The 72,089-nt window shown below is 41.3% G+C and overlaps 1 protein-coding gene across 1 annotated transcript; it reads right to left on the reverse strand.

Moving 5' to 3' along the window:
• Nucleotides 1-18,066: 18,066 nt before the first annotated feature.
• On the reverse strand, nucleotides 18,067-41,231 carry rbm38 (RNA binding motif protein 38). The gene is made up of 4 exons (XM_039735822.1): nucleotides 40,785-41,231; nucleotides 32,041-32,164; nucleotides 31,720-31,774; nucleotides 18,067-19,671 (listed from the first exon to the last, which is right to left on the reverse strand). Exons 1-4 carry the CDS (start codon nucleotides 40,989-40,991, stop codon nucleotides 19,389-19,391), a joined length of 669 nt encoding a protein of 222 aa, XP_039591756.1. The 5' UTR covers nucleotides 40,992-41,231; the 3' UTR covers nucleotides 18,067-19,388.
• Between the last annotated feature and the right edge of the window lie 30,858 nt (nucleotides 41,232-72,089).

A 72,089-nucleotide genomic window follows, 5' to 3' on the forward strand; every position in this document is an offset into this window, starting at 1 on the left:
TTCCGGATGCACTGTATATACTCACTGAGCAAATTCTTAGGACCGCTGTACTAATGGGACCTCCTTTTGCTCTCAAAACAGCCCTATTTTGTTCATGGCATGGATTCCAAAAGATGTTGGAAATATTCGGGTCCATGTTGGCATAATTGGATCACAATGTTTGCAGGTTTGTCAGCTGCACGTTCACGCTGCTTATCTCCCATTCTCGCACATCCCAAAGATTCAGATCTGGTGACTGGGAAGGCCATTGAAGAACACTGAACTCATTGTGATGTTTGTGAAACCAGTTTGAGAGGACTTTTGCTTTGTGACATGCTGAAATTAGCCAAATTAAAAAAAAAGATAGATAAATTGTAGAAATAAAGGGATGCACATGATCAGCAAATATAATTAAACCAGTAACGGCGCACCGCATCATAACGTGCAGTGAATACACTTGACTTGAGCATTCCTAGTTTTCACTCTTTCTCTGTTTCTTCTCTTCTTTTGTTGACATCTTTTCACGTTAAAACTGTTTATTTCTCTATATGCAGGTGATATGGTACTGTATATATCAGACCCACAAAATACTGTGCCTTCAGTCTTAACAGAACTTACAGAATTTTCAAAGATCTCTGGTCTCAGAATTAATTTGAATAAAAGTATACTTTTTCCAGTGAATTCTCAAGCATATAATATTAGATTGCACACCTTCCCTTTTATCATTGCAGATCAGTTTAAATACCTAGGGGTAAATATCACAAGTAAACACAAAGCTCTTTATCAACACAATTTTGCCGTCTGTATGGAAAAAATTAAGCAAGACTTGCATAGATGGTTAACCCTACATCTCACTCAAGCTGGAAGGATTAACACTGTTAAGATGAATATCCTTCTTAAGCGTCTCTTTTTATTTCAAAACATTCCAATATACATCAATAAATCATTTTTTAAGCAATTCGATTCAACCATAATCTCATTTATTTGGAACTTAAAACATCCACGTATCCAAAGAGCGACCCTACAAAGACCCAAGGCAGAAGGTGACAGTACTTTCAGTAAAACTGGGCAGCAAACATACAAGCTATAAACCACTGGACACAAATAGATGAACATACACAGGCTTGGTGCACAATAGAAATAAAATCCTGCAGTACTTCTTTATATTCCCTGCTCTGTGCCCCAACAAATGTAAGTTATCGCCAATAATCCAATTGAGCTTCACTCACTCAGAATATGGAACCAATGTAGAAAGCATTTTAAGATGGAGAAGCTTTTATCTGTGGCACCTCTGCAAGAGAACCACCTCTTCCAACCCTTGCACACATATGCAGTTTTCAATATTTGGAAAAACATTTGGGATTAACTTGCTTAGAGATCTTTATATAGACAACATCTTTGCATCCTATGAACAATTACATTCCAAATTTAATTTTCCAGCAACACATTTCTTTCACTATCTTCAAATTAGAAACTTTGTTAAACAGAACCTGCCCGATTTCCCTCATCTTGCACCTTCCTCTATGCTGGAAAAAATATTGCTCAGTTTTGAGGACTCAGGCAGCATTTCTGCAATATATAAAATAATTTTACAGTACCTCCCTTTCAAAGATCAAAGAGGACAATGGGAAAAAGATCTCTCAACATGTCAGAAAAGGAGTGGAAGGTAGCAATGCAGAGACTTCACTCGAGCTCCACATGTGCAAAGCATACAATTATTTAACTCAAAATTATATATTGAGCACATCTGTTTCGCTTAAAGCTGTCCAAAATGTTTCCTGGGCAAGATCCAACCTGCGAACGCTGCAATCAAGTCCCAGCCTCACTGTGTCACATGTTTTGGGCCTGCACCAAATGAACATCATTCTGGACAAAAATTTTTAATTACCTTTCAGACAGCCTTGGTGTCACAATCCCTCCTAACCCATCAACAGTTGTGTTTGGTGTTCTTCCAGATGGGTTTAAAGTGGAGAAGGACAAACAAACTGTGATTGCATTCACTACACAGACTTATTTTGCTAAACTGGAAGAATCCTAACTCTCCTCTTTAGAGTCAGTGGGAAACCGATGTTTTATATCATTTGAAACTGGAAAAAATCTAATTCTCAGTTAGAGGATCTATGCAGAACTTTTTCAAAACCTGGCAGGATCTAATCAATAATATTTTAGAATAAGCTCTTAAAGCACTGAGGAAATAGATTCTCTGCCCATTTCTTTTTCTTCTCCATTTATCTTTATCCACCTATCCATCCATTTTCCAACCTGTTGAATCTGAACACAGGGGTCTGCTGGAGCCAATCCCAGCCAACACGGGGCACAAGGCAGGAACCAATCCTGGGCAGGGCACCAACCCACCACAGGACACACACACCAAGCACAATTTTAGAATCGCCAATCCACCTAACCTGCATGTCTTTGGGCTGTGGGAGGAAACTAGAGTACCCAGAGGAAACTCACACAGACACGGGGAGAACATGCAAACTCCACGCAGGGAGGACCTGGGAAGTAAACCCAGGTCCCCTAACTGCGAGGCAGCAGCGCTACCACTGTGCCACCGTGCCGCCTATCCACCTATTAAACTCATCAATTTATGTATTTTTACTAGTTTTAAGTTTTACTCCTTATATATAATTTGATACTATCCGTACGTATGGTGTTCGCCTCAATACCTCGACTCAGTACAAGCTAGAACCATGCAATGGGACTCTGCCTCTGTAGTTAGAACATAACGTGGCAAACGCAGACGCAGTATTGCATGACTTGCTAAGAATGTTCGAATGCTTCAGTGACACCGCTGAGCGGCCGAGTATAGTAAGTCAGTGTTGGTTTGAGCAGATAACAGTAAGTTCGGTTGGTTTTTTGAACGTTGGTTTGGTGGGGTGTACTTTCCAGGACTAAAATCCTTTGACAGCTCCAGAACCGTAAGTAATTTAAAACGTATCGCCATTTGCTTGGTATGTCAAAATCTATCTTTGGGCAGTTTGGTTTTGGCATCCGTCCTTCTGACATCTACTGGCAAACTGAGTAATGATGGCTGGGTATTAACAACGGTTGCTGTTTAAATTTTAGCCGATCTCAGACCTAAAATGACCATAGCAACATAATTATTGCTCTGACTCTGATTAGAGTCGTAAAATACAGTTTGTTTTGAAAATTTGTTTGGCGGAAAAAATCAAATGAGGTGCGCTGAAGATCACTTCTCGCAGCCTCGTTTAAACAGGAAGCTCTTCATTACATCGGGCGAAAAGGTCTATTTTAAGCAAAAATCAGTGCCATGATAACAAAATCATTTCAAGGACTTAAAAAAACAAATAATTCTTTGCAGAGAAAGTATGGATTTCACAAATGTAGAATTTGTAGCCCAATTCGATCGGGTTCCCAGTCGCTAGTATATATATATTGTGGAACTGGACAAGGACACAGACAGACGGACAACGGTTTTGCACCCAACACACTCATTTTATTTATAATATTTACAATTGGTTTAGTACACAAACCCAGTGCCTCCAGCACCGATCCCCCAAAGTCCAGGCCGCACAGTCACAAATTGCCTTCCTTCTGGCCGCCTCCACTCCTCTCTCGAGCTCCGTCCTCTTCCACCCAACTCTTGCTGATGATGGAAGGGAGGCGGCCCCTTAAATAGCAACCCGGATGGGCTCCAGCTGCTTTCCCGGCCATCCCCCTCGGACACACCCCCGTGTGGCGGAAGTGCCGCTGCACCCGGAAGCCCTCCAGGTGTCCCCAGTCTTCTTCCCCCCAGCACTTCCTGGTGTGGCGGAAGTGCTGAGGTCCAGGTTCTAAAGGCACCGGGGCACTGCCTGGTGGTGGCCACGGGCCCCTACAGGGTTGGGCTTCCATGCCCTCTACCCATGGCCCCCAACACAACCAGGGTGGTCGCCCCCTCATGGTCTGAAGGAGGCACAAGCCCTCCTCCGGTCCTCCTAGGCATCCCGGCTGGTCTCCACCCCCAGCCGCATGCGACAGTATATATATATATATATATATATATATATATATATATATATATCGTGGCAGATGGTGGGGGCCCTTGCCCGGAAGGGCAAGACGGGAGAGGGAGTGGAGCAGGGTTCCATGGGAATTGGAGTTGGATACAGCCTTGTTGGGATCCCTGGGAGTTGCCAGGGGGTGCTGCAGCAGCTGCTGAGCCCTTATGGGGAGCTCTTACGCCACTACCAGAAGTGCTGCCGGAAATGAGTTAATGAGCACCTGGAGCCCTTTCCGAGTGCCTTATAAAAGGAGCCAGCAGCCACTACTCTGGAAGCCAGAGTCGGGAGGAGGTAGACAAAGCTTGTCCAGTGGAGTGGAGGAGAAGAAAGCGAAAGAGAAGAAGAAAAAATTTGTGTAGTGCTGTGCTTGAGGACTGTGCTAGACTTGTGGGAAACAGGGGAAGGCGTTTCCCACGAGGGAAAAGAAAAATAAAAATATGTCTGTGTCGGGTTTGGGTGGCGGTGCATCCCCTGGTGGTCCACAATATATATTGTAAAACAAAAGACAGAAAGCAGAGAAAGAGTTGGTGATCCACAACATATATTGAGTACAACAGCACCAGAAAATGAAATAGCTCCAGTGTAGTGTCTGAGTCAAAGTCCAAAATGGGACAGGGTGGTAAGGCAAGGTGCTTGGCTTTTAGGGTAGGAAGAAGCGGTCCACGAGGGTTCAAGTCGGAAATGAGGTCAGAGGGCATGGCTAGGAAGGGAATGCAGGAACTGGTCAAGGATTAAGAGGGCTTCTTTTCTGGTGATCTGTAGAAGTGGAAGAAGAGAGGATAGTACAGTTCGTCATTCCTTGCCTGCATGTTTTACCCTCAGTTAAGCTCTTATCCTGCCTCCCAAGCGCAAATGTGTGACAATATATATATTTTAATATGCACTGCCCATAATTAAAACACTAATTAATTATAGATCTACAGTATGTCTGCTTAACAACTTTTGGAAAGTAAGATTGATTTTAAAATTTCCTGATCATCTGAAGTGAGTGAGAGCCTTGCAATTAGTAGTAGTAGTGACGCTGCTGGATTTACTAGCTATGCAGGTATGTCACGTTCAAGAGAAATGTGAATGTAGGCCAGATAAAAAGTGAAAATGTCTTGGCAAACAACACTTGGATGTTTAATGAACAAAAGGAATTGAAAAGAATGTGTCATAGTCTAATGTTAGCACTAAGAATTTCAAGGATTCCCCAATTGGCAAGTCCATCACTGACTGTATGAGTGAGGCTATCACTGAATGTGCTGAGAAATCCACTTGCATTCTGTAGTCAGACATCAAAGGATCAGACAAGATCACGGATTTCTCTGATACTAAAGAGCAACCAACCTTCAAAATCTGTGATAAGCTGGTAAGACGCACAGCTTTGTGGCCCACTGGTTCAACAGATACTGCACGTGGCATGGCTGCAATACTCTACATTAAAAGACACGGATTCTTGCAAAATATGCAGATGTTTTGGGGATAAGTTAGTCAAGGAGAGATTCACACACAGACTCAAAGCACACATGAAGGTCATTGAAAAGCAGGCAGTTTATTTGTGTATTTGGATGTTTTTATGTAGTGGTCAGGCCTTAATGCAGCCTTGCCTTTCTCCATCTCAACTGAATACACATGTCATTTGTTAGCTTCAGCCCAGTTCTTTTAATTTATATGACACTGCCACCGATGATGAGAGAAAGAAATGGATAACAGGTAAGTGTCTGCAGTGACCACTCAGTATATAGGCAAGCTGCATGCTCTAGTTTAGCATCCATTTATTATCCAACCTATATCGTAACTACAGGGTCACGGAGGTCTGCTGGAGCCAATCCCAACCAGGCACAGGGCGCAACGCAGGAAAAAAACCCTGGGCACACACACAGCACAATTTAGAATGGCCAATACACCTAACCTGCATGTCTTTGGACTGTGCGAGGAAACCCATGCAGACACGAGGAGAACATGCAAACTCCACGCAGGGAGAACCTGGGAAGCGAACCCGGGTTTCCTAACTGCAAGGCAGCAGCGCTACTCATTGCGCCACCGTGCCACCCTAGTTTAGCATCCACATCATGAGTTCTTTGAACTTCTCCAGCTATCCAGATAACTACAACATATCAGTTGGAAACCCAAAAGTCAGGAAACAGCTCTGAATGAAGCACCTGTCCATCCCAAAGTCCACTCTCTCACACACAGCATCCATATTCACTGTCACACATCATTCCTCTATTTTTGTCTGTCTGAATACACTAGTCACCCTGCCTCAATGGCCCTTCCTGTTGACTTTCAACTGTGTTGTCTCTCCGTTTTGGTCAGTGGATACCTACAGCTACCCTGGTTTTGCCTCCAGGCTGCATTATCCCCACTGCTAGCACCATTTTAGCCCATTACATTTTCAAGACAGCAGATGGCTGAAAGATAAGTCACGTGTCACTATTTTTATGCAGTGCTTTTGAGCTCACAAAGACTGATCCACATTGATCTACCCAAATGTTACACCAACTACCTGCAGTACCTGACATCCACATATCACGCTTGTATCATTTTAGGCATTGCACACACTCCTTTTACCCAGAGAAATCAACTATTCATACTAAGGCTGTCTAGTACAGTGAGGCAGTACACCTTGATTGTGAAATGCCTTAAAAATATAAGAAACTAAGGGGCTCTGCCCCCTGCTCGCTTTGCTCACCAACCCCCTATGTGCTCGTCATTTCCCAGATCTACCGCTTGCGACGAATCATGCTGTGCTTTTTGGATAAACACGAATATCAACTCTGCCTTTGATATCTCCGTCTTTCGAAACTATTATCACTACAATTCGTCACATGTTGGTTTACTATACATGTGAACGTGATCTTTCGAAATCATTTAGAAATACAAAAAACTTCTTTGTCTGTTTTTTTCAGATAAATTTTGTGTAAAGTGCGATACTTTTGGACGTATGGATTTGTATCCATTACTGGATGTAGAATTTCTAATACATCCGATCGTTTAATTCTTTTGATTCCATGTTGCGTTGTCGTAAAATAAAAACCTGACCGAATTGTGGTTTCTTTGAAATTAAATTTGTAGTAGCTTTAATTGTTGTGGGACCACAGATTCTCATAGCGTATGGCCCTGAATCGTGTAAATCTACGTTTTGAGCATTGAATGATGCGAACAAGAATAGAGTATTGTAGATTTGGATATTTTGCCTGTAGTGTTTGTGGATTTCACTTTCACCAAATACCAAATGTTTTATTTCCCGTGGATACGCCTCTTCATTGGGAAGAAACTCTACTTTTCCCTGATGGCAACACAAATTAAATAAAATTTTAAGGCTGAACAATATCTGCATACTTCTGACATATCACCTATGTCCATATATTCGATCTCTTTCTTCTGTTCTGTTATTTCATCGAGTAATAATTTCCGTTTGTTAGTGCTAATACGATCTTTACTATCAGTTTTTTCAGACTTTTGAATTTTAGTACTTTCATTATCTCTAACCTGCTCTTCATGTGTACCGCACCAACGTTTTTGAACCTCTTTACGACCTTCTAGTTTGTCTTCTACTCTTTGTCTTTCATTATTTTCGACCTGCTAGGTTTTCAATTCCACTTGGTCCGGGCTGATTATTACTTTCCTTATTTTCCGAATTTGTACTTAGATTATTATTGCTCTTTTTTGAATTCCTTTCTCTCCAACGCTTTTGGGCCTCTTTTCGACATGTGCCCTTTCTTCTTTGTTTAGTTATTGATGTTTCATCTAGAACTAATAAAATTATTGTCCAGTAAAGGACATCGAAGGAAACAAATAGATTGTATGTCTTGTATTAAAATGAGGAAAACATCAAATTTATAAGAGCTGAGAGCAAAGGAACTGTGTCTGACAATAGCCTTCACAAGAATGAGAGGTGAGTGGACCGTAGGCATGGTTAAATCTCTTGGCACAAAGTCTTGTCTCGCAGGACTTGAAATTATCTTTCTGAAAAAGTCTCGTCTTGTCCCAGGATTTGTTTTATATGATAGAGAGATAAAGTTTGATTTCATTAGTATCCCTTTGACCCTGCCCTGAATAAGCAGACTAAAAGATGTATGTATGACTGAATGGATAGTACATGCAGCAGAAGAGAACACAAACAAGATACTAGACATTAACATTCTCTAATCCACATAACCCAGTTCAGGATGAATTGCGGCTCATCCCATCGCACACTTTTTATTTTATAAACTAAGTTGTGGCTTTTCCTGTGTTAAAAATAAAATGTGTGTTTATCTACTCACACAACCAGCAGAGTGTTGCTCGCCTGACTAGTAAAAATGAAGCGCCCATCACAGATTGACAGAAAAGTAGGAGCAGACACACACACACTCAGAAAGCCAGACTCATCCTTATAACAGGTCTTAATGCACTGGATTGGCCTCACCCAAGGCGGCCTTACTCCAAACTCAAATTGCAGGAAGAGAAGGAGGAGGAAGTTTGGTGCATGTGCTAATAGTGTGTTGCTGCACCCACCACATGACAAACCACCTGGATTGGGTCCCAGAGCGCAGTGGGTGACACCTCAGCACCACCCTGTAACAGTGTGAGGTTTTTTTTTACTGTGACTGGAGTGCCAATCCTGCCACCGACCCTCAAGTTTTCCCTGTAAGTTGGAGGAGCTGCATCAGATTAATGTCATATCCAGGACAAAGCAATTGCAGGCTAAGGCCCTTGCTCAACAGATTAGAGTCACTTATGGCGTTTACAGACCGATCCAAATATGGGGATAAGGCTTTGAAATGCCCATTAAAAGAGAGGAAAAACTATCAAATCCTCTGGCCTTTGAAAACAAAACAAAGTTCCTTAAGTATTTCAGAATTTACTTTATTGGCCTGGCACACTACTGGAAAATTGTTTTGGTACTGTTGATGCAACATGCATGGACAACACAAAATGCAAAATGATAACATGTGATGCAATATAAAATATAAAGTAATAAATCGAATAAAATTTGGTAAAATATAAAAAAGTGTTAGGTGTGCAGGTATACAAAGATAGTGAGTAGAAACTCAAACCTGGTTAGACAAAACAACTACACACAGAAAAAAAAACTGTTTAGGTGACACGTCATTATAGTTTGGCGCATAAAAGCGTTTGCCGGAGGGAAGTCTGGAATAGGAGGTACCCTGGGTGAGTTGGGTCAGCAATGATCTTTGTGGCCTGCTTCCTTAGGGTCGATTCATATGGGATTTGAATGGGAGGTTTTATGTTAAGCTTGCGATCTTGTCACAGGTTCTGATGAAGTCGCTGCAAAATGACACCTTTTATTGGCTAACTAAAAGGATTACAGTATGCAAGCTTTCGAGGCAACTCAGGCTCCTTCTTCAGGTAACATGTAATGATTACATCTTGCCTGAAGAAGGGGCCTGAGTTGCCTCGAAAGCTTGCATACTGTAATCCTTTAAGTTAGCCAATAAAAGGTGTCATTTTGCTTGGCTTTTCTCTACATTCATAATGGCTAACACGGTACAACACCCTCATTATTTCCCTGTAATTTTTTTGCATTTTCCAGTCTGCAATTCATTAAGTAGCATTTTGAAGCATGGTTTCACCTCCTGTGCTCACAATGCCTGAAGCCACTGGTGTGACTCCATAAGGCCTTGTCACATTATGCAACTTTTCTTGGCGATTTTCAGTTGTAGCTTTCATCTTCATAACCTTAGAGAGTCTGTGGCAGTCGTCTAGTCTGACATAGCCAGCGACACAACTGCTCAGATAAAATCAAACAGAACTGATTTTGTCTTTACTGGTAGGGACAGACTATGTCTGCATGTGAGTTGACAACCAGTGAATGCTCACCCGTAAGCACAATTCATATAAAGTAGGAAAAGGAATAAAGAATGTGAGTGTTTTGGACTGCAGAAACAAAGGAGAAGCTCGACCGTCTGTCTGATGTGTCACATTTTATGTACCCCGACAAAATGGAAAAAGGTAAAAAAAGAAAAGAAATTGTGTCTGAACTTTCCATACCTGTCAACCCTTCATACGGCACCAACTGCATCATTTGGCATGCTATTGGCAGTCACAAACAGTAGTAGGCACAACTGCATTAGATGGTTGGCACTCATGAGTAAGTGTGACATGGTTTTCAGTCATTTAAATTGACGCGGCATTAAGCAGTTACTCAGTAGAAGCCACCGCCATTTTGAGGTCTCTACAAATGTAGTAAAGAAGACCCATCGTGACCACTGTAGATGGCAGCCTCTGCACATGTGACAGAGCTAGTGACATCCTTGCATTAAGGACAGGTGTGCAAAAATTAAAGAATTACTTAAACATTAATTGCCTCACATATCATTAACATCTTTCTAGTAAACCCACTTTAGTCATTATCATCACATTTCTCCAGTTTTTCATGATAATTCTCAATGTAATTTTGTTATCTAGAAAAAGCATTCTTTTTGGAGTAGGTGAAATTTCCTTGGACGGCACAGTGGCACAGTGGTATCGCTGCTTCCTTGCAGTAAGGAGACCCGGGTTCGCTTCCCGGGTCCTCCCTGCGTGGAGTTTGCATGTTCTCCCCGTGTCTGCGTGGGTTTCCTCCCACAGTCCAAAGACATGCAGGTTAGGTGCACTGGAGATCCTAAATTGTCCCTGTGGTGGGCTGGCACCCTGCCTGGGGTTTGTTTCCTGCCGTGCGCCCTGTGTTGGCTGGGATTGACTCCAGTAGACCCCCCGTGACCCTGTGTTAGGATATAGCGGGTTGGACAATGACTGGCTGACATTTCCTTTGTGCCAGGCCCAGGTGGCTTAGTCAGACCCACTTGACCCTACTTTCTCTTCAAAGAACTTTTCCATGTGGACATGCAGCCTGAACTTTAGAGCTCCACATTTGGACCTGAAGGATTATAGGTGACCCGTTGGCTCATTTTTTTGTGTCACAATGCCACATCTTGCTATTTTGGAGTAGTCGACAACGTCATCATGAATCAGCTTATCAAATGTATGTACAGTTTGCATGTACAATATGATAAAGCACTTTACCCATTGAAACAAAATTGGAAATTTATGAATAGTCATTTCAGTGCTGAGTATTTAAATTTTGAGATATGGTATCTTTAAATTCTTTCATTTGGTGGCTGTACTGTATGACAATACATATGTTCATGGATCTTCCTTTTGTGTTTTTCATAGCATTATTCATCTGACATTTTAACATCACATCCAAATATATTGTGAAACACCATGTCTATCCTTCACTGGAGGCTGTCTCCTTCCTCGGCCACCACTCAATGCCACTGCTCTCATCTTCCATGGCTCCTTCCAAGCGGCTTTTTGTTCTTTCACATTTCATGTCATCAGCTCTGCCTCACATAACTCACTTGTGTTCAGAGGCTAAATGCTATCTGCACCGACTTGTCCCAAATCCATCAGCCTATCCAAGCCAGGATGCTTCACAAGATTGCCGATGACCATGCACTGACGTCTTGTAAGTGCTGCCCTTTAACTGCTTGATCATCTCTCCTTCACTCACTCACACACACACACACGTCTGCATAGCTCCAGCTGTCCAGCTGATTTTTTGAGACCATGACAACCCCCCAACAGCACTGAGCGGCAAAATTCTGTTAACGCATATCAGGACTGGTCATTTACTGGAGGTGCAACTGCAAATTCGCAGGCTCACCACATAGCATGTCTGCCGCCTGATGGGAACCTTTAAAACCGTCCACTGAGCTGACCTTGCGCTCACTTTCTGTCTCCTCGCTTGTGCATGAAGGCTTTCTGTTCTTTTGATTTGAGAAGACAGCGAATGCAGGACGACGTTATCGTCACTGCTTGTATGCTGCATTGTGTTTGAGTGACGGCTCTCATTTGAATTAAAGCTTTGAGGATGTTCCTGTCTTCACAACAATAAAGCTTTGGGTTTCTGGGGGACCTGGACTCACTTCCTCTCTTGTGCCATTCTGTGACTCACACATCACAATCAAAATGAGGATTTAGTGCTGTTAATGTCACAGACTGCTAACAGGTCTGTGCCACCATTCAGAGGACTGGACTTGGCCCTACACTTGATGATGGGACAGGCTAGCTGGGCCGAAGTTGGAACGTGAGCATTTGTGGAAATGTCTGAAAAAAAGGAGCCTGCATTTTAAACTCAAATGTGTCCATTGTAATGTGAAAAAAAAAGCACAAGTAATTCTAAAGCCTCCTTCAGAGTACTTGCTTGTAATGGAAACCCCCTGGAGGCCTCATTCTGGTTCCTGCTGCAAGCCCACCTGTTTTGAATATAAAACCACCAGGGGACCCCAGCTGTGCTGCAAAGCACTGGATGAGGAGGTCCCAGTTGACTTGTTTCTTTTAACACCCCACTATTTTCACTGTAAAAGGAGCAGTTAGCCAAATGAGAAGCATTTCTCATTTATAAAAGCCATCTGAGGTGAATCAAGGACTTGAAGATAATTAATATCGCATAACCATAAAGAAATGGGCGGCTTTACTGAGTCAAGTTTCAATAGATGGATGTCAGAAATGCTTTGGCAAGAGAGGCCATGCATACGAGAGGGCTGCGCGTGACGCTCAAGGATGAAAAAAGTCAAACAAGATAGAGGCTGACGCCCAGGCGGCCGTGACGAGAGGCAGGAGTGCGCATGGAAGATAAGAGGGCTGCCAGCTCTCTCGGATTCGTTTTTTAAATAGCCTTCCTTGTGTTTAAGAGACTCCATAATAACAACTGGCACCTCAAAGCTTCAGTGACCAGTGACCTGAGACAAAGACTGGACTCCTTTGGTACTGTGTCTCTCCAGAAAATCCTTGGGTACCGTTGGTTTGACTTGGCGTCGAACGAGTGGTTGCTCATGGAGTCCCGAATGAGGCACATTTCCTGCACATTGTGAGGGAGCATCAGTTACGGCACTACGGCCATGTGGCGCGTTTCCCAGAGGGTGATCCGGCTCATAAGATCCTCATTGTTGGGGACCTAAGTGGTTGGACCAGGCCAAGGGGTCGCCCACATAATACCTGGCTGCGGCAGATAGAGGGTCACTTCCGGAGAGTGGGAGTGGATCACGTGTCTGCTTGGCGGGTTGCCTGTACCAGTGCATGCTCCCCAACTTGACTTGACTCAAAGCTTCAAGGACTTGGAAGTTCAATCCCCAGCCCAGATTCTATGTCTGCATGTGCTTGTTCCCTCCATGTCTATCTGCATGGGCTCCAGGCTCCTTAAAGGTGGATCCTGAATGCAAATTTTGAAGATTCTTCCCAGTTTGTGCCCAATGCCATATCATTTTTTGAAAGCTCCTCACGGCGGTCCGCCAGAGTTGAGTCCAAGGCAGGAAACAAGACTGCGTGGGGCATCTGAATGCACAAAGTCATCCTCAACGTGTACATCTTTGGCATGTAGGAGGAAAAGGAGACACAACGAAGAGATGCAAACTACACACAGGTCAGGATTCAAACCCTTGACTTTAGACCGGTGAGGCAGCAGTGAAGGAGTGGCAGGAGTTCTTTATTGTCTCTTCTCTAATATGGCATTAGCACTTTCCTAAATAAGCTCAACTCAAGTGAGTCGGAGTGCACTGTGCAAAGAGTACGACAGGATTACACGCCTCCCCCGGCAGAATTTGAAAGCCCCCTGGGTGCCACCTTATTAGGCATGACTCACCCGCGCTCTCACAAAGACTTTAATTTTTATTTCAAATTAAGAGACACACAGCCTCTCATCTGATGGCTCAACCTGACTGCACCACACAAGTTCTTCAGATAGTCCGACTCACACCATACTTACTGTAAAGGTCTGCTAAGTAAGGTCACAGTGCTGGTGTCCAAATTTCCAGCTCCAAGTGGTAAAACAGGAGTGCTTCTTCCGACCCTCCATTAAATCCTAACTCACTTGCTCCAGTTTGGGATTACAGGGGAATGGAGCGTATATTAGCAGCACCAGGTTCAAGGCAGGAACCAACTGTTGATGGCTTAACAGTCCACCACAAAACGCATTCATAGGGTCCATTTCCAGTTTCAAAATGACCTTTTTTGAATGGGAGAAAAACTGGAAGGCCAGCAGATAAAAACACAACTGGCCAAAGGTACGATGAGATGGTTCTTTTAACACCACTCTTCCTTGTTCTTCTCGTTTAATCAGTGGTACCTTTCAGCTCCAGCCCTTACAACATTCCCTGGTCTGAAGCTGTCATTTACCCGTACCCTTTAGTGCCATCGTTTCAGGTTGTTTCTCCCACAAAAGAGTAGCTTGCTCAATGCTTGTAACTTGGGAGTGGCTTACAACACTTAAGCAGCATCTTTCATCGGACCAGGATACTCAGTGGCCACCCGAACAGGCAATGATGAGGCTTCTTCCAGGTAATGATGGTGTTCGTTGCTTCGTTCCCACCTGCCAGGGCCAGAATACAACATTTTTCTAAAGCCCTTAGCAAAGGCAGGATATTATTTCACTCAGTCAACCAATGATGTTACATAATGTCATCACAAGGAGCTTCGCAAAGGGAACTGGAATACAATGGAAGGGGAACACAACGTGGTGGGGCTGAGCACAAAATGACTCGGACATGACAGGGACAGGAGCCTGCAGGCAGAAAACCATAAGCTCAGTCAGTAAAAGAAGAGCTTAATATTAATATGGCACGTGGTTACAGCTGCTGCTTCACAGGGTTCAGATCTGTCCGTGTGGACTTCACATGTTCTCATTCCCCAGTTTCCCTGGCTATCCCCCCAAAGGCATGCAGGTTAATTTGACTGAATATTTTATATTTCTCCCGGATGGCTGAATGGGTCCCTCCATTCTGGGGTTGTTAAATCCTGCTAGTGGCACGTGGCCATATAATGCAGTGGCATGCTGTCCAGACAGTGGCTTCCCTTCCTGGATTGGTCGCTGCTATAAATGGCAGTTGCACTCCTTCTAGTGTTGGCCCAGACTCCCAACATGTACCACTTAATGCCCTTCTAATGCTGGTTCCTCTCTTGCAGCATGTGCAATGTGATGGGTTGGCATTGCTGTCAGATTACAGCATGTGCCATTCCATGTATTGGCTTCCCTTCCTGGGAATGTATATGCTGAATAATTGAGTTGCAGCCCGGCCTGTATTGATCCAGCCTCGCAGCATCTGCCATATGAAGGGTTGGCATCCTTCCTAAGTTTGGTTCCCACCTTGCAAGATGTGCAATATGATGTATCGGCCCCTCATCCAAGTTTTGCTCCTGCTTTCAGCACGTGCCATATAATGGACTACCTTTATCTAGTATCACTTGCTCTAGTCTTGCCATGTGTGCCATACCATGAGCTGGCATCTATTTCACACTTGCTTCCTGGCTTCTAGAATATGCTATATAATGGAATGGCCTCCCATCCAAGTCTAGTTCTGCTTTTCAGCATGTGCTGTATTATGAAGTTGCATTCCATCCAGTGGTCCAGCCTTGCAGCATTTGTCACCTGATGGGTTGGCATCCCATTAGTGTTGGTTGCTGGCTTGAAGCATGTGCCATTTAATGGACTGGCATCCTTTCCAAGTTTGGTTTCTGCTTTCCAGCAGGTGCTATATAATGGACTGGCATTACCTAGGATCATATCCAGCAATGCCCTATCCATGCAGTGCGTGCTATACGATGTGTTGGCATCCTTTTTATGGTTATTTTCAGGTTTGAAGTAAACATGCCTCATATAAAGTCCTGGCATCTCTTTCAAATTTGGTTCCTGCTTCTCAGCATATGCTTTATTATGGAGTTGCATCCCATCCAGTGTTGGTGTAGCTTTTCAGCCTGTGCCATATGATGTGTTGGCATCCCACCAGTGTTTGTTCCTAGTTTGCTGCCTGTGCCATATAACAGACAGGCATCTCTTCCAAGTATGGTTATTGTTTTTCAGCATGCACTATATAAAGGCTTGGCATCTTATTTAGGGGTCGTTCCCAATGTGTGCTGGATAAAGAACTGGCTTAGTTCCTGACCTGTAGCCAATGTTTCAGAACAGAAAACGGATGGGTGGATAAATGCAGGGATCAGCATTAATAAGGCGACAGGGAAAAGATGAACTGCAAAGGCTGTGACTGATGGAGATGGAATTGGTGACATAAGAGACAAATGAGCGTTTGCAAAGGTTTACAGTTTCCAAAGAGCAGCTTGAAGACGGCAGGTGGGCCTGCATCAGATGATCTCCGGTGTCTGATGGGCTAAGTAACTTAGAAGCGTGGGGTTGAAGAAAGAGACGCTGAACGGGCCGAGTTACTGGACCGAGGCAAGCGGCGTGACAATATTTATCAGGTACACAGTAAGAGAAAGTGGAAATGACTGCTCTTGTTTAAGACACGACATAAAGGCAAGTGCGGTCGAATCGTAACAGAAAAGAAGGCCATACCATAACATTCACCCATCTACTTGCTGAACCCCCTCAGTCCATGACAGTCCAACACTGGATACGGCTGCTCACACCGGGCCAGTTTAAAGCTGGAATACATCAACATACTTTGAAATGTGAAGCACACCGCCATCTGTGTGACCAGGTTTGGTGCCCCCCCTCACCCATCTGATTACCGTGTGGGATGCCTTCCCCAGCCTCACACCACGTTTCTTTGCAATGGCAGTAGTCTCACGTGCCGAGCTGGAACTTGTGAAGCCCCACCAGCTGCGTGTGCGACGCTGACCGATTCTACTTTTTGCTCAAGCCTGCACCTTCTCCCCGTGGCTGGTCAGCTGTGCGGATTCCCCGCTGCCATGAAAGGTGAGCAACGCAGGCCAATTCAACCGACTTGAGCGTATGGGTACTTGACCCCCTAATGCTGTCATGTATCACATCACGTACCTTAACTGTGTTCTGTGCATTTGGTTTCCAATTCCGTTACTACTGCTGCTGCTGCTGCTGTTGTACTGGGTTGAATTGCCTGCATGGTCAACCCTGGATTTTCTGCATAATCCCACAGTCCAGGGGTGTGGAGGTCAGGACATTTAAACTACTACGGGTGTGACAGAGCAGTTCACATCTCGCAAAAGGACGTATGTTGAACAGAGACTATAAAGAAAATGGATGAATGAGCGGTCTACTTCATGGACACACTCCGCTTGGCAGATACCTGATGAGGACAACAAGTTAGACATCAAACATCAACAAAACAGAAAACCCCAATAGCATCGCGCCTTCACCCACCCACACTAAATAAAATGCCAAGTCTTGTAAAGCAGCTCCTGCGTGTGTGTCAGGCACCAAACAGTTAGATAGCTCTGTGGCAACAGCTGCACTTCCCAGGCAGCCAGGCAAACGCGAGATAACAGCCCTGGCAGCACTGATAAGAGAGGCATTTACAAGCAGGAGGCGAGGCGAGGTGTGGCATGGCCAGGGCAACCCCCCCACCACTTGGCTTGAAGAGTGCTAGAGCTGAAAATTTGATACGACACTTGGGGCAAAGGCCTAGTCCTCCAGTGGACAGTCACCTCCTACTGCTCCAGAGTACTCGGTCTCAACTCCCAGTGCAGTCACACCTAGTGTGGTGGTGGTGGTGGTGGTGGTGGGGGTCACATGCCTCAGTATACTTCGCTTCACCCTGTGACAGACTGACTTGGGCTAACCTGAAATGCATGAAGCAGATGCGTTAATCTGTGGTTTCAGTGGCTTCCTTTCCTCTTCACCTTCACAGTTATCCATCCCTCACACACTTTAAAACGGCTCAGCTTCTGCAGCGAGTAGGCATTAAGGAAGCAAAACGAACGAGCCTGAAGCTGTAGACATTCCAAAAAGTGCTCAAGCCTGGAAATTTTGAGTGAACAGTGCAAATGTTTGCCCACAGGGCACAACACATTGAAACCTTCTTCGTCCAGAAAGGAAAGAGACCGTTGGCTGCAGGGAGACGTGGAACTGCCAAACGTCAAGAAGTTGAAGCAACTCAAGGCCTTGCTCCCAAATGAAAGTAATAAGACGAGTTTTCAATCCGCTCTACTGGACTTTGGAGAGTAACTTCTGGACGGTCTCTCCTCACTTTCTCAGTGGTCGGAGCTCTGGGTAAAGGCGATCACACAGACGTGGCTGGCTGACATGAGCGGCGTGTGTCGGCCACAAGACGTCGGGAGGTCCGCTGTAGCATTCACATATTGAGGGGCACCAGCCGAGGCAGTCAACACAAACACAAAGGATATTTAAGTGAACATTTTATTGACTTTGAACAATGTGTCCATTACGCTGGTTCAGAGATATCATAAATAACAAAAAATGAATTCAGTACTGGACACTTTTATAAACACTTGTTTCTTGTCCTGGGATTTTAAAGTTCCATTTTTCAAGTTTTTGATCTTGGTTCTTTACCCCAAGACATAGCAAACTAAGGGAAAAAAATATATAAATAAAAAGCAGAAATACAAAAGGGAAAAAAAAAAAATTACCCACAACCCTGGGCAACAGCCTGTATCATTAACTTTTAAATAGTCCTACATAAATACTGCAGATTTTGTTTTGCAAAGTCACAGTAATATACAAAAAGATACATATGGTGTTCCTCAAAGTTTACATTTTTTTTGTTTAATTTTAAAAATTTTTTTTTTTTTTTAAAAGAATTCTTTAATATTTATATCCATCCTTACAGTGTACTTCTTAAGTCACTTTCCTCTCGTTTCTTTCGCTCCAGAACTTATACACCAAGATACTTTTGAAAACCTACTTTGATCTAATAATAATTTACCTGAAGAGAGACATGAAAAGGAAAACAAAAAAGTGAACAAGTTTTTTTCTACAAATACATTTTGAAATTGTCCTGTGATACTCACACAGTCTCTGTGAATAATGCCTGCAATAAATACACAAGTCACAAGATACTGTTTTGTAAGGCCTCTTCAAAAATAAAGAATTAAAAAAATCCCTGATGGTTAGTTTGGCTTTCTCGGTCCCCCTGCATTCCGTAATCACCTCACAGACATGCAGCAACGGGCTTTATTTGCCAGATCCACCAACCTTCTGCGAGTCTTTTTGCCTCCTTGAAGTGAAGGCAGCAGCTTTTGAATCGGACTAATCTTCTTACCTTTACCATGCGTCTTATTCTCGAGAACCCCCCCCCACCAGCCCCCAACCCCAAGCCTTCAAGCCCAGGCTCAGATGAAGCTGCTTACCTGTCCAATGCCCCTTTACCCTGCCTAGACCAACTCTTGCAACCATTCAACGTGTCAGCCATTTCATCTAGCGAGTCTGCTGTTTCAGTTCTCCTGAGTTTAGAAAACCTGGCTCAAACTGGAGGATTGCAATTCATTTATTTATACATATGAATAAATATGCACAAACACACACACACACATATATATAAATAAATAAAGCAGCCAACGTTCAACGCAATCCTTCTGTTACCACCTCTCTTCAGCAAAAAAAATGTCCTTTATTATTTTTTTACTAGTGCAATCAAGCAAATTATCCTCGTAAATAAAGCCCACCCCTCCCCTCAGGGTCCTGCTCCATGACCTGCAGTTGTTCTACTGCATGCGATCAGATGGCACCTGCTGGGCCGGGTACTGGACAAAAGCCTGGTTGGAGGTTGCTGCAGTCGAGAGTGGCTGTTGCAAAGCCGAGGTAGGGTAACTGTAGCCCACAAAGCCTGGCGAGGCTGCATAAGGGTACTGCTCATAAGCACTAGAGGCATACTGAGAGTAAGCAGTACTGTAGTCCATGTAGGGAGAAGTGACCGAGGATAGCTGGGTGGGAATGAGGACACTGGGCTGAACAATGGCTTGAGGATAGATGAACGGCTGAGTAAGCCTGAAAAAGAAAAACAAAAAACGTTACTTGCAATTAAAGGGCACAATGAGCCCCATGTTGCCCTGAAAGAGACAGCAAAATAGGATCAGTTGGTGCACCTAAAAGGCTCATGCTGGTAACACCAGATTACGCATCAATGCTCAACTGGAGGAGTCCGTAGTAGCCTGCATTTGTTAAAGATTTCAATAGGACAGTCCTTCATTAATGCCATCCTCAGCTGGCATGCACAGAAAGACCTCACACACTATTTCGGATTCAAACATCGTTGGTGAGGAAGAGGGATTGGAATACATCTTTTGGACAGGAAACGCACGTTTGCAGCCATACATCACAAACAATACAACTATACTGGCAAAGGTATGCGCTGTGTGTCAGTTTACGCTGACAAAACAAATAAAATACCGGGGCAGATTGTCTCCACCTCACGACAAACATCTTAAGAGAGTGCATTAGTTTCAGTGTTACTGGGGCATGAGCAGTAACTGGCTCCATTTAACATGACAAGGTTTTACTCTGGCTGACCGAGAAGGCTCGGGGCTTCGTCAGTATTAAGACGATACTAAATGGCCGTGTTAACCATCTTTCCCAAAAGTAAGCCACATTCCATTGTGCAGCGACAGCAAATGACAATGACATTTCCTGAAACTGCAGGGCTGATAACCAACAGATCAGTTATAGCAAGCGGCACACCGACTCACTGGTGGAATATTACAGATCAGGTAAATATGTAAAGAGATCCGTTTGGCGGAGACGTTCAAAAGAAAGTTCAACTAATGAAAAGTAGAGGGAGGTGCATTTAAGCACTTGATTCCCAGGATGTGAACACATGGGACAGCTCAAAAATTACCAGCTGGGTTTATTTAGCATGGCTGAATTAGGCTAGAAATAGAGCTGGAGAACAAAAAGATATAGGGCCTTACTAAGAAAATACAAACCGAACTTTCAGTTGATTAGGCAGGGGAAAAAAAAAATTATAATAATAATAATAATAATCATCATCAACCCCACCAAACAAGTCTTAATATCTACCTGCTGTTGAAAGCATCTTACTGAGATGTATTGGTGCTGTTAAACAGTAGAATAGAGACTGGAACGTTTTTAGCATCATTCCTAATGCCAATAAACTACCACAGAAAAGGAGAGGCCAGAGAGGTGGCAACATGTCGTGGCTGTGAGAAGGCAACACTCCTGGGACCATGCAATCCATAAAGCAGCCTTGGAAACTTGGCCATTTAAGAGCAGCTCTTGGAGAGTTCAAGTGTAATGTCAGTGGAGCAAACACGGGGTCGACAGTGACCCTGGATATCACTGTGGGGCGAATCTGGAGATTAAACCTGATCTGCAGATTTTCAAAAAGTGGCCTCAACAGTTTTAACCCAGGAGGGAGTATAAAGAGAGAGTGAGAGGGGTGCAGAGCACACACCAATTTAAAAAGAAAACTTTCAAGTTGCATGGAAGTCAAGCGGGCAAGATATGTGCTAGGTATGGAAATACAAACCCTTGCAGACTTGTATTTGTTACTGCAGGTTGAGAAAAAAGTTCGAACATCCAAAACCTCCGAATGCTGACATGACACCAGAAATAGAAAATTCTCTGCTTAGATTCAAGTGTGAAAATGTGTCAAAATGGCTTTATTCTTCTGGAGTACAAAGGGTTATGGGCAAACCACAGGCAGTTCAGAAGCTAAGCATGTTCGGGCCTGGCCAATACTTGGATGGGAGACCATCCAGGAAAAGCCTTGGGTTGCTGCTGCAACCCTGTGGTCTGAACGTGGATCCCAATGACCCAGTTCAGCGACACAGACACTGTGCTGTTTTAATGGTGCGGTCCTTCAGATGAGATATAACACGGACATCCTGACTCTTGGTGCTCATAAAACATCCCTTGGCATCTGACATCCTGCGTAAATATCCCACCATGCCCTAGTCATTCAGGCTCCCTAATCATCCCTGGTCTCTAATTGGCTCTTTTTCTCTGACCACTTCACCATCTAACAGCTAAAGTGTGGCGAGTGTACTTGTGCAAAATGGCTGCCATCACATCATCTGGGTGGATGCTGCACATTAGTAGTTGCTGAAGTGGCTCCCCATACTTTGTGTAAAGTGCTTGGGCAATACATGATCAATGCTCCACAGGGGAATGAGAACAAGGTCCCACAAAGCTTCAAGTACTGCAAGGAAATGACACAGGATTGACGACTGGGACAGGGGTATTTTGTGAAGTGCTCAAGATTACTGTAGAAAAACCAGATACTGCTACAAATCACCTTTTATGTTGGCAAAGGCAGGTTGTTGTTTCATGTATGTGCACCCCCGCCATTTGAAAACTGCATGCAGCCACTGGGTTGGTCAATTAAGGACTTCCTGCACAGCAGGTATTATGGGAATGAACGCTGGCAGAGATATTCCTGACCAGTTTCCTGAGAACAACGGAGAGCCTACTGTATATAAACTGATGAAGACAGACAGACAGACAGACAGACCTTCGTCAGTGCAAACATGCAGCATTTTCACTCTTAAAAGGGAATTAACATACAGTCCACACATCATATTAATCACTTTTTGAGGTTTAATATCTCTCATGTCAAATAAATTATTCTGCATCCGAGGCATCAACTTGCTAGTTTGGCTACACTTCCCTACATCAAGGGTATCTTCAAAAATTTCTCATTATGTACATGCAAAAATTCCAAAAACCAAAAATTTGAGAAGTCTAAAATTCTTCCGGTCCCAAGTATTTTGGATTAGGGATACGTAACCTGTATTCAGTTTTTCACTTTCTTTATTCCACCCTTAATTTACTTACAAGATTCCACCCATTATTTTGATAGCATTATCTTTACTTGACCACTTATCATAAACCTATTAAAAACAAAAACCAATAGCAATAATGCAGAGAGATGGTCTATGTATAGTAGGCTTCACATTGCAGTTGGCACCAAGGGCAAGGAATTATACCACCTCACATTGCAGGGGCAGGGCCAGCCGGGTTTGCCACCTTCCAGTATTTACATGCCCAACCTCCTGTTGCTTTTCAATATTATTTAATAACATGCTTTAGTGAAAAGTAGATCACAATAATATAATGTCTCTGATCAAATTAGATTAACTAGTTCTTATTTTTCTGAAGAAAATGGTTTATAGCCACAATCTATACTTCCTATAGAACTGATGCACACACAAAACTCCACATGAGCATTATGACTTGTTACCCAATTAAGAGTAAAAATCAGGACAGAGTCTCCGAGGCTCACTAGCAAGTCATAAAAACTTGCTCAGTTAGATCATATGTATCCATACCTGTTAGTGAAACACACCATTGTCCTGATCAAAAGAGAAAGTTCAGGAAGCATAATGCCCATTTTTTTTAAAAAAAAACTAAGTATTAAACAAAATATTTTGACATTTAAAGGAATCCATGTACAAACCAACTGTTAGACAATGGTGACGGCCTTAATTACCCTACATAGACGTCCAGTAAGATGTTTATTTGTATGAAGAATACCTGGACCACATCTCCTAAACACTCCTAGTGAGACAGATACTCATGGTTCTACTTCAACAGAAGACCAACAAAGAATGAAACTAATAATCCTGCTTATATTTGTAAAAAAAGATATTGCATGAAGAATGATCTCTGCACAAGCGAGTTTACAAACAAATGCTATATATTCTTTGCCTATCTCAAAATTACTCTCCCATGATCAAAAATGGCTTGAAAGCCTGGGTTAAGGGGGGTTTAGGGTGCTACCTTTTTGTGCCTAAACCTGAACAACCAACACACACGCATAGACTTCAGAGTTTGAAGTACTAAAGCAGAGCATCGGTCAGATAGCAAAACACACCAAATATTTCAGCAAATCTGTCAAAGCATGGATTAAAAGAGTAACATTTTCATATTTTTGAATATTCAAGTCAAAAGGCAAATCCTAACTCAATACAAATGTTATCGCAAACCATAAAGGAATGTACACATGCAAAACACCAGACAAATAGTCAGGTTCGTAAGTATTTGGACAGTGACACAATTGTCATCATTTTGGTTCTGTACATCGCCATAATGATTGGAAACAAAGCAATCAACATGTTTAACAAAAATACGAGCTGTTTAGAAAAGACAGACATTTTTAAACATGGTCCCCCCCCTATTTCCAGGGGCTCAAAAGTAAAACTAAAATACAAGGATAATTTTTAATACTTGTTTGAAAACCCTTTACACTCAATGTCTGCCAGAAGTTTGGAACCCATGGCCATCTCCAAGTGCTAGGTTTCCATCCTACTGATGCTCTGACAGTCCTTTACTGCAGCCGTCTTCAGGTGCCGATTGTTTGTTGGACTTTCTGCCATCAGTTTTGCCTTCAGCAAGTGAAATGCATGTCCAATTGGGTTGACGTCAGTTGATTGACTTGGCCATTCAAGAATATTCCACTCCTTTGCTTTGAAGAGTATTTGGTTTGCCCTCACAGTATGTTTTGGCTCATTGCCCATCCGTATTGTGAAGCATCATCCCATCAGTTTTGCAGCATTTGTCTCAATCTGAGCAGACTGTAAAACCCTGTTCACTTCACAATTCATCCCGTTACTTCTGTCAGCAGTCTCATCTTCAATAAACACCAGTGACCCACTTCCATTGGCAGTCACGGTTGCTCATGTTGTAACACTGCCTCCACCATTTTTCACAGATGAAGTGATATTCATCGGTTCATGAGCCAGTTCTTCTCTTCTACATATTCTGCTCTTTCCAACATTCTGGTATCTGAAGGAAACTGTTCTAGAACTGGACAGGCTTTTAAAAAAAAAAAAATGTTTTCTGGCAAAAGCTAATCTGCCCTTCCTATGCTTGATGTTCACCAGTGGTTTGCACCTTGTGCTAAATCCTCCATCTTTACTTTCTGCAGTACTTTGGTGACGACAGGCCCATCTCCCAGAGTGTTCTTGGTTTGTCCAAATTTTATGACGGGGATCATCTTCCCAAAGGACAGAATACTGTGATCATCCACCACAGCTGATCTTGTGTTGCCGGGCTCACCAGTGCATTCCTTCTTTTCAAGGATGTACCAAATGGTTGATTTGACCACTCCTGGTGTTTCTGCGCTCTCTCTCTCTCTAATGGGTTTGTTACGTTTTCTCTGCTAATGAATTGTTTTTATTTGCAACAGCAGCTATTTGGACTTCATATTGACAGATCACAGCCACAGCTTCCTAATGCAAATTCCACACTTGGAATCAATTCCAGACCTTTTACCACCTGGCTATGGAACAACCTTGTCCGTCAAATGTCCAAATACTTTTGAGCCAATGGAAATGGTGGGACTATGCAGAAAAAATTGCTGTCATTCCTAAATGGCTCATACAATAATTTTGGTAAACCCCTTAAATTAAAGCTGAAATTTTACACTTCAATCACATGATGATTGCTTAATAAATCGTGGTGGTGTACAGAGCTAAAATTATGAAAAAGTCACTGCACAAATACTTTTGGACCCGATTGTATGTAGTACTTGTACAAAATGCTTTTTTATATTATATAAATAATATAATTTCTAAACATACAAACTCACCGACTTGATCTCCTTTTTAAAAAAAAAAAAATAAATAAGTTATGAGTTGTGTATGAGCCCATGCTTACTGGAGTAGGCAATGTGATTTAGTGTTAATGTAGTAGGACTAACACTCAGGACGGTCTCCACCTGAAGATCCAATCCTACTCTACCTTAGGACATTGGGTAGATCAGTTAACCTACCGTGTTCCTCCTAAACTAAATATACAGTGAAGGTCCCCGAGTGGCCCAGTCAGAGCCCAGACTTGAATGCGATTGAACATCTCTGGAGAGATCTTAAAATGGCTGTGCACCGACACTTCTCATCCAACTTGATGGAGCTTGAGAGGTGCTGCAAAGAGGAATGGGGGAAACTGGCCAAGGATAGGTGTGCCAAGCTTGTGGCATCATATTCAAAAAGACTTGAGGCTGTAATTGCTGCCAAAGGTGCATCGACAAAGTATTGAGCAAAGGCTGTGAATATATATGTACATGTGCTTTCTCAGTTTTTTTATTTTTAATAAATTTGCCAAAATCTCAAGTAAACTTTTTTCATGTTGTGATTATGGGGTGTTGTGTGTAGAATTCTGAGGAAAAAAATTAATTTAATCCATTTTGGAATAAGGCTGTAACATAACAAAATGTGGAAAAAGTGATGTGAATACTTTCCGAATGCACTGTATAAATAAAGTAAATAAAAAAATCACCTCAACCCAACGCCGTATTTGAATGGAGCTCTGGGTTGGTAACTATTGTAGAAAGACAACTGTACAAATAATAAATAAATGCATTCTCGACTATATGGTTTCTTTTACTACTGTCTGTATTCAATACACAGAGAAGCTCTTTGCAGAATAAAACAATGACTAATTAATAACTGGAAAATAAAGACATTTCAAACAACACAGTATTATTTTAGCTCACCCTGTCAAAAACATTTTAATATTTATGACTTTTGAACAAGAAAGGTCAACTTGCCTACTCAAGACAAGAAATGTGATTATTTCAAAATATAAATCAAGCTGTATACCAAGGTATAACTAGATTTCCTTGAACTGTTGCAGGAGGTCTCACTTGACTGGGTCCCTTAAAATGCCAACGGACATACAGAGTTATGTCTACTTTTAATTAATTGCAGCAGCAAGTGCTCAACGCGTACACAGTACACACGTGAACAGTAATTGAAAAAAGTTTATTGGGGGTTATTGAAATTAAGTACTAATATCAATTTAATATTCATTTGAATGTAAATTAGAAACATCTTATGTACTTTCTTAAAACATGAATTTTCCTTTAAACAATAGATTTTACCCTCCCGTATTGTTGAAGGTTATATGATGCTTGACTGACATCATAGCATTTTTAGGAGTACAGTTCAAAAGTTGGCATGAAGAACCATTAAAGAACACATTGTAGAGATTTGTTTTTTAGGGTACTTGCTGCTGCCTGGGAACACTAAGTCATTAAGTTAATATTTGTATGTGTCTTTGAAATAACAGTCAAGTAGAAAGCTACAATATTTCTGTTACACCTAGAAAACAATTGATGCTGCTTTAAATAACTGTTAAATTGACCAAAATTCACACACCCCACCCAACCATTTAGTAAAAGCAGTACACAAATCCCAAACTGGTCCCCAAGGAAAGATTAAAAAATAAAAAAATAAATAAAAAACACGAGAATCCACCCCACACCACACACGTGATTTAAAATTGCACTTCAAGCTCAAATCATTGGTCACCACAAGCAGAAGCCATGCCACACTAGAATGAGGGTGGGAATGAGTTACATGAGAAAAAGACAGTTGAACAGCACCATAGCACAGCACTCCACAGCACGCACACTGCAAAGCCGGTGACTGGACCTAGCCTGGACGAATGGCATCGTTGCATCTTAGGGAAAGCCTCCGCCCTTTGAGACACAGGGTTTATCCTAACCGCCATCAGTTGTTCTCAACCTGTCCATGTGACCAAGAGTGCCAAAGAGAAAGATGTTAGAAACATACAGACACCAGTGCAGATTTTCCTCAGTGACCAAGTCATAGAAGATCATTTCCTTGCTGATGTACTTTTTTCAATTATTTGCTTTAGAGTCAATGTTCAGGCCTTTTTGTGAGAGAAAAAAAAAAAAAAGGGTGGCACACTAGGTTGGGCTACATAGTTGCCACATAATCCATCAATCAGCTCAGCAATGGAGTTCAGACACAACAGTATTTGTAAAGTTTCAGTTGTTAAAGTGCAGAAAACCATTCATATGCCCTTGACTATATATATGCCCACATACTCACGGGAAATACCTTGCCAGGGGGGAAAGCACACAACATAAGATCCTTGTGAGAATCAGCCATTATTTTCCTTGCTGAACCAAAGGGTCCTAGAAACTGGAAAATTCTAGTAGTGAATAATCCCACCAAAGTATTTTTTTTTTTTTTTAAATAAATGACTGGTCAGACCAGGCCCCACCCAGTCCAGCAGCAGGTCAGAGCATATGCAACCAACAATAACCCAAGAGACACCTGAAAAAACAGAACAAATGAAATGCGTCAGACTCCAAGAAGCCCGTTTCCTCTTCCGTGTCTGTATGCCGAGGTGGCCCTGCTCAGCATTCTATCAACCCATCTTGCTGCAACCACCAACACATTTTGTGACAGCGAATTTAAATTTCCTATGCTGCAAATGTAAGGCTCATTTGAGAAGTCTCCATTTTCCTTAAGCAGTGTTCCACCCTTGAGTCAAGGTTACCAATAAAAACTAGTGCATTTATTTATATACACACACACACACACACACACGGTACATGCACCTCTGGTCTACACATTTGTCTACTCCCTTATCTCCCAGTCTTTCCAAAACAGAAACACTTAACCTAGTTATTAACACTTCCTCCAGTCACCCAAAATACAGAACATGAAAAACTTGAACTGTTTTGCAATTCCTCACTAGCTACCAACAGTACTACTTCCTAAGGGTGCAGAGCTGGAAAAGCCTGTGCAAGCCAGAGCCACAAGCTTTCACACAAGTGCAAACAAAGCAGCATTATATCTGGATTCATGGAAAAGTATCATACAGTAACACACACCCGACACAAGATCACTTGTGCACCTTGACCAAAGTATTTCATTAACAAAAAGGATACAGCTGCACTTCCACCCATCTAGCAAATTGCAGCCATTTTTGCCATTTGTAAGCAGATTTCTAATTCAACAGTATGAACTAGAAATTTCAGCTGGGGCTTGTTACTCCGAAGTACCCAGATGATATACCCCAGTTGTTACTTTTATCTATGTAACTTGTGTCTGCCTTTATATCCCTGCTTAAGAGGTAACATCTGCTCACTAAAAGGAAAGGCTAGGAAAGGCAAATGTACTGCAGATTATGCCACCATAAGACATTGCTGCATTGCTTTATAAAAATCATTTTGTAATATCCTGCAGTTTATCAAGTATTTATATTAAAATCAAACACTTTCCAAATTATTAAAATAACAATGTTTAAATACTATGAAAAGTTCTCTTAAATTTAAAGTTCTGCTCTTCTAAATGGAGACTTGTAATATACTAATCAAATTCTACTCACCAGAAATGCATTTACTCTCCCCTAATCTTAAGGTATTAAGATTTTAGCTTTCTGCACCACATTTAGGCCCTCTGGAATTTCAATTTATCTATCATAGTTCCTCCATGCTTCAAGTGGGGTACTGATATAAACAAAAAATTTCAATGCAAGGATTTGGCCAAGAACAGAACAGAAATGCCTCATATTCCTATATGTAAGAGAGATCAGAGCCGACTATACATTCTTAGAAGGTTGGTGTCCTTCAACATCTGCAATAAGATGCTGCAGATGTTCTACCAGTCGGTTGTGGCGAGTGCCCTCTTCTACGCGGTGGTGTGCTGGGGAGGCAGCATAAAGATGAAAGACGCCTCACGCCTGGACAAACTTGTTAAGAAGGCAGGCTCTATTGTAGGACTAAAGTTGGACAGTTTAACAGCTGTGGCAGAGCGACGGGCATTAAGCAAACTCCTGTCAATCATGAATAATCCACTAAATTCTCTGAACAGTGTCATCTCCAGGCAGAGAAGTAGCTTCAGTGACAGACTTTTGTCACTCTCTTTCTCCACCGACAGACTGAGGAGATCGTTCCTTCCCCACACTATGCGACTCTTCAATTCCACCCGGGGGAGTAAATGCTAACATTACTCAAAGTTATTGTCTGCTTTTACATGCACTTTTATTACTATTTAATTTAATATCGTTTTTTGTATCAGTATACTGCTGCTGGATTATGTGAATTTCCCCTTGGGATTAATAAAGTATCTATCTATCACTTGTAAACAGACTTCTCATATTATCTCTTATAATTATATTATCACACACACATATATATACATATAGTTCTTTGAATTTCCCTTTTGGATTAATAAAGTATTTATCTATCTATCAAACTGCATTGAAACGTTTTAAAATCCAGCCCTACATGAAGCAACCCCTTTAGACTCTACTTAGGGTAGCCCAGGCAAATGCAAGGTGGCATCAGGTGGTTTAAGGCAGCTAGGAAAGGGAGGTCTGAAATACTACTCAGGCACTCGGTCAAGCCCAAATGCATTTCTAAAAAGGGATAACAGCAATTCACAAAAATATTACTTCTGAAAACCAAACTAAACATAATCCGAAGGCGAATCTGCTCTACAACAGTGACATCACTCACACACACACACACACACACCCCCTTCTCTGGGGGGAAAAAACATTTACCCATAAGAGTAGAAAAGCCAATGGGAATTTCTCTCTAGAGTCTTTATGAGGAGCTCCTCTGAGGAAATGCAAGTCTAGGATGGTTTAACACCACAATATTCCCACATTAGCTCATTACTTAAGTAGAGTAGAAACCGTATATGAGAGGTGGGGGGTCTTAGATCACAAGTGTGAATCTTACCGGCAACAGTTTATAGAAATGCAGCACACAAGTGTTACTGTAACTTTGCCTATATTCACCAGTGATAAAAGTGTGAAACGTTCTCAGATGAATTTTACTATGATGGTTCAAAACAGGAAACCAGAAATGGGAACCCTTAGCATCTTAAGCCAATTAAACTAGCATTGTAGCTCACAATTTCACAAGATTAACAACCAGAAAAAATATCGTGCAAGACTTCATAGGAAGTAATCTATATAATTGATGAAAACCCAATTATACTTCTTTCAAGCACATTCTTAAATTAAACTCTAAGACTCCATTTTAGATGGTATACCTGAAGTTTAATCAATTGTGTAGTAGAACAGGAGCCGTCACATACCTCAATTTGGACAAGAGCATCAAGTAAAAAGACTGGCACTGGAAATTGAGAATACTTAACAGAAAATATAAATTAGCAAATGCCTACTCAAGTGCCGAGGTATGTGGGGATGGGATTATTTAAACTTCATAATCCCTATCTAGGCACTTTTAACTTTTGAGACCAGTTTAAATTGTTTTATATAAAGCACTGTACTGTACTATTACTTTTGTGTGACAAGCCAATTAAAGTCAATCACACACACACACACACACACACATCCTGTTCCAAAGATCTGCATTTGAATGCCAGCCAACATACAGTAAGCATATTCTCCTCATGTCTACATGGGTTTCACACGAGGTGCCCTACAGTTTGTCCCATAATATCAAAGACTGACATGTGAGGTTAAGTGGCGACTACACTAACCCTGCATGGCGTGAGCGTGCACCTTGTCCAAAGTTAGACTCTTGAAGTTTGGTACAGATTAGGATTATAACAGTTTTGTGTGGCCCTACCACTGCTCACCCAATCTATGAATATTTGCATTCCTTAATTACGTAGGCTGCCCTACCTATGCTTTATCATAATGTCACACTAAAATAATCAAAACCTCAAGAATATTAATGTCCGCAGTGTATAGATCAGTATTTGAACCCAGGTCCTTGAAGCCATACGAGAGTGGCCAACCAACTACAGTGCACCAGTAACAGTAAAGCTGGTTTTTAAAGCCACATTATAAAGTGAATTAAATTTCAATTATGTAACATCATATAAACAAATCGTTAAGACCATTTAAACAAAAGACTGCTACTGTTTGAAAACAATCAAATAAGATCAACAGGGCATCTGCCTCAAGATTAAAGAATGTTTTTGAGCTGCTCACAAGAGTGCCATCTAGAAAAGTGCATAAGCAGATCATCTAATGGAACAATAAGTTGATACCTTAGAGAGAAACAAACTATGGATGATTCATAAAGAAGCTCTAAAGTATGCCCTGACAATAGGAGTCAAATCTGGAGCACACTGAATGCCTGTTTTAAACTTGATATGCAGTGAATATAAACTTAACAACAAAACTTGTTTACTGTCATTTCACAACTTCAATTAACAGTTATAAAAAAAAAACAACTTAATGATACTATCAAAAGACACCACCATTTTCAGCCATACCACTGTAGGTTTTCACAACAGACATCCTTACAAGGCAACAACACGCATGCTTCACACTTACCCATACTGTCGATGTATCAGCGCAGGATGAAGCTGCTGAACACCAAGGGCAAAACCTACATGTGATGGGCGGCACACAAAAAGGAGGAAAAAATAGTTAGGATATGAGAAGGCATTTATATAAAAAAAAATAAAAAAGAAAGAAATACAAACCACAGTTCAAGAAGACTACACCACAAAAATCACAAAGGCAATTGTAACCCCTCTAATACTTCTTCCAGAACACATAACTACTGAGGTTCATTATTTTAAATCTAGATTATAAAATTCATTGCTATCATTGACATAAGATACAGGTGTTCAATGTCAAGCAGAGCCTCACCCGTCTGCAGGCTCCTAGGCTTTGCACCCAGATAAGCCAGGTTCACATTGGCCTTTCGTCCATCAATGATAGGATTGGGATCTTTGCAAGCCCGTTCTGCAGCACTTCGATCAGTCATGGTCACCTGTGGGTAGTATTCAAAATTTACACAATTACTCCATTACCACTGTTAATGCATGTTAGCTCCACATGACCAGATCGATATACTTGTGAGAAAATAACTACTGAATGAAATTAGCAAACAATAACAGCTATGGCCAAATGATTACATTAGCATGGTGCAAAAAATAAAGGTTTTGGACAACAGGAGGAAATGCAAAGCAACGGGCGAACCATACAAACTCTAGGTAGTGGCAATGACCTGCTCAAACATGGGGCAAGAGAGTGGAGAGTGGAAAGGTGTTTACCAGAACCGAGAATTCAGCAGGATTTAAAATAGCCTACACACAAAAGTACAGCTAATGATAGCTGATCTGACTTTAAAGGACTTGTTTCTGCTGGAATACCCATATTGTGTTTCGTGGGATTTCATGTAAAAAAGCCATAAACAAAGCAGTGAGAAAATATTTATCCAAAAAACACCAGTTCTGAGTCAGTTGCACAGTGACATGAAGAATCACCCACAGGAACTCTCATTTCTTTCACATCCTACAGGACAATAAAAACAGGCCCATCCTGTCTGACAGCTTGCAAGCTCTGCTATGTGTTGCCGTTTATTTTTGACACCAGAAGAGGTTAGGTCCTGGGGGTTTTGGGAGTCACGGTGGTTACCCTACTAAGCTTTGTTTGCTGCCTACTGCAGGAAAGGAAAGAGTAATGTTGAAGTTATAAAGTCTTACCCAATAAAAGTGCAGCACTAAAGGTTTCATAATACATTTGTTCATATACAGTGTAGCATTCTGACATACAGTACAACTGTTTTTGGAAATTGGCATTTCCATTGCAATGCTGCTTCAAACATGTTATACTGCGTATCGAATAATCATCTAATAACTGGATCCCTGCACAAGATGGAACAAGGATGAAAAGGTTAAAATGTTCCTGGTGCTCTATTATTCATTTAATCGCTCACTGAATTGGAAACACTTCTTACAAATGTCTAATTAAACTTAAAAATACATTCAAGAACAGGAAATTCTAACCTTTCACACTGGTGGGACACTGGTAATGAATCGTTAATTTGATATAGTGATTTAGGTTTTCTAAAAGCTTGCCCTTCGTTAATCTGCACAGTTTTTGCTTTGCTATTCCTTGTGGACATTTTCAACGCTGAAATCTTTCAAGGTATAAGCAGTACACACAACACTTCTCTTAATGGCTACAGAGGGCATGCATTTATTATGAACAATTGTGTACAAGTACAGGAGCAGACAGCCTGTAATTACCTCAACGGAGTTGCAGACTAGAAGACATGATCTAGAAAGTGAAGGGAGCAGCTATTGTTCCAAAGTGATCAGGTTTGAAGAATTTCAGCTTCACTGACATAACCCTGCCTGGTCCCCAACACCTCAGCCTTGGTGAGAAAGGACAAGCCAATAGCACAATGTCTATTAGTAACCAGGAGGATCTGGGGTGAAGACAACAGTTTTAAAAGGAGGCAAAAATGTCTAAAGGTTTTTGTTTTTTGTTACCAACTAGAGGATGTGCAGCCAGATAATGGAAAAGGCAAAAGTAAAATGGAGAGGTGCACCTCACAATTATAGTGAAGGGCTGATAAAAACAGGATCCCAATGTGGCTGCCAAAAACAATTACTCGGTCATAGAAACATTATGTCAACACCACCTCCACCCCTACTCATTCTCCCACTGTAGATCAAGTTGTTAATGTGCAACAAACAGTACTTCCTCAGGTGTTTTATATGTACTCCATGCCTAAAGCCACTTCTCCATTTTAAAAACAAACATAATAAAAGTGTGCAATTATGCCAATAACCACAAGTAGCACAATCTAAGATACTTTTACAATTCACTTATCAATTACTCTTTCATTATTGTTCTTCCTAGTTTTAATTTTCTTTCAGTGCCTATAATACTTCCATGGTTCACCAACCCCCCTTCCTGCAGCAACTTCGCATCTCTGACGCTCACATATATGGATTTCACTTTCACCAAACAACAAATCTTAATTCTCACAGATAAGCCTCATTGGGAAGAAACACTACTCCCGACGGCAACACGAATTAGACGACCTACAAGTCTTCGACTTAAAGTTTAAAGCCAAACAATATCTACATACTTCTGTTATATCACTCATGTCCATATATTCGATCTCTTCGTTTTTACCTTTTCGTTAATATTGCATTGAATTTTGATTCTGTGTTTGTAATTACATTGTGACAACGCAACGTATAACTGCCTGTCAGTGAATATCGTTTCTTTCTCTCTACGTGAACTGTGTCTGACAATAACATTCACACAAATGAGAAATGATTGAACCGTGTGCGTGGTTGTAAATGTTGTAGATGTGGGCAGGAGTTTTCCAAATTTCTTTGCATAAAGCCTTGTTCTGCGGGGCTTGAAAATTTTCTCTTGCAGGATTTCACTTTCACCCAACAACAAATCTTTTAATTCTCGCAGATACGCCTCTTCGTTGGGAAGAAACACTACTATTCCCTGATGGCAACACGAATTAGATGATCTACAAGTCTCCGACTTAAAGTTTAAACAATATATTCGATCTCTTTTTGATGTTCCGTTATTTCACCAAGTAAGAATTTCCATTGGTTTGCACTAATGCTATCTTTACTATCCATTTTTTGAGACTTTTGGATTTTCACATTTCCATTATCTCTAACCTGCGTTTTTGAATTCTTTACAACGTTCTACTTTGTCATCTACTGTTTGTCTTATTTCCGGCCCTGGGCATGGCTAAACCCCTTCACACAAAGTCTCGTCTTCCGGGACGTGAAAGTGTCTCTCTGAGAAAGTCACGCCTCGTCTCTCTTCCTACGATTTTTTTTTATTACAATAGAGAGATAAAGACAAGATAGCATTATAAGATAGACAACATCCTAAACATCACTACAAAGCCCAGAGTCACTGTCTTAGTCCTTCAAGGCTGCAGACACTTTTTACAAGTCTTTACATTAAAAGGTTTAATAAGTGATAGTAAGTAAAACGGTAATGAACATTTAGAGAAGGCTAAGCTATGCCAGCTGTCTAGAGAGGAGAGTCAATTTCCAGATAAATTTTACAGCAGATAATAATTAGACATAGAAGAGTAAAAAAAGAAAAAAAAAAAAAGTTTGTCTGAACAAGTAAGCAACTGATCAAAAAGTTATTCAAAACAAAAAGGTAAAAATTGAACTTCCTAATATGGATTTATCCGACGTTCAGCTTTTCATGTCCAGTACAGTATAGGTTTTGGATTTTTTAATAAACATGTGCTTCATTGTTTTAAAAAGTAGCCATCATTATTACTAATGCGCAACAATCCTCTAATGGAAAGCCACAATTAAACAAAACAGCCTTAAGGCAACTGAAATTTTCTTAAAAGAATGCCATTTAAACTATGCTAGCATATAAACAAGTTTGCTGGCCAAATAGATTTATTTGGTTTCTCCTTTTAAAACAAAAAAGACTACCATCACCAGCCATAAAGCCCGCTCTTTTTCTGAAAGGTCATGGATGGAAGTCCTTCCAGGGCTATAAGCCCAGCAGTCAAGTGGAAGAAAAACTGGAGAATTAAGGCATCATTACCAGTCCCTAGAAACGTTCAGATAAATGCCTCCAAACTGAAGCAAATCTGATATTCAAATCAGCAACTTCCTCTTTTGCACACAGCAGCCAAAATAAAAACTTCTCTTTTTGCTTTTAGCACAGAAAACTGTTAACCCTCTGCTTCGAGCACAGACACAGGGTGAAGCTCTATGAAATCACCTCAAGTGTTCATACTGAAAATAGTGTGCAGCTAAAAAGTCGTGTTAAGAAGAGGCTGTAGTGCTCAGCAGTATTTTGTGAAAATTGATACGGTGACAAAGCAGCCTGCATTAATCAACATTACATTTTTATACACAACCACAGCAGCATAGTTTAAGAGTGGGCAACAACGACACAGAGATGCACATTTAAGGGTATTTACACTATATAAATATAACCTCAGTTAATAAGATGCCGGTCTCCATGTTCACTATTATCACTTTTAACAGCAATCGTCTTCATTGCCATTGCAGAATATGGAAATGCAAGCAGGGGCACTAATCAGTCTTATTTCTACACACACAACACATGGTCATAACCATTTAAATAAAACTTAATGTCTTGATGGTAGATAGTGTTTCAACTTTGTTCCAAGATTTTTCACCTAAAAGCTTCAAGGCAAGTTTGTTATACTCTCAGTGCTAGATAGTGACAATGTGTTGCAAGTTTATTAGCAAATGCAGGTACGAATTTCACTGTACTCCATACATTGGCCAGTAATGAAACTATAAAATAACCCTGTGTGTGCAATTGGAGTTACAAGTATTATAGGGCTAGAAATGTCCAGAGTACAGAAACCATTCTTAGATTAGAACATTAATCTAGACGAGAACAGGCCATTCAGCCCAACAAAACTCACTGTTCCTATCCATTTAATTATTCTAAAATAACATCAAGTCTTGTTTTAAAAATACCTAAAGCGCTACCGTCTAACCACACAACTTGTCTTCTGTGTTCCAGACTATAAACAACCTTACCTCAAAACTCCTATTTTCTTGCCTGAAAAAAAAAAAAAACCACTCGCATGTTTCGCAATCTAGGCTTTAAGAAGTATTCTTGACACCGAGCTTTATCCGATAGCTTGCTGAACTGTCTCTCCTGTGGACTAGCACAAGGACTAGAGACTGCCCTAAAGTTGGTTCCTGCATCAGCTTTAGGAGCTAAATAATGACTATTAAAACTTGCACATTAAAAACAAGCTGGTGTCACTATTTAGTGGGCACACTTAATTAGGCAATACCCAACAGGTCAGAAAGCATGAACATTTCAGAATCCTTAAACTGTCCAAATTCTTATGATTTTCAAAAGTGAATGTCAATATGAGGAACACGTTATGGGTCATCATCCATGCAAATTGCATATGGCAAACAAAAACGTCTGCCAGGAGAAGGCAATTGATATAAATAGTTTTATCTGTTCATAAGTTATCAGATACACCTCATGATATGTGGAGTGCAAGTCAACAAAGGTCACACTTATATTATGCACTACTAAGGCCTAACCTTACTAAATAAAAAATAAAAAAATAAAAAATAAAAATAAAAACAAAAGAGAGAGTAGCAACTAGGCCGACTAGTGTGAGAAGAGCGAGAGGTAGGAATTATGAGGAGAGACTGAAGGAGATGAAACATTTCAGTTTAAAGTGACACGATCAAAAGTACATATCGTGGATTCCACCTGTTACTTTAAAAACATTCAACAGGGATAAGGTTGAAAACTAAGGAGCAGGTTTTGTACAAACCAAGTTTTACTTGATGCAAAGATCTATAGAAACAAGCAATAAATAAGTAGTGTGGTAGAGTGTAAGGCTTTAGTAACCTTCAGATCTCGACTTGATTTTATTGAAAACAATTTAGGTGGATAGGAAGGATACGCTTGTTTGGCTAAATGACCTGTAACAATCACAACTCATTTTACATCTAATTACACACACACACATACATATATATATACAACAGTGTTATCTATACTGTATATACACATATAGCATTCGCACAGCAGTCATCATTTTCTACCACTGTGAACTACAGAGACAGTTTATGGTCAAGTGACAGTCAAAGGTTGCATCTTTCATCCAACATCTTACCGTTGCCAACACTTTAATACACTCAAGTTCCATCTGGCTGTAGACTCATTACACAAGTCTTATACTTTAAATCACTACTGCTGCTAGTTTATCCAGCAAGATTAGCATCTGTACCAACAACTGCAAGCAGTGTGGCGCAGTGGTGAAGGTTTTAGACTTGTTACCCTGAAGACATAGGTTCTAATGGCACTATGGACACTGTGTGACAATTAGCAAGTCACTTCACCTCCCTGTGCCAAAACAAAAAACAAGATGCAAGTAATTGTATCTCAAATGTTCTGAATTGCCTTGGATAAAGGTGTCCTTGAAATAAAAGTAAATGAATGACTTGTGTATTTTGGTGACAGAGACTGACAGTGTGTGTTGCATACTGGACAGACAAGCAAGTAAAAATTAGACTGTACTCTTAACATGTTGCAACACTACTGCCACAAGGATGACGTTTCTTCCAAGGTAAAGGTGTTCTCTTCTACTATAGACTAGTGCTAAGTTCATGCAGTAGATTGAATTATGCTTATTCTCAAAGACCAAATAAATTGCAGGCACAGAGACAAGGGTGAACTATTCATTCACAGGAAGGCAAAACCCAAACTAACAGTTCACACCCAAAACATATGACACAAAATTCAGTTAAGTTGCCTGACAATTCTGAACTGGGCCAGTGCGAGTGTGGGTGGAATTCCAGTCCGAAACTGGTTCTTGAATTGCACACAATGCTGCCAGGATAGATCCCACCTCGATACCGAAATAAATTGAGCAGGTCAGAGAATGTTAACAGCTATTACAATTAATATACAGTATATATGATATATATTAGTATTGCAAACCAATGCCGTATTACAGCACAAGAATCCAGGTCTTCAATTTCAGGCAAGATATTAAGTTTATTTTATTCATCACTTGATTCCAATATTAAATTAAACAAAAGGGCCATTTTGTACGGATTAGATTTTACTAGATTCCAAAAGAAAGACTGCACTTACTTTCAACAGCTAAACATACACAACAGAAAGCAGAGTCTCTCTTTAGTATGTGCTGTCCTTCGTCAATGAGTTCTCCACTAACAATACCATCCTCAATGCAAACACCTGCTCATTTTCATAAAGGTGTGGTTTATTCATGAACTATATCTTTAAAAAAAAAAAACACATCTAGGAGGATTAAAGGAGGGGCCAACCAATAACAGACACAGAGCCTAGCTGTCTAATTCTAACATGTCCCCGTTTACTCTCAGGAAATCTGTTTCTGACCTTTTTCATTTCCCTTTAACATAAAGCTCTGCTGTGCTATATGAATCATATGTTGAAGTACTGAATACATTTAAAATATACAAATAGAGAAAAAACACATTTCCCCAAAAATACAATAAACTCATAAAAAGCTGTGCCATAAAAAAAAAAAAAAAGATCCTAGAGATAGCACTAAACATTTTTTGTTTTCATTTTTAGTGTTAACTGTAGATTAGGATTTTGGATTATTTAAGAGTTTTGATCACAATAAAAACTATCAATAAAGATACGGTGTGGAAAAACCACAGATTCTCCAGGAAAGTGCTAACATGATGGCAGTGCATGGTTAGCACAAACAACAAATGCCTTTTCCAATTTCTCCAGTCCTGCCTAAATAAAGGCAGACCTCTTGGAATCCGTGTGTGAGCCATCTCAACCCCCAACAACACACACGCGCCTTTGACGTTCTATTAGGCCTGCCATATAAAGCACCTGTGAAACGAAGCAAATTCAACAAGTGGGCCAGTTCTCACCGTTTAGAATTCATCCTCAGCTGAAAAGCAGCAGCTGTACAGGACACTGTTTGGGGGGCCGTTTGGTTCATTTCAAAACCATCTGGCACAACAATCCTACTTTTTTGCTTTAATTAAGAGGCAACGTTATTATTCTTGTCCTCTCATTTGCCTTACCATAATATCAAATGAATCGAGTGGAGGTGGAAGACGACACCACTACATCAAACCTCTACAGCGGGAAACTATTGGATCTGGAAAGAGCAGCACGAACTCTAATGGAATTTATTTAAAATCTTGGGACAGCAGAAATAATTTCTGCTTCGATAAACGCTCGTCTTGAAACACCAATACAATTGCAAAGGCATTTCCCCAAAGCTATTGAACAAATAGCGCTAACAGAAATCAATGACAACAACGGAAAATAAAATAAATAGAGGTGGCATTACACAGTAAGTGTATTTAAAAAGCAGACTATGAATTAGCATAGATCCTTTTTAACACCCTATTAACAAGTACTGCATTGTGACACTGTCTTGAGAAAAATATTTCAGTTGTTGCGTTGTCGAGAAACCTCTACCACTATTCAAGGAAGAAAGGGGGCGCACTTGTGGTCACCAAAACGGGGTGGACTGCAGCGTTACTTCTTATCTGTTTGGGGAAAACCTAGAAATTGCACTTCCTGACTCGGAAGTCCTTCAATTGTGACCATTTGAAACAATAAAAAACGTTTCAGAGGGGAAAAAAAAATTCACTTCAATAGAAAGAGTACAGAAAGTGTCGGGTGGGCGGGGGTGCCCGATGCAAAGCAGAAGTACAAGAGGCCAAATGGTTCATTATCATTCAAGTCTGATGAAAGCGCCTTTCTCTTCTTAGATGCAAGGAAAATAATCTAGAATCCTTACAAAGTAACACACGCTAACTGAATTGTATTAAAAGTTCTTGATCCGTTATATAAAGACGCGAAAAGAAAAACGTCTACGAGGAAAACAATGTAAAATTTACACGAATAACACAACTAAACACGTTAAAAGAATGATCTAAAAAGAGAAATGCAGCTACACAAGTCAAAATGGATGCACTTAAAGGACGCGCAAGCTGATGGCAAATAAGCCGGCTGTCCGTTCTCCAAGATTGCGACACACCGCAACCCTTTTACAATGCTCGGCCAAAATTTCAGCATAGGCTCGCACACTAGCATCGCTTCCAAATACTCACAAAGCCATATCCCCGCGACTTTCCGGTCTGTCTGTCCGTGATGACCACAGCCTCCTCAATGTCCCCAAACACTTCGAAGTATTTCCTCAGCGAGGAATCAGTAGTGTGGTAGGGCAAGCCGCCCACGAAAATCTTCGTAAAAGTAGTGTCTTTTTGAAGTGTATGCATAGTTTCTGGAGACAAAACCAAAGACTGCCTCAACAACATGAGCAGAACAATAAGTTGCCGAACTGTTACTGTAACTGCGTTGGACAATTGTTTAAAACTGAGTAAACTTAAAATAATACAAAGTCCAGAGGTAGATGTTCTCTGCGCTTTTCCCCACTTTTCTTATTTACTTTCTAGCCGCAACCAGTTTCTCCCATAGAGATGTAACTTGTTCTTCGGTCTTCAAACAAGGGGAATGCTATGCAAACCAATGTGTTGTTTGCAGGTAGTTCTGCTACCGTTGGCAGAGCCCGGAAAGGCTTTTATCTTGAACAATTTTGTCCCCGCCCATTTCTGCTGTCTATCCAATAGTTAGCCGTAAATGGCAAAGAGCACGCCCACTGTTGTCGCCGGAATAACAATTGATCGGACTGTCTTCAGCTCACCAGAGACTCCGCCCTCTACATGACGCCTGGCATTTGCACCTGCTTTTGTCCTTTTCTTTTCTTTTGTAAAGTGTACGCACAGTCTCGCGCGTTAGGAATAATCTACACACATTCATTACTCACGACAGTACAGACATACCAACGCATGCAGTTCGTTTGTGCTGACACTTAACGCTTTAAAAAAATTCTCTTAGGTCCCACAAACTCCCCTTCATACAGTACGCGTACACAAAGACGCGGAAAAGGGGGACGGTAGTGGTGGGGGGCTTTTACACAAGCGGGAGTGCCCGTAAGTGTTTCCATCTAAGTTCCAAACTTTGTGTTTCATTACGTACCCCTGGGATATGTTGTTCTTACTTGGCTGTAGCTGTCTACATTTAAGATACTTTGAACGTGTGATTTAATTATTCATTAGAACTTGTTTTTACAAAGTAGGTGCAGAGTAATCGTGTTGTGAATGTTTCTGCCTAAATCTCAGTACGGGATAAACTCAAAAACTTGGATAATATCTTCACCTTTGGGTTACAATTTTTTATTGTAATGATAGAATGCTGTATGTTTGTTACAGCTATAATTTTAAATAAAACAAAAGAACTTATAGTTAAAAATATATCATGCAATATCTATCTATCTATCTATCTATAGTACCTATCTATCTATCTATCTATCTATCTATCTATTATATAGTGCCTATCTATCTATCTATCTATCTATCTATCTATCTATCTATCTATCTATTATATAGTGCCTATCTATCTATCTATCTATCTATCTATCTATCTATCTATCTATCTATCTATCTATCATATAATTCTGTCTTTCATGCTTATCTATCTAATGCATTTCATATCTATCTACTTTCCTTCCTGCCTGCCTTCATTTGTAACTGATTTGTTTGATCACTTTTGTGTATGACGTTTTGCGCAGGCAGTGTTCAGTGTGCTTATCCTCATGCATAACCTGCATCTTATGATGAGTTATTTTAAGTAATTTTATAAAAAAAAAAAATTTTTTAAGAATTTGACAAAATTTATACATTGGAAAGCAATACAATTTGTAAATTGCTTTGTTATGAAACTGCACCATTTTTTTCTATAGCTACTTATGTATATAACTGCTTACTGATTGTTTTTAAACATATTCAAATTCTGTACTTTGTATTGTAGTATTTTATTAAACCTTAAAGCCACCCTATCCATTATGTGTAATTTTACTTTACTGCAACCCTTAACTTGCTAAGCAGGCTAGAAAATGGATGGACGAATGGATTGATTACTACTGATACAGAAAAGGCCATCTAAGTTTCAACCCCTAGCCCAACCATTATTTTATAGTTTGCTCTTTTATTAATTCCTCAATCCATTTTCAAAATCAGCTTTCTTGTGTTTGTTGAGGAGTTGGAGTTCACTGTGCATTTCATATAACTACTTGGCAGAAAGGTGCCAAGCAATAGTGTTTTTGGCATGTAAAGTCTGGTTTGACTACACCAGAATTTTCTTTTATGTATAAAGACTTTTCTAATGTTAACATTAATTTACCTAACTAATAATATCTTCCCCTCTTTTCCTAACGACTACAAAGATATTGAAGTTCAAGCACCATTTGTGTCACAAAAAATGAATGAAACATTGGGGTGCCTGGTCTGCCTTGGCTGGCATCAGATCATTGCGTTGAAACAGCAGCACCTCTAGTTAGGATTGAAAACTCATGTAACATGAAAACAAAAAGCCACAATAAAACAGAAAGACCATTCAGACTACACACACTGCATGACTTAAACACACTGTTGAGTAGAAGCGTTTACCACTGTGCCTCCATGTGTATGCTGGACAGCATGAAGCCATCAAACATTTTACTAAAGCAATTTTTTAAATACCTGTTCTTTTTGCACCAGTGCTCTTCACTTTCTTGAAACAGGGGCATCATACTGCTGGCTTATTTTCAGTGGACTGAAAGGAGTATGCACAGCTAGGGAGGAAATACAAAAATGGTAATCTTCATTTTAATGTTGAAATTAATGAGCTTTATTTAGTCTTCAAGCTGCACTGCTACATTAAAAGTTCAGTTTGCACATGGGCACACTCACACACACACACACACACTCACGCTCAAGGATATACACTAAGAGCACTGCAGGGCCAATTGAGCTAGCAACATGAGAAGGAAATAGACTTGCAGCATCCAGCATGAAGCCGATTTTAGATAATAGAAAAAGAAATATTTTTCTGGATAAGAAATTATTTTGAGCATGCATAAGAAAATTGGAAAACCTCCTAAAGAAGACCAGTTTGAGGGTTTTCATAGACATGTTAATAATAGATTAAAAGACTGAGGGATGCTTACTTATTTTCTTTACGTAACATCTTTAGAAATCTAGATGAGAACAGGCCATTCAGCCCAACAAAGCTCGCCAGTCCTATCCACTTATTTCTTCTAAAAAACATCAAGTTGAGTTTTGAAAGTCCCTAAAGACTTACTGTCTACCACACTATTTGGTAAATTATTCCATGGGTCTATGGTTCTCTGGGTAAAGAAGAACTTCCTAATGTTTGTGCAAAACTTACCCTTCACAAGTTTCCAACTGTGTCCACATGTTCTCGGTGAACTCATTTTAAAATAACAGTCTCGATCCACTGTACTAATTTCCTTCATAATTTTAAACACTTCAATCGTGTCACCTCTTAATCTTCTTTTGCTTAAACTGTAAAGGCTCAGCTCTTTTAATCTTTCCTCATAATTCAACCCCTGTAGACCTGGAATCAGCCTAGTCGCTCTTCTCTGGACCTTTTCTAGCGCTGCTATGTCCTTTTTGTAGCCTGGAGACCAAAACTGCACACAGTACTCAAGATGAGGCCTCACCAGTGCATTATAAAGGTTGAGCATAACCTCCTTGGACTTGTACTCCACAGATCGTGCTATATAACCTAACATTCTGTTAGCCTTCTTAATGGCTTCTGAACACTGTTTGGAAGTTGATAGCTTGGAGTCCACTATGACTCCTAAATCCTTCTCATAAGGTGTACTCTCGATTTTCCGACCGCCCATTGTGTATTCAAACCTAATATTTTTACTTCCTATGTGTAATACTTTACATTTACTGACATTAAATTTCATCTGCCACAAATCTGCCCAAGCCTGTATGCTATCCAAGTCCTTCTGTAATGATATAACAGATTCCAAATTATCTGCTAATCCACCTATCTTGGTATCATCTGCAAACTTAACCAGCTTGTTACTTATATTCCTATCTAAATCATTTATATATATTAAAAATAGCAGCGGCCCTAGCACTGACCCCTGTGGAACACCACTCTTAACATCGGCCAGTTCTGATGAGGTTCCTCGCACCATCACCCTCTGCTTCCTGTGTCTGAGCCAATTCTGCACCCATCTAAAAACATCACCCTGAACTCCCACTTCTTTTAACTTGATGCCCAACCTCTCATGTGGCACCTTATCAAATGCTTTCTGAAAGTCCAGATAAATAATATCATAAGCTCCACTTTGATCGTATCCTTTTGTTGCCTCCTCATAGAATTCCAACATGTTAGTAAAACACGACCTCCCTCTTCTGAACCCATGCTGACTGTTCAGAATAACTCCTGTCCTTGCCATGTGTTGCTCAATCTTATCCTTAATAATTCCTTCCATTAATTTTCCTGTGATGCCTGTAGTTGCTTGGATCTGCCCTGTCACCCTTTTTATATAATGGGATGATATTTGCCATTTTCCAGTCCTTTGGAATCTCTCCAGTGCACAGTGACTTCCTAAAAATATGTGTCAAGGGTTTATATATGTACTCACTAGCCTCCTTAAGAACACGAGGATAAATATTATCTGGTCCTGGTGATTTGTTTGATTTCATCTTATTTAATCTGAGCAGCACTTCTCCCTCTACAATTTCCAAATCCCTCAGTACCTCCTTAGTAGCTGCATTTATCTCTGGGAGGTTATCCACTTACAAAATGTAAGTTTAGGGCGTACACTATTTCACTGTCTGTATCTTTTAATTCCACTTTACTATTTCTGATGAACTTGACCTCCTCCTTAACTGTTTTTTTACTACTAAAATACTGAAAGAATCTCTTGGGGTCTTCTTTCGGCTTATCTGCTATATTCCTCTCCAACTGTCTTTTGGCCTCCCTGATATCCTTCTTAATTATTGCCCTCATGTTCTCATAAGCTCTATGGTTCACTTTGGATTTATTAGTCTTATATGCCTTATAAATCAGTTTTTTCCTTTGCAACTTCTTTTTAACTCTTTATAAACTCACTGCAGAGTTTTATAAAATTTCCTCTTAATTCCACATTTAGGTATGTATCTGTCCTGCATTACATGTAAAACATTTTCAAACCTGTACCACTGCTCCTTGACTGTGTCCACACATTAAAGCTTATCCCAGTCTATCCTCCTTAGACTTTGTCACAGCTGCTCAAAATTTCTGTCTTTGCATCAGCACTCTTACAAAACACTGACAATTGTATTACATTATGGTCACTTGACCCTAGTGGTTCAATCACCTCTACACCCTCAGTTCTATCTTGATTATTACAAAACACTAAATCTGGTGGGGCTGTGCCCTATGGGTCTTTAATGCAACCAGAAACATCACTGGTGCAAACACAAATAGAAGCACTGGTTCTTGCTTTCAGTCCTAAATGGACTGCGAAAAAGAGACTACTACAATTAAATTAAACATGTAATTGCATAGATTGTTTATGATGGTGTCTTCTCTACAACTGATGCTTGCTGTTTTTCCAGGTTCAAGGTTTCTTGTGTCACTGACCTGTTTACTTGAAGACTTTGTTAAACACGAGGGTTTGGCATGTCCTCTTTCTAAAGATATGCAGTAAATATAACACAGCCACTTACCCCTTTTCCTCCTTTCATATAAATAATATAATATATATATATTATATAAATAATATAATATACATATTATATAATATATATATTATAATATATATTATATTATATAAATAATATAATGGATAAATGTTGAAGTCCAGGGATCCTACCCTTCTCCACATCTCTTCTGATGCAACAGCGTAGATTCTCCTCATCACTGGAAGTAGATGTCATTTTGTGACCAGATGTATCAAGGAACACCAACAAACTGTGTTTCTTTTCCTTATTTTTCTATGCAGCCTATTTTTGTAGCTTCTAAATTGGGTTACTTTTGGTACCCTAGCACTTTCACATTCTCTGTGTTTTATTGTTACAATCAATGCTCCATTACACATTAAAGTTCATATTTTGATGTTGCATAGGCAGAGGCGGCCTGTTACATCAAACACTGCTAGCAGTATGTGTGGACTGTATAAACTTGTGCGGAAATTTAATAAAAATAATGTTAACATACACCAGATTTTCTCATTACAGTAGTCAGCTCAATTTTTGCAAGATAACATTCAGACTTTAGCAAAATAATACAATATTCTTTTTCTTTCGGCTGCTCCCGTTAGGGGTCACCACAGTGGATCATCTTCTTCCATATCTTTCTGTCCTCTGCATCTTGTTCTGTTACACCCATCACCTGCATGTCCTCCCTCACCATATCCATAAACCTTCTCTTGGGTCTTCCTCTTTTTCTCTTGCCTAGCAGCTCTATCTTTAACATCCTTCTCCCAATATATCCAGCATCTCTCCTCTGCACATGTCCAAACCAACATAATCTCGCCTCTCTGACTTTGTCTCCAAACTGCCCAACCTGAACTTTCCCTCTATTGTCCTCATTTCTAATCCTATCCATCCTTCTAGAAAAGCACCCTAAATGCAAGTATACTCTGAGTTTCGATAAGTGGTAAGGGTTCCTCTTAGAAGCATCTCAGATATATATATATATATATATATATATATATATATATATATATATATATATATATATATATATATATATATATATATATATATATATATATACTGGAGAATATAACTTGACAAGTCAGCTCGAACGGGACACATGGACCTCAAAAGCGGAGCCCCCTTAAGTGCGGGGCCTGGTGCAGTCTCCCCACTTGCCACCCCTAAACGTCACTCTTGCCTGTAGGGCTTGGTTTTTAGAGCCTTATGAGACTGAAAGAAAATAGCTATTTTGTTCACTTTGGATCTCTTGCTATTAGAAGCTTTTTCAGGTTTTGCATGATTCACTATAACTTTCATTGTGTTTTTTAGCTGTTTCCTAGTTTTACATTATTATTGGATTTGGAACTGTATCATCACACCAAACTGAAAACATTCCTTCAAGCTAGAATTCATTGACATTAAGGTATAATTTTTTTTTATTTCAGTGCTTTATTGAATATTTTCTGAAACACACTAGGTACACATAAACAAAACATTGGTGAAACTAATGGAAACCAAGAACATGATTATGTGTATAACAGCAAGCAGCAGTTTTGCAGGAGTGAACTAATTTTTAGTCTAAACCTGAACCTAATACTGTAGAGAAGAAGTTGTTAAAATCTTATGTATAAACTTCTATGTGTGGAAGTGTGTGTGTCTGTCTGGCCCGGAAGTGAGAGGTAGAGTCTGGGTAAGGGCTCCACCTCCGAGGAAACAGAAAACTCGCTTAGCCGGTAATAACACAAGCGAAGCCAGGCACGTCAGCAAAACGGAACCTCAGAAGAAAGACAAAGTCGCTTAGCCGCTAACATCAGCAATACTGTATCCCTTTTACTTTTCCACCCGCTGCTAATGCAGAAGCAAGGCAAGCACATCTGCAAAGCAAAACTTCCTAGGAGAGAGATGCCCAGAGTACTTCCTTTCAATTACCTGACATCTCTACATTTCATTTTTTTTCTGATGATTTCAATAGTTTCTAGGACCCCGGGCTTACACAGCCAGTATATAATAAGTAGCCATCAGTATTCTCACCTGACGATCAATAGATAGATAGATAGATAGATAGATAGATAGATAGATAAAAATAACATTATAGTCATAATCACCGACCTTAAAACAGTCTAAATGATATTCCACATGCTTATGTTTGAAATTGGTCATTTTTAACATTCTGGGAATGACTCCTACATGGCTAGGACCACCAGTAAAGAATTAAACATCAAAATTATTATCATATTTGTGATCAGCAAACTAAAAATAGCATAAAAGGACACTCCACATGACTGTATTGCCAGTTTTTTTAACGAAGGAGTAACTTTGACCCCTTGTTTTCCATTAGAGGGGTTGGCTGATGTGGCATGCACAACTTCCTGATGCTTTTTACCGAAGACACCTCTTAGTTTAACCATTTATCCTAAGGGTGTAATTTCCTGAACAAAATAATTGTCCAAAAATACCTGAAAAATGAGGGGCTTTCGGGTCTTGAGGGCCAAAAATTGGGGTCCTCCCAAAAGATATTGCTTCCCTAGATACCAAGACAAGTCAAATGGTATATCATATGTGGGGATTGTCTTTTATTGGTGAGTCAGGAGGTACCACACAAAAAAACAGAAGTGATTTCAATTCAATTCATAAGTAATTCTTGTTAAGATAATTTATAAATAGCATAAAAAAATATTGTATGGTATCTATGGGGATTGTGTATATCAATAGTGAGAAATGTAGAGATGATAAGAGAGATGGAAAGAGACAGATCTGCTCTAAGAGAAAATATACATTCATTATTATAGCAGACTTGGTCATATAGATTGGTAACCATATACAATGTGCTTCAAATCCTCTTTCAGCATCAGGATAGGATTCAAATCTGGCCATTTGTTTTGTCAATCCAAAATGCTCCATTTGCTCTTGTGATGGAGTTCTGCTGTCTTTTGAAAATATCCCTTTTTTGTTTCAGCATCAGCTTTTACACAGGTATTGTGTGCTATGGTCTGTCCATTATATTCTATAGATGATCTACCAGCTCAAAGGCAACAAACAGAGAATATCTACCACAGCAGCATATCTCTATTCATGGTGTTTACTACAAACTTTATTAATACTGGGCATTCAGTGCTTTTACTCACCTGTATAGTGAAGGCCAGAGTGAAATACTTGATTACAAGATGCAAACTTTCAGTGTTGTTTGTTAGATTAGGTTGCGTTAATCTGCTGATATCACTGGAATTAAGACGAGACTTCATAGTTATTCATGTATTGTCTCAAAACTTCCCTGGTAACTTTACTTTGTACTCTTTGCAGCCAGTGTTGTACAGCTGCCCAATAGAGAAGCAGTATGATGTTTGACTGCAAAATACAAAATCACAGAGAACTGCAACCATTTGAAATAGAATGGCTAAATTGACCGGATAAGAGGAATCTGTGGTAGAAATACAGGTCAGGGCCACTTGTTCTGCCTCTGAGACACCCCCTGTTATTACTAGCAGGCACAACTCCACCATCAAGAGGAGTCAAATACGACATAGAAAGAAAGCCCAGGAATTGTGCATCCGTGAGTTATTACGCTCCCTAACCAAAATTGCAATAAATGTGGTAACTCCAGGGACAATATGGCTCTACTCATGGCAAAGACAAAAAACAGTAAAGAGATATTCTTGATTAAAAACATAAATAATGTAATAGATGGGAACTAAATCTAAATTTACCAGCTATTTTCTGTTTGAGAACCAAGGAGGCAGACTGTTACAGTACCGTTGCAACAAGTGTGGTGCTCTTCCTCTGTTGATAGATCAGAACATAACATTTCATGGCACTTACTGCATCCCTGAGCCGTTCATACTGCTATTCCCACTGGTTGGGGTTTAGGGGATGTGAAGCCTAAGGGCGCATCCAGCCACCTTAACCCGACACACACAGGCAGGACACACGTTTTATCACACACAACACACAGTTTATTTACATTTCAGTGCACAAATCACCAAGACAGAAGGCTCACCGATCCCAACACAGTCCCTTCTTTGCCACCAGGCCATCCGCCTCCACTCCTTCTCAGGCTTTGTCCTCTTCCTCCCAACTTTGGCCTATAAGTGGTGATGACTGGCTCCCTTTATGGGGCACCCAGAAGAATTCCTGATGCCCAACGAGCTTCTTCCGGCAGCACCTCCGGGTGTTGTGGAAGTGCCGTCAAGTAGGGCCCCGCAAATGTCCAGGCGCCCCCTGTTGGGGGCCATGGACCCCAGTAGGGTTGAGCTTCCATTCTCATAACCCATAGCCCTGCTGGGAGCCAAGGGGACTGCTCTCTGTTGGTCCAGGGGAGAAACGGTCTTGAAAATACACTCTCCCCTGGTCCTTCCGTGGTCGGAGCGTCCCAGCCAGGTAAAGGCCCCGGCGCTACTCCACAGGGGCAAGGCTGAAATTATATGTCAATAAACTGCAATATGGAGAGAAGTATCTGTACCAAATTGCAAACCTGTGCCTTGAAAAAAAAATGTGTATAATGGAGAAATAAATAGCAATTGGGCTTTAAAGATTCAGGCATTTGGGTGTTATTAGTCATATTAGACCAGAACCAGAGAGAGAAAAATAAATCACTCCAACGTTTGGATGTTTTCTCATTTTTTGATGTTTAAACAAGTCATATACAGCATGTAGTCTTCAGTTGTGAAAAGGTAAGGTCCTCTAGGAATACAACCCAATGAAAGTGATAATTATGGTGAGCTATTTGAACACAGGCCTGGCAGCACAGTGGACAGCACAGCAAGACGCTGAGTACTGGGCTCAAACGCTGGCCCAGTCACTGGCTGGGAAGTATTCTCAAAGTATTTTAGTTTTCCTCTTGCATCCCAAAGATTCGCGCTAGGTGTCGTTTTGACCCAATGTGAGTGAGTGTGTCGTGTCGTGCTGTGCCATGAACTAGCACCAGCCCTGGTTCCTGCCTTGCACCTGATACTGTAGACTCCATACTCTCCCTGACTGTTAAATGAGATTAAATCAATGGATGGACTTTTGAGTGAGACCTGATTTAGGCCTGCCATGTTCAACGTAAATCTGACTAACACTAGCATCCGAGTAAAATCCTCAAGGCTCAGACTTTAGAGACACATCATGCCATGATCAATAAAAGTAATCATTTGTGTTTGTCTTAGATTTAATTGTATACTTTTATTTGACTGCTAATAAAAATCTGATCATAAACAGGACATTTCAGAGGCTTTAGCTATCCACCAAACCACAGTGACAGCCATGAAGACTTTAATGAGGTGCTTTCAGACAAGTGCTTCCCATTGATTGATCATCTCCTCAATTTAAAATCTCCCCAGTTGAAATATTCCATAGATTCACAAAGAATCCTAGTATAATATATAAGTACTGTCAGGCCTCTCCTTCCTCAGAGGAGGTCAGTATTCATTACTCAAACATGAGAAAAACTAAACCAATAAGAACAGACTTGCTTCATATGCACTAAAGTAGCATTGAATAATTGTCAAAAAGTCTTTATCCAGACAAATAAAAAAGAAAACATATTGGCTTACATGGTCAATGGAGAAAAGTGAATAATGCATTATTCACATAGACTCTCATACCAGCAGTGATGCCTACTGGCAGCAGCAGCAACTTGAATAACATGTCTGCCATTTATAAAAGAACCTTGAATTGTGCTCCAAAATGAATGATTCTTTAGGAGAATATTCAGCTTTCTGTCTGTTAGTTAAACCTGGGGAACAGCATGACAATGAGCCAAAATACACAAGCATGAAAATTTAAGAGATAATACATTTACATCTTGAGAATGGCTTACATGAGGTCCAGACGTAATTTTGTGGCAGAACCGGATATGGGTAGCCCTATAAGGGGGCGGTAGTACAGATGTTTTCCACTAAACAATAAGAAAAGAGTCAGTAACAACAAGAGAGCAGTTATTCCTGCTAAAAGTGGCATAACCAGTTACCTAAGACATGTCAAGTTACTTTTCACTACAGGGCACCGGCTGCTGCATACATTTCTTTAATAACGATTACAATTCACTTCATTTCAATACAGCTCATACTTATTTAATGCACTTGCACTTATATGAGAAGTGCACTCCTTAATAATAATAAATATAATACATAAAAATACAGCACAGGCATGAAGGAAATGAAAGAGACAAAACATCATGAAATATGCATTTTACACACATGCACACACACATGCACACACATATATATACATACTAGCTGTACCCCATGGCTGCGCCCACATAGTAATGAAACAGGACAAACTTTAAAATTCAATAGACATTGCCACTATATCTGATCGTGTTCAGCTCTGACAGGAGAACATTCCCCGTGTGGGGAGAAAAGCACATGGCTGTGATATCTCTGGCAATCAGCAGCTACCCTCTAAAACACATGGAGCTCTGATCTCTCTCTCAAAAATTTCAAACATTACTGCTGAACAATTTGTAGATGATAATGTCTGTTGAACAAACAGGTAAACTAGCTAAGCGGAGGCAAGGCGCACTCCAACATGTGGCAAGACATACACCAACTCGGACAGGCTGGCGAGTGAATGAAGAAGACCCCACCCCCTGCTCTCGGCCCACGGCCACTCTCTTGGATTTGCATAAATACATCGGTACTGCAAGCGAACTATGGTACTTAGTGCGATGAGAGAAGTCGCAAAATCAACTGGAAAGTTCAAGCAAATTACAGAAAACAACCAGATCTAAATCTGTTAAGTAATTCTCTTGTGAAAAGCAGACAGACATACAGACAGAATGCACTTTGACCACAACATTTTTAAAACGTTTCTTAGTGAGCACCTATGGGCCAAGGGTAACCTACATTCCAAATTTCAAGTCCCAAATCCTCATTTTTCGGATGATTCTGTGATGAGTGAATCAGTGGTATTTGGCTTTTATATAGATATAGATATATATAACGGAACAGCAAAAAGAGATCAAATATATTGTTCAGATTTAAACTTTATGTCGGAGACTTGATCATCATCTAATTCGTGTTGCCATCAGGGAAAAGTAGTTTTTCTTCCCAATGAAGAGGCGTATCTGCGAGAATTAAAAGATTTGTTGTTTGGTGAAAGTGAAATCCATAAACACTACAGGCAAAATATTCGAATCTACAATAATCTGTTCATGTTCGCATTATTCAGTGCTCAAAACACAGATTTAAACAATAATGGACCATACACTATGAGAATCTGTGCTCCCGCAACAACTACGACAAGTTTAATTTCGAAGAAACCACAATTTGGTCAGGTGTATATTTATGATCACGGAGAAGCAATGCAACATAGAATTGAAAGACTTAAATGGTCGGACGTATTAGAAATTATACAGCCAATAATGGATACAAACCCATATGTCAAAAAGTATCGCACTTTACACAAAATTTATGTGCAAAACACAGACAAAAAAATTTTCTTGGATTTCTATATGAATTTGAAAGGTCACAGTCGCATTTATAATAAACCAACATGTGACGAATTGTCAGTGATAATAGTTTCAAAAGACGGAGATATCAAAGACAGAGTTGATATTCGTGTATATCCAAAAGCAAAGCACGATTCAAAAAGGAGAGCTTGATATGCCATTCATATTAAAACGTTAACAGTTTCCGTGAGAATAGCTTTTGCTATGACAATTAACAAATTACAGTAACAAACATTCAAAAAAGTCAGTTTTTTTATTAGAGAGAAAGCAACAATATTCTGTCATGGGCAGTTATATATTGCGTTGTCACGATGTAAGTCCAAACACGGAATCAAAATTCATTGTGATCTTGAAGTAAAGTTAATTCCAAATATTGTTTTTACTGAAGTCTTAAAGTAAAAGTGAAAATAATGTACATGTAACAATTCCCATTATTATAACAATCTCTTTAAATTGTATATCCGGTTAACCAAACCTGGGGGTTGGCAAGCGAAGTGAGCAGGGGGCGGAACCCACTAGTATACATATATATATATATATATATATATATATATATATTGTGGTTTATGGCGGCCGTTTATCCTGGCCAATACCCCCAAGCCGCCACGTGGAGCCCTCCCTGCAGTATGGAGGTTCCCCAAAGACCAGCAGGGCATCATGGACATTGCAGTTTTTATACCCAGCCCTGCTGGATGCCATGGTGATCACTAGGAGACGCTGCAGAGAGGAAAAATGGTTATTTGCCTTATGCCCAGGAAGTATGTCAGAGTCACGTAGACAAAGGAAACGATGTACTTCCTGGGTGAAGAAAAGAAGGATTTTTATCTGACCCGGAAGTATTCCAGGTCACATGGACAGAGAGGGTTAAACACTTCCGGGTCAAGGACTATAAAAAGGACTACAAAACACCAGAGTGTTGAGCTGAGCTAGGTGGAAGGGTGGCAACGTGTCTGGGAGTTGGAGGATTGGATTATTGTATTTGTTATTGGTTTATATGAGTATAGTGGAGGAGAAGGTGCTTTGTGCACTGTGGCATAAAAATAAAGTCGATTATTGGACTTTTACCTGGTGTCTGGAGTCTTGGACAGGGGTTCAAAGGAGAGATAGCGCCCCCTATCTGTCACAATATATGCATATGTATGTATGTATGTATGTTTATATTTGCTATTAAAATAACCAATAATGTTAAGTATTAGACTGGGTCAAATAGTTTTCTAAAGTTCTACAGAAAAATATATAAATGAAAGATACAACATCCCCAACCCCTTTTAAAATGTTGAGCTTTTGTTGCCCTGTCCAAAGAGAAAACAAACAAAATCGGACATTTTCATTTTTTATTTACAAACTGCAGCTTAAAATACCCAAGTGAAACAAGAAAGTCAAATTTCTCAAAAAAGGTAGAGTAGCTGGGTGGATAATTTAATACATGATAACACTGTTGCTGAATTTGATCTACTGATGTCTACTGACTTTGTACACATATTAGGAGGCATATTTGCCCAGGATTGTCTGAGCTCAGTCAAACTGCCTTGTGTCGGTTCAAGGATCTACCCCGTTCAAGTCATTCTAAAGATTTTCAATAGGATTTAGGTCAGAGGTCAGGCCTTTGACTATGCCACTCAAAGTCATTCATCATATTGTCCTTCAGGCATTATAAGGGTGCTTTGACTGTGTGGTTTAGGACTTTGCTAAAATGCAAATCTTCCTCTGATTTTCAACTTCCTGACTAAGGTCTTGCAGGTTTTCTTCAACAATGTGCCTTTTATTTTCTATCCTAACCTGGTCTTCAACCCAGCTAAAGGGTAAAACCCCCTACAACAGGAAGCTGCCACCACCTGTGTCCTTTGGAATTTATTGGGTTTCACAAGACCTATGTTTATGCAGACCAGCCAGAAAGTCTCACTTGACCACCGTATCTTTTTGTTTTATAGTGTGCTTTAACAAAACATAAACTAGACTGATGTCTTAGTGTCTTTTTTCGTGCCACCCTCCCATATTAACAAGATTTGTGAAGTGCTTGTGATATTATTGCCGTGTGAACAGAATGATCAGTCTTTGCAGCTCATTCAAAACTACCAATGACCTTTTGGTAGCCTTTCTGATCAGTTAGGAGGGACAGCCTGATGTAGACAAGGACTGGGAGATGTCACAATCCTTCCACTTCATTTTGATACTTTTCACTGACCTCCAACTTGTGTCCTTCCATAATCTGATTTCAAAGTCCTTTTGAAATCCGCTATAAAAGACTGTATCCTTTGAAATGCACATCCAAGTAGTGAGGCAATTATTTTGCTTTGTGGTGTGCAAGGTTATTGGCTACAGCTCAGCAAGTTTGCAAATGAAATTGTAATGGGGGCGGGAGTATTCACTGATCTAATTAATTACATATTTAAAGATTTACATTAGTTTATATTTAAAGATTTACATTAGTTTATAAGGTACTTACTGTCAAGTGTACAGAGTACAGTTAAATTCTTACTTGCATGTTCTAATCAACATGTTCAACATTGCACTCTCGCACCCCGATTAGTGAGTAGAACCTCCTTACCTCCAAAATGTCACTGGCCTGCATGGGTGAGAGGTGCTTAGGAAAGAACAGAAGATGGCTTAGAAAAACCTGAGAAAAGGAGAAGAAACTTGACAATGAAAATTACAATGAACTAATGACGAATAAGACCAAAAAAAGTAGTGCAATGTTCATTAATATTTAGAATGTTTTAGAACTTTATTTTTAGTTGGCTGGTGTGGGTTACTGTGTGTATATAAAAATAGTACAGGTGCATATTAATTTTTTATACAGGTGCTGGTCATAAAATTAGAATATCATGACAAAGTTGATTTATTTCAGTAGTTCCATTCAAAAAGGGAATCTTGTATATTAGATTCATTCATTACACACAGACTGATGTATTTCAAATGTTTATTTCTTTTAATTTCGATGATTATAACTGACAACTAATGAAAGTCCCAAATGCAGTATCTCGGAAAATTAGAATATTGTGAAAAGGTTCAATATTGAAGACACCTGGTGCCACACTCTAATCAGCAAATTAACTCTAAACACCTGCAAAAGCCTTTAAATGGTCTCTCAGTCTAGTTCTGTAGGCTACACAATCATGGGGAAGACTGCTGACTTGACAGTTGTCCAAAAGACGACCATTGACACCTTGCACAAGGAGGGCAAGACACAAAAGGTCATTGATAAAGAGGTTGGCTGTTCACAGAGCGCTGTGTCCAAGAACATTAATAGAGAGGCGAAGGGAAGGACAAGATGTGGTAGAAAAAAGTGTACAAGCAATAGGGATAACCACACCCTGGAGAGGATTGTGAAACAAAACCCATTCAAAACACTGGGGGAGATTCACAAAGAGTGGACTGCAGCTGGAGTCAGTGCTTCAAGAACCACCACGCACAGAAGTATGCAAGACATGGGTTTCAGCTGTCTCATTCCTTGTGTCAAGCCACTCTTGAACAAGAGACAGCATCAGAAGCGTCTCACCTGGGCTAAAGACAAAACTGCTGCTGAGTGGTCCAAAGTTATGTTCTCTGATGAAAGTAAATTTAGCATTTCCTTTGGAAATCAAGGTCCCAGAATCTGGAGGAAGAGAGAAGAGGCACAGAATCCACGTTGCTTGAGGTCCAGTGTAAAGTTTCCACAGTCAGTGATGGTTTGGGTTGCCATGTCATCTGCTGGTGTTGGTCCATTGTGTTTTCTGAGGGCCAAGGTCAATGCAGCAGTCTACCAGGAAGTTTTAGAGCACATCATGCTTCCTGCTGCTGACGAACTTTATGGAGATGCAGATTTCATTTTCCAACAGGACCTGGCACCTGCACAAAGTGCCAAAACTACCAGTACCTGGTTTAAGGACCATGGTATCCCTGTTCTTGATTGGCCAGCAAACTCGCCTGACCTTAATCCCATAGGAAATCTATGGGGTATTGTGAAGAGGAAGATGCAATACGCCAGACCCAACAATTCAGAAGAGCTGAAGGCCACTATCAGAGCAACATGGGTTCTCATAACACCTGAGCAGTGCCACAGACTGATCAACTCCATGCCACGCCACATTGCTGCAGTAATCCAGGCCAAAGGAGCCCCAACTAAATATTGAGTGCTGTACATGCTCATACTTTTCATGTTCATACCTTTCAGTTGGTCAACATTTCTAAAAATCCTTTTTTGCATTGGTCTTAATTGATATTCTAATTTTCCGAGATACTGAATTTGGGTCTTTCATTAGTTGTCAGTTATAATCATCAAAATTAAAAGAAATAAACATTTGAAATACATCAGTCTGTGTGTAATGAATGAATCTAATATACAAGTTTCACTTTTTGAATGGAATTACTGAAATAAATCAACTTTGTCATGATATTCTAATTTTATGACCGGCACCTGTATTTTCGGGTTCACATTTTGAATGGGGGTGTTGACTTTCTATATGGTGAATATGAATAGTCTCATCTTATCATCAAATGATCCAAATAAGGGTTGTGGGGTCCGGAGACTATTCTGGTAGCACTGAGCACAAGGCAAGAAACAGACAGACAGACAGACAGATAGTGTGAACGCTGGCCCCGGCACAGACAGACGGACAACATTTTTGCACCCAACACACTTTTATTTACACGAATATTATATACAAATGGCTCACGTGCACCCCCAGTGCCTTCTCGCACCGATTTCCCCAATGTCCAGGCCCACAGTCTCTTGTGCCTTCCTGGCCACCTCCTGTCCTCTCTCAAGCTTCGCCAACACTGCCTCCCGACGTCCACCACCGACTGGAGGGAGGCGGCCCCTTTTATGGGAACCCGGACGGGTTCCAGCTGCTTCCCGGCACTTAGCAGTGGCCACACCCCTGTGTGGCGGAAGTGCCGGCTGCGCACTCGGAAGCCGTCCGTGTCTCCCCGGTCGTCTTCCCCCTGGCACTTCCTGGTGTGGCAGAAGTGCCGGGCTCCCGGGATAAACAGGCACTGGGGCCACGGGGTCCCTACAGGGCTGGGCTTCAAAGCCCCCTACCTGAGGCCCCCTGCATAACCAGGACGGACGCCCCCACTCGGTCTGGAGGAGGCACACGCCCTCCTCTGGTCGTCCAAGGTGTCCCGGCCGGGCTCCAGCCCCAGGTGAGGACCGTACGGGATAAACCGGCATCGGGGCGCCGCCTGGCGGTGACCACGGGCCCCTACAGGGTAGGGCTTCCATGCCCTCGACCCGTGGCTCCCAACAGAACCAGGACGGACGCCCCCTCGCGGTCTGGAGGAGGCACAAGCCCTCCTCACGTCCTCCTGGGCGTCCCGGCCGGGGACCACAGTGCCCCACCGCTAGCGAGGACACGTGGGCCGAGCGGCACAACCCGAAGGGAAGCACGTCCCGGTGAGGGTCCTACTATGCCCCAGGGTCCAACACGGCACCCTGGGACATCCGTCTTCGGCACCCCCTCCGGCGCAAACGTGCCCCTGTGGTCCGCGCCGCTCCCGCCGCCACTGTTCCCCGCAGCGGGGTCACTATAGGCCTCCCGGCGTAGAGCTCTCCCGCGGAGCGGCCCGTTCCAGGAGGGCAGGTCCCTGTCGATGTCGGCCCCAGCGCTCGTCGGGGCTTCGGGTCTGTGGAAAAGGAAAAAGAGGGCCAGAAGCACTGCCAGGACACTCACCCCGAGCGCCCTGCCGGTCTCCGTACCCGCAGTGCTCCTGCCCCCTTCCGACAGCCCCTAACTTGCCTTCTGAAGTCCTCCGCCACAGGTTCCATGCCCGTCCGCTCGTCGTCCGCGGCACCGCTCTCGCAGGCAGCTCGCCCAGCCACCCAGGGGATTTCCTCTGCCCGCACAGAGGACGGCCCTTCTCCGGACGCGCGCACCCAGTGCCGCGTCCACTCCTAGCGGAGGAACTGGCACTCACCCTTCGGTTCCTCCTTCTTCTCTTGTACGCCCCGACGGTCTGGGTCTGAGCACAGCAAAAGCTCAAATCCAGCCCCGTCTGCGTCCAGGTAGAGCGACAGGAGACAGCTGCGGGCTTGAAACACAGGGCGCTAGGACCCAGGGCACTCAGCAGCCCCGATCCTACCAGCTCCTGCGTGTTCGATCTCCCAGCCTCGCCAGCCGTCTGCACCGCCACGTCCGCTGTTGGGAAGTCGCCTACTCGGAGCCGGTCGTCCCGTAAATGGTCACGGCCATGTTCGGCGAACCTCCCCCTTGCTTTACGGGAACGGCAACACTCACCACTCCCGCTGTGTTCTGCCGGCCTCCGGTTCCAGTGCCGCGCCGATCCTACGTCTCACGCGGCGTCTCTCCCGACGCGACCGCCTTCCCCATCAGCTGCTCACACTGAGCGGCGAGAACACACAGCAAATCTGCAAGCAGCGACCCAGCGGGCCGAGGGGATTCCCCCGACTCACGCCGAGCCGCTGGTGGAAACAGAGAGACAGACGTCAGTGGGCTTACCTGTCTATCAGCTCCACTCGACGCCTGCCTCCTGTGGGCCACTCCCTCTGGCCCAATCGGGTCTCGTCTTGGCATGAGATTGGCGTTCCTAGGTCCCGCCTCCATCCAATCCTCGGCGGGCACACCAGACACACCAGCCAACCTCGTGCCTGTCAGCAGGCGGGACATCCGGCCCGCGGCCATCTTGCCTCCCCTGCTCCGAGTGCGGAGACGTGCCTCTTCGCCGCGTTGTGGCTGCGGTGATTCCTTGAGCCGCAGTGGCTCCGATTCCGCAGCCTTCTCTGTTGCTGCCGTCGCCGCGCTGCTGACAGCCCGCGACCCGGCGCGCTCCTGCCACGGACGCGGATCCGGTCCGTCCCTCCCTGTAGAAAATAAGGTAAAACCGACCCCGAAGGGCCGATTATAGCAGGGCAGGGCACTCACCTCCCGGATCCCGTCATGCCGAGGCCCCCGCCTCGGTGTGGCCTTTTGCGTTGCGACGCCGGCCTGGCTGTCCGTCCCGACAGCGTGACTTTCGGAGCCCGCTGCGCTCCGGCAATGTCGGGTCCTCCTCCGCACCCGGGGAAAGCCGTTCCGCTGTCCGGAGGCGGTTTCTGGGGCTAAACGCTCCCGCGGGGTTGTGCATGGGCCGCCCCTGCGGCCAGTGTGTGGGGGCCGCTGCTGCGCCGGGCCGTTCACAGAAATTATTTGTTTTACTGCAGGTCCCCGCCTTGTCCCAGGCGGAGCATCCTGCCGGCTACGCCACTGTGAACGCTGGCCCCAGCACAGACAGACGGACAACATTTTTGCACCCAACACACTTTTATTTACACGAATATTATATACAAATGGCTCACGTGCACCCCCAGTGCCTTCTCGCACCGATTTCCCCAATGTCCAGGCCCACAGTCTCTTGTGCCTTCCTGGCCGCCTCCTGTCCTCTCTCAAGCTTCGCCAACACTGCCTCCCAACGTCCACCACCGACTGGAGGGAGGCGGCCCCTTTTATGGGAACCCGGACGGGTTCCAGCTGTTTCCCAGCACTTAGCAGTGGCCACACCCCTGTGTGGCGGAAGTGCCGGCTGCACACTCGGAAGCCGTCCGTGTCTCCCCGGTCGTCTTCCCCCCGGCACTTCCTGGTGTGGCAGAAGTGCCGGGCTCCTGGGATAAACAGGCACTGGGGCACCGCCTGGCGGTGGCCACGGGTCCCTACAGGGCTGGGCTTCAAAGCCCCCTACCGAGGCCCCTGCATAACCAGGACGGACGCCCCCACTCGGTCTGGAGGAGGCACATGCCCTCCTCTGGTCGTCCAAGGTGTCCCGGCCGGGCTCCAGCCCCAGCCGAGGACCGTACGGGATAAACCGGCATCGGGGCGCCGCCTGGCGGTGACCACGGGCCCCTACAGGGTAGGGCTTCCATGCCCTCGACCCGTGGCTCCCAACAGAACCAGGATGGATGCCCCCTCGCGGTATGGAGGAGGCACAAGCCCTCCTCACGTCCTCCTGGAGCCCGGCCGGGGACCACAATAGATAGATAGATAGATAGATAGATAGATAGATAGATAGATAGATAGATAGATAGATAGATAGATCTATCTATCTATCTATCTCCGCAAGGCTCCACACATCCATAAAGTTCATGGACCCTGTTTAGCATATGTACAGTACATACTACTTAGACTTACTCTCATGTTACTGTGTTTCTTATGAGATCAACATTATTTCATATCTCCTGAAAGTATCCATCCTCCCTCGAGGATGTCTGCTACAATTACATGCCTCATAACTGAAAATAAGACTGACTTATATATTGAGATACCAACCACTTCAGAATTTGAGATTTTCAAGATTTTCCTGGTGGATTGCCAAGGATTTTTTTCAAACTTTGCTTTAAGAACACAGGGATCTACCACAATCTTAGTATTATTTATTTTAGATGTACATTTTAATTTACCTGAAAATCTGTTTTCCAAAAGTGATACATATCCATTACTAATTACTTAGCAGCTTCTTGGCATCCTATACCTGGGATTTATACAGCTGGCTTTAAAAGAAGTGTTGCAAAACATGAGCAGAAAGCAACATGGAGGAGTTTACAGGTCAACCTGCTCCCTGGTGGAATGTGGCAAGCAGGTGCAAGTCCCTTCTGGGCACCACACATAAGCAAACTACCAAGATCAGAAATTCCTCGGCTATTACTGGCTACTAAATACAACAACACTTTTTATGGAACACTTAATGTTGTGCTGCAGTGGTTAAACATTTTCTATTATAGACGATTACCATTACAATATATAAAATGTTGTTAAAAAGCTCCAAATGCTTGTCAAAAATGCAATGGGGTAATGAAGTGTGAGGATAATGCTTGGGGCCTTTGGCTCATTGGCTTGCTAAAAGCTCTCTGGTCCCTGTATTGCTGTATTTAGAAGGCCGTAGGTATCTACCCCAAATACAGTATATGACAGGGCAGATGTTATTAAGAATGGTGATGGCATGCATTGGTTTCCCACCATTGTGCTTTACCTTAGGCTGGAGAAACTGGGCCTGCTAGAGTAGGCCATGCCCTTTACTTATGGGACACACCTGGACACATTCTAGTGTCGCTGTCAGTTTTTAAGTGTGGTGACCAGGACTGTAGACAATACATCAAAGGCACACTAACTGTACTGTTTTTAAGATACAGCCTATTTTTTCTGTGTTTTAGTTGAACCAGGCTCCTAATTTCCAAAACTGTGGTTTGTAGCACTAGGGGACCAGCTAAAGCCTTCTAGTTTTTATCTTACCAGGCCTTGATATTCAAATGTCATTTTTTGTATTTAATTGCCCTGATATTAGATGACTATGTCATGTCATGAACTGAGCTCCAGTATCCCTCCAACATTCCAAACATGCATCTTTATAGCTTTAGAGGGGCACTACTGTCCTGTTTACAAAGTATGGGGAGATTCTTACTTGCACGCGTCAATCAACATATAACAGTTGTGGGCAAAATGATATTAGTTGTGCTCAGTACAAGAGTGCATGGGGTCTGCTACCACTCCATCTGATGTTCCTGGGACAAGCCATGGACCTCCATAACATTGATTTGGAATAAGCAAGTGTGAAAATGGGTGCAGAGTCACAGAACAGGCAGGGACTGCCCACTCACTAAAACTGATTAAAACAAAAGCAAAAATCTCCAAATGTGGGTATCACTGCTTATTGCTTATAATCCTGGTTTGGCTTGCAGGAGCCTCATGAGAAGGTGCATCTCTGTGCTTATGTCTTCTACAGTTTGCCCTTCAGAATACGTACACTCATATGCTTAGTTGATGTGGACATGCATGTCTTAGACACCCCTCTTCAGCAGGCTCACTGAAATTATAAATGAGTAGAAGAACACATGGCATCTTCACTTATAAAACACCAGCATGTCCAACTATGAGCTAAATTGTATCATATATGAAATGTTCCAGCTGTTTCATCAATTTGAGAATGATCAGTTGATTTAATCCCATGATGGGTTCCAACACAGGTAAATAATTATTTAACAATCTATCTGATTGTATCTCCTGTATTGCACTTTCACAGCAAACTTGGGGGCTACACGTTCTTCTTATAGTGGTGACATTTTCCTGCCACATCTCAGACGTCTCTGTGTTAAGCTAATAGTGTGTGTGTGTGTGTATGAGATTTGCACCATGTCCAGGGCTGGGTCCTGACTTGTATTCTGTTATAAGTTGTGATAGAAACACAGACCAGACATCGTGTAAAGGTTTGGGGCAGCCACCCATATAATATCAATGGCTGCAAAAGGGTTTTGAAAAGAACAGAGTCGTTCACAAGACTGAATCCAAAACATAACTGATTCATTGGTGGTAAGATGACGTCTTTAAAGGCCCATATAGGAAGTGACGTCATTGAAGGGCACAGAACCAGAAGTGATGTCATCTAAGGGGCAACAGGAAGTGAGGTCTTTGGTGGCGCCGGAACCTGGCAGGGTTTCTCGGGAAAGGTCTGCAGGGAACTGAGAAAGACAGTCAGTGCACCCCGCTGCCCCCTGGTCGGATGAGGTATTACCATTACTTAAGCCCTTTAGCTGCCTCCTACTTATATGTGTGTGACAAAGTGTTATAAGTAAACAAAGAAAGAAGGAGAAAATCAGCACGTATATGTACAAAGTCGGTGGAGAAACCTTCTCTTGAGACTGACTTCTGCAAAAAAGAGCTTCCATTCTCCCTGAATATTGAATCAAACTGGAGGACACTTAAAGAATCAGCTGCTATTTGTTTTTTATTTATAATTAAGTTAACAACACTAGTAGACTTTTATTTTCATTTTTGCATTACAGCTTTTATTGATTAAAACAAAAAATATAAAATTCTATCAATTTCTTTCCAAACTGTTTAATCCAACCATAGGGTCAGATCTCCATATCGTATACACCTGTATACTCAGCAAACACATTTATCTGAGGTTGGAGTCCATTACTATTGTTCATGCATTTTGTTTCCATCATAGGGGGACTCATTAACTTGCTCAGTTAGGGCTCATACTGCAAGCGGGGGCAACTTTCACCATACTCCTCTTGTTCAGGTAATTAAGAATGGATTTGCACTCTCCAAACACATCATGCATGCAGCCTCAATGTGTCTTGGGTATGACAGCAATACAAATTGGATGGCCTACACTTTGTCTTGTTTTTTCCTTCACTAAAAATGTGATACCTTGTTCATATCTGGCAGCTTTGGAGGACTCTGTTGAAGGTTCAAGTGTACTTCCAAGTGTCTTTGGACTGAGACTAGTGGGAAGCAGCAAGTAAGGATGCGTCAACCTTTGATAGGACCCACTTCACCTAATCTTCTAGCACAGGGGTCTCCAGAGTCAGTCCTGGAGGGCTGTAGGTTTTGGTTTCAATCCCATTTCTTAATGATAAGTCAGTGTTTTCTGTTGTACCACTCATTGCTCAAGTAACATTTTTTATGCTTCGTTTAGTTGTCTCACCTGTTAAAACTCCAAATCCCAAAATGTTTATTTTCAACTATTTTCACTGTTTTTTATTGCTCATCATTAGCAATAAGATGTAACCAGAAGATCTCCATTTAGCTCATTTCCATCATTAACTGCCTGGTTAAAGAAAATATTTGGAAGGAAACTGAAGACAAAAAAGTCAAGGACTAAGAATTACTCATCTGCTTCAGGTTTCAAATCTGTGGAAAGGAAAAGATCTAGGATATAAGAATGATCTAAACAAGACAGAATGAACACGCTACCAAGCCATCAAAGTTAACACAATCTGTGACTGGCAAGATTTAGTTTTTAATTAAGCAATCGGGATGGAATAAAAACCACCAGGACCGGCTTTGTAAACTTCTGTTCTAAGATGGTGAGCCAAAACAATAAGGAACTGCCTAGCACATATTCGTTTGTGGATGCTAAGTGGCCTTTTGGCCTTGGATCACGAAGGCTTATTTTCTTTAGTATTTCACCAGCTGGAGTTTTTATTTTTCTCTACACCTTGGCCAACTGACCATAGCATCAAACTTGCTGTTCTAACCAACAGAGACTTAAAAGTTCTGTTAATAGTATTTTACATTCAGTCATTAAGGACAGGTTCAGTATTTTTCTAGTCAAAGTTATTTCTTCACAACATGGTATATATGCGTTTGCTACAAAATGGTGTTCTAAAGTTAAATGTTTTCTATAAATTTTTAAAAATATTTTAACCCCTCAAGAACTTTAAAATGGAGTCTAATGGGGCATAGGGCATCACCAGTAAATACAAGTTTAAAAAATGTACCAAATACATCCAAGACAGTGTCTAAGTATTGATCTGCATCTTACAATTACATACACATTATAAAATACCTAAACAAAATCTGATATTATGAAATTCGGCCATTTGAAAAGAAGATCCAGCTGTTCATGCCATTTCAGCATTTGTCTTCTCCTGCTTTAATCTTCCACCCCCAAATCAGGGTGTGATTTCCTTTTGAAAGTCCAAACCAAAAATATACTTTTCATGCCATGTGGTTGATCTTGTTTTGATTCATTGCCATATTTATGTGAGAACTCGCACAAGTGAACAGAAAACGTATTCTTACCACGAGAAAAATAGCACCAGGAATATGTGATAAAATGCGTATTTCCAGATTCCTTTTGTTGTGTCAGAAACACGGAAGGCATGTTTCCTTGTATCAAAACGTTTGCTATTTCATTGGTAAGTTTTTAGGCTATTTTCTTGTGGTACCCTATAGGCAAGATATTTTTTAAATGTATAGAAAACGCTTGACTTTAGAACACAATTTTGTATGGTAAATGCACGTATACCACATCTGTGAAGAAATAATATTGACTGGAAAAATATCAAGCTTATCCTTTGGGCTCAGCTTTTTCGCTTGCCTGTTTATTCGTATTGTGTAAGTTTCTAGTTAATTCTATTAGTTCTTTATTAAGTTCTTGTAAAACACTTTGAACTGCCAATTTTGTATGAAAATGGGCGATATAACAAATTATTGACTCAGCAGTTTATCCTGGGAAGGTTGTAGCAACTACAGGAATGCACTGAAGACACTGAAGGCGCTTGACGTTAAGTTTTTATTTATCAGGTTTCTCATTTCCCTGCTTTATTTGAATTAGTTCTGCATTTCAAAACAAGGGAATGAGGACTTGTTACTCTTTAATGAATGTTCACATACAGACAGATGGGCCATCATTCTTCTGTGGATGGCTCATCTGGCCCAAATTTGGTAGACACATGACAGGCACATATAATCACATAGCCACTGGCAGAATGCACTCTTGCACACACATCCAAAATCTGGATCTTTTTAGATATTGATATTTTTTTACATAAAGGACAAATAGCAGTTATCCTAGTGTCAATAATTTATTGGATTTATAACTGCATCCTTCCATAAAATGCATCTGATGCTTCTAAGTTATACAGTAACACAAAAATTACACTTGCCTTTTAAGACACACCGAGCATCTCTTGTTGCTAGCAGAAAGGTGGGGAGTTCTGTTGGCAAAAGGTCAATGAAAAGAGCTGTTTCATTCCACTTAAGTAGTAAAGCAAATAGTAGGGAACAGCCAACTGTTCTCGATAATCAAACAATTGGATGTTTCAACGAACAGATCATGTTTGCACAGTTAACTGCATCAGGAGACATTCTGACCCCAACGCCAGCCTCGGTGAGCTCTGTTTATCTCTTCGTTGACTGAAGTCTGAAACGCCTCACATTCGGATAAATCACTTCTCCCTCGCACACTCCCGCCTTGCACTTTCTGTAGGTCTTAAACAAGGCTTCTCTTCCAGCCGCACCCCCCCGACCTTTGTATTCCCTCCTGGGATAAAAAACCCAGCTAAGAAATGGCACAAGGTATGTGTGATGTGATCTGAAGTTTGGTTCGTGTCCTGACAAAGAGTTGAAATGATGCTAATTCATAACCACAACACCGACTTAGAGGGAACAGGCAATCCTATAGGGCGGCACATTCTTTTCAGATGAATGGCACAGACAAATGTAATCTCTTCAGATTACTTCAGTAGAACCACGTGGCTTTTCCAAACAGTACGAACAAAATATTTTAGGTATAAACCATTTTGACTTTCTTTCTCTTTGTATTTTCTGGACATGTTTAAAGGAAGACATGGACTAACCTGGCACCAGCAGCACACAAATTACCTGACTGAATAAAATGTTCCTACATATGAAACAAACAAATGAGGATATTTTTAACAAATTAATTTAACCCCAAGCCCAGTGCCAGTTTACAGAAAACAGCATGAGTTTTGCAGGACCACTGCTCCTGTGTTTAGACCCGCCACGAATCCTGATGAAAGTATCAAAGAACAAGGTTCGATTTATGTCCGAATGAAAACAATGTCAGTCTGGATAATTCTGTAAAATTCTTTCTAATCTTACATTTTTAATTCTTTAAAACTACAAATATTTCATTTCAATATGATCGTTTATTTTTATTACTGCAAAAACAACTGTGTAACGGTGGGTGATGGTTACCTATGGCAAAAGAAGCCATTTGTAGTTTAACAAAGAATTTTTTGCATTCATTCATTATTAAAAGTCAAATACACCTACACTGTCAATCAGTCAGTCATCATCCAACCCGCTGTATTTGAACCACAGGGTCACGGGGGTCTGCTGGAGCCAATCCCAGCCAACACAGGGCGCGAGGCAGGAAACAAACCCTGGGCAGGGCGCCAGCCCACCGCAAGCACCTACATTGTAGTTTTCTACTGGTCAAAAGTTTGGGGTCACCCAGAAATATTTTTTTTTATATAGAAATTGATACCATTTTTTTATCAAGATACCATTAAATTGATTTTAAGACATTACTAATGTGACTGATGGCTATTACTGCTTGAAATGACTGATTTTTAATTTATTATTCACCTATGACTGGAGTGGACAACCGGGGGGCACTCCAACTCCCAAAACACCCAACACTAGCAGGCACGGTCACAAGTTAAAAGCACGAAGTCTTTTATTGTGGGAAACTCTTCCTTGTCTAGTGTTTCCCACCACCACAGCCACAAGTACAATAAAGCACAAGCACAACTCTTTGTCTTCTTCCTCTCTGTCACTGCCTCCTCCACTCCTCCACACAAGCTTTGTTCACCTTCTGCCTGACTCTGACTCATCCATCTGAAGCAGGCAGCTCCTTTTATCTTCCACCAGTCAGTACTTCTGGTCTTCCATATATACGTGGTCCAAAAGCACTTCTGGGTGAGTTGGAAACCCCATGACGTAGGCATCCCCAGTCTCTGCAGCACCCACTGGAGGCACCCATGGAACCCAACAGGGCTGAGTCACAGAACTCCATCACCCATGCTTCCCTGTGGGAATCTGAGGTTCCGCTTTAACCCAGGATGGCTGCCATGTAGTGCTCCGGGGAAGATAATGCCCTGTACACATTCTCCCAAAGGCCTTCCATCTCATGGGCATCCTGGAGCTTTTCCACTGGAAAGCTCCATTTTCAGCAGCCATTCCTTCCGTGTCCTATTGGTTAATTCTCTTTGTTTACTTCTTAATTAGTCCTCATTAAATGCTGATTTGTTATAAGAGAATCCTTTATAATTATATTATCACCACTGAAACCTAATACAGTATTCTGTTCATCTGGATTGCCAGGTCCTGGCATTCCTAATGTTCAGTTCTGGGTTCAAAAATGGCCAAAATGAAACAGCATTCCAAAGAAACATGTCATTCATTAGTTTTTGTTTTTTTTACATAATGAAGGATATTTAATATAACAGATTTAAAAAGAAAACTAACAATTTCATACAAAGATATCTATTACTGTCTTGAGAGAAGAAGATCAAGTGAATCTAGCCAGGACAGTAAAAGAAGTGGAAGGTCCAGATGGACAAATGCATAAGAGGAGAAGGCCATCAGAGTGTGTAGTGTGAGAAACAAACACCATACAGGTCCTCAGTTGTCTCTTTCACTAAATACACACCAACTACCAGAAAAAACAACAACGAGATGCTTAGCATAATACACTTTTCCAATCATCTTCTGTCCAATGTGTGCGTCTTTTTGCCCATTGTAACCTTTTCCTTTTATTTGCCAGTTTCAGAATTGTCTTTTTCTTTGAGACTCTGCCTGTTAGGCCAGCATCCCAGGGTTGTATTTTCTCTGTTGCAGATGGCACTTGTGTTTGGCGTCCACACAGACTGTGGACCTGTAAGACATCTGTTTCCCACACTACACAGTCCTTTTCCACTTATGCCATTGCCAATCTGGGCCTCCTCTTCTTTTTCTGTCCTGGTCAGATCCAGTTGGTCCTCTTCTCTCAATATAGCGACAGACACCTTTGTATGAAATCTTCTGTTTCATAACAGTCTGACCCATGGAATATCCTTCATTCTGCTAAAAATAGCAAGCTAACATGCTTTTTGAGAAAGTTGTTTCATTTTGGCCATTTCTGGACCCAGAACTGAACTTTAGGAACTTCAATACCCTGCAACCCTAATGAACAGAATATCAGGTTTCAGCTCTGTTAATGCAATTACAAAGGTTTCTCTAATAACCAATTGGCATTCAAAATGACTATACTATATAAGGATAAGCTAAGGGAGTTGACCATTAAGACACTGCAGGAATGGCTGTTGAAAATGGAGCTTAGCAATTACTGTATATGGGAATATGAAATTAAAAATCAGTACTTTCAAGCAGAAATAGCCATTATACACACAAGTAATGCCTTCACTATATGTGTAAATAAATTTAATGGTATATTGATTTAAAAAAAGTATCAGCTTCTATCAAATATATATAAATGTCTGAGTGACCCCAAACTTTTGACCAGTAGTGTACGTTATTTTGTGTTAATGGCTTGTTAAATCTAACCTTCATTAATTAATATTAAAGATGCACTTACTTAAAAAATTAATGGTCTCACAGTAGGCCACATACAAATGAGAGGCTGGTCTGACTCTAAACTTATTAAAAATAAAGACCTAAACTCATTAAAATAAAGAACTGATCCACGTTGGCCTGAGTTGAAGGCATCTTGTTAGCTCATCTTCTGGCGAGTGGAACTGGTGCCACCTGGTGGACAGATTATGCAGCAGACAATATCTAAAAATTGCAACCAGAGGAGTATTGCACTGCAACAGAGGATTTCTATAATACATTATTTTACATTAGGAAACAGATTTCTTATAACAGTACATCAGATAAGTACACTTTCATGTTGTGTTCCACAGCTTCTTTCAATTATGGGAAAACACTCTCAATCTAATACTGCTGAAACAAAAACAAGAGGAGACATGTAATCCACAGCTTATAGCAGCATATAAGCATATAAGACTGATGGTAAAACTTTTGGGATGGGCACTCATTTATGTTGATAAAAAAATAAGTTAATAAGTCGGACCACTAAAATATAAATCTGATTCCACTGACCTGTGCTGCCTGAAATACAAATCATGGTGGCACTCCCAAACCTACTTAAACCAACGTCATTGGGAACTTCAGCCCACCTCAGCAACTCTGGGCACATTACAGTTGAAATCAGATGTTTACATACACTTAGGGTGAATTGTTTAAAACTCACTTTATAATGTCTGCCCAGATTTTATTCTGACTATAAATATGGCGTATCATTTAAGACGTCTACTTTGTGCAGGGCATAAGTATTTATTTCCAACAATGTTCACAGAGTATTTCACTTTTTATTGACCATATCACACTTTCAGTGGGTCACAAGTTTATATACATTTTGTTAACTGTGCCTTTAAACAGCTTGAAAAATTCCAGAAAATAATATGAAACCTTTAGGCAATCACTGCAGTGGGCTGGCGCCCTGACCGGGGTTTGTTTCCTGCCTTGCACCCTGTGTTGGCTGGGATTGGCTCCAGTAGACCCCTGTGACCCTGTAGTTGGGATATAGCAGGTTGCATAATTGATGAATAGATTTAGGCAATTAGACAATTAGCTTCTGCTAGCCAACTAGCCAAAATGAAGTCAACATGTGGATGTATGTTAAGGCCTACCATCAAACTTACTGCTTGTTTGTTTGATGTAATGGAGAAATGAAAAGAAATCAACCAAGACCTCAGAAAAGAAATTGTGGACCTCCACAAATCTGCTTCACTCTTGGGAACAATTTCAAAATGCCTGAAGGTTCTACATTCTTCTGTACAAACAATAATATGCAAGTATAAACACCATGGGACCACACAGCTGACATACCACTCAGGAAGGAGACACATTCTGCCTCCTAGAGAAGAATGTACTTTAGCACAAAAAGTGCAAATCAATCCCAGAACAACAGCAAAAGACCTTGTGAAGATGCTGGAGGAAACCAGTAGACAAGTATCTATATACAGAGCTAAACGAGTCCTTATATCGACATAACCTGAAAGACTGCTCAGCAAGGAAGAAGCCACTGCTCCAAAGCGGCCATAAAAAAGCCAGACTGCAGTTTGCATTGGCACATGGGGACACAGATCTAACCTTCTGGAGAAATGTCCTCGGGTCTGTTGAATCCAAGATCGAACTGCTTTGGCCATA

Source organism: Polypterus senegalus, chromosome 14 (genome assembly GCF_016835505.1).
Source record: "Polypterus senegalus isolate Bchr_013 chromosome 14, ASM1683550v1, whole genome shotgun sequence".
Classification (NCBI taxonomy): domain Eukaryota; kingdom Metazoa; phylum Chordata; class Cladistia; order Polypteriformes; family Polypteridae; genus Polypterus; species Polypterus senegalus.

What these genes read in the sequence shown, in the direction of transcription:
- rbm38 (XM_039735822.1), bottom strand. Translation starts at nt 40,991, where the DNA reads ATGTTGTTGAGGCAGTCTTTGGTTTTGTCTCCAGAAACTATGCATACA. An exon ending in GCCTAGGAGCCTGCAGACGG is followed by an intron (nt 31,775 to 32,040) that starts GTGAGGCTCTGC and finishes CATCACATGTAG; the next exon opens with GTTTTGCCCTTGGTGTTCAG. An exon ending in CTGATACATCGACAGTATGG is followed by an intron (nt 19,672 to 31,719) that starts GTAAGTGTGAAG and finishes TTTCTTTTTCAG; the next exon opens with GCTTACTCAGCCGTTCATCT.